The sequence below is a fragment of the Euphorbia lathyris genome, chromosome 9 (assembly GCF_963576675.1).
Source record: "Euphorbia lathyris chromosome 9, ddEupLath1.1, whole genome shotgun sequence".
Classification (NCBI taxonomy): domain Eukaryota; kingdom Viridiplantae; phylum Streptophyta; class Magnoliopsida; order Malpighiales; family Euphorbiaceae; genus Euphorbia; species Euphorbia lathyris.
In genome coordinates this window covers 66,908,338-66,980,426 of record NC_088918.1, presented here as the reverse complement: position 1 = coordinate 66,980,426, position 72,089 = coordinate 66,908,338, and the positions used below count along the sequence as shown (strand labels likewise).

The following is a 72,089-nucleotide window of genomic DNA, read 5'->3' as shown; positions in this document are numbered from 1 at the left end:
AAATAAAAAAATTTAAAAATTAAAGCTGTTTAGTTGTACCATATTTATTATGGAACTACATTTTTTTTTATTTTTCAAAATCATTATTTTTGGAGTTTTAACTCTCTAAATATTAATTTTTTCTCTGACAAAAAAATAATACTTAAATGACCTAAAACTTAAAAGTTAAAAAAATAAAATTATTTAAAATATCATTTAATTCGTCAAATTTAGTAAAATCAACCCAAATAAAAAAAATGGCTTAATGTTTCTCCAGCCCCCTTAACTTATCCAAATTGGTCATTTTACCCCTCCAACTCATCGAATGTCCTATTTACCCCCTTAACTCCATAAAATTAGTATTTCTCACTCCCTTAACTTGTCCAAATTTGTCATTTTACCCCTTCTCAACTCATCGAATATCCTATTTACCCCCCTAACTCAATAAAAGTGGTATTTCTCACCACTTATGATCCTATTTACCCTCTTAACTCCATAAAAATGGTATTTCTTATCCATTTATGATAGTAAAAAAAGTTAAAAAGAAAAAGAACGAATAAAAAACACAAATAACAAGAACATTAATATAAACAAGTGAAATACATTATATGTAGGGATAATGTACCAAAATAGGTCTATGGTGAGAAATACCACTTTTATGGAGTTAATGGGGTAAATAGGACATTCGATGAGTTGAGGGGATAAAATGACCAATTTGAACAAGTTAAGAGGGTTGGGGAAGAATTAGGCCATAAAAATTTAAAAAACCTTAGTAACCAAAAAAACCACGATTTGCAAATGATTTAAGTTGAAATTAGCCTGTTTTTTAATTAAAAGAGTAATTATCACTTAAGTTATTTCTACAATTGTGAGGCCCTGTTCTTTATCACTTAATTTCAGTAACAATCAGTTCAGTTCAGTTCAGTTCAATTCAATTCAGTTCAGTTCAGCATTCAGTTTCAGCATTCAGTTTCAGCATCCAGTTTCAGCATTCAGTTTCAGTATTCAGTAATTTATCATTATTTATTATATTATCATTATTTATATAGAATTTATTATAATTATTATTATTATTTATCTATAATTTATCATTATTTATTATTATTATTATTATTATTATTTATAGTTTATCATTATCTATAAATTAGATAAAAGTCAAGAAATGATAGTTTATTAAAGTATATATGGTTTAATAAAAAAAAACTAAAGTATGCATCCATATTTAAAAATTAGGAATTGCATCCATATTATGAATTATTTCTCAAATTTATCTAATTTATTAATGTTAGAGATAAAATTCCACCATTTTAGACGTTAGAGGTAAAATTACTTCTGACCCAAAACGTTATTTTTGCACTTTAACCCTTAATTAAAATAAAAAGTTAAGAGTTTGTATTCATATGAAGATTTGTATTTAATTTCATAGGTTTTAAATTATATATAAATTTGTGTTTGCATGTAATTTGTATTTTTAATTTTAATTAGACTCATTTTTATTTAATTTCATAGGCTTTTATCGAGCCAAGATTTTATCATCTGGGGCTTTTATTTGATATTCAATTTAGTTTTATCTTTAATAATATATTTATTTATTATTGATATTATTAAATTTATTTGAATCATTATTATTATTATTATAAGTTCATTAATGTCCAATATTATCATGAAAATTATTTTAAAGTCTAATATCATCATTATTGTTAAGTTCGGTTAAGTTCGGTAGCATTCAGTTAAGTTCAGTTAAGTTCAGTATTCAGTAGTTAAATTCAGTTCAGTATTCAGCAGTATTCAGTTCAGTTCAATTAAGTTCAGTTCAGTTTTTTCCAACGATAAAGAACAGAGCCAGAGTACGGATCTCGTCAAAATTGGTCCTATCCATTTTAAGAGCAAGAAAAGGCTCGGTTTATCCGTAGATTGGGATGGTTTTGAACCTTTGATTCACACTAATTTGTTTGTTATTTTGCTAATTGCTACCAAAGCCAAGAGCGAGCTTGAGCTTGAGCTTCTTGGTGGAAAAATCGAGGAAAAGTCAACAACTAGTCGATCGATGAGCTCCGATGCATCGCCGGCGGCAGCTTTGCACCCAGCAATTTCACCTCTCTCGTTCCTTCTGGGGACATGGAAGGGTGAAGGCGAGGGTGGGTATCCCACCATTTCCTCTTTTAAATACGGCGAACAGCTTCAATTTTCCCCCATTTCTGGCAAGGTTCTTAATCTGAACAATACTTCTCTCTCAATCTCAATCTCAATCTCGATCTTTTCCATTTAATTGGAAGTTATAAGAAAGCTAAATTGGAAATTGATTTGTCTGCTGTATAGCCAGTGATATCTTACACTCAGAAGACTTGGAAACTGAGCTCAGGGGAGCCTATGCATGGAGAGAGCGGCTACTGGCGACCTAAGCCTGATGGAACAATTGAAGTTGTCATCTCCCAGAGCACCGCTCTTGTTGAAGTTCAGGTGTGTTTCCTGTTATAATTAGAGATAGAACAGTATCCCTACAGTATCATTATGATGCAGGATAACGAGTTAAATGTTCATTTTATGATAATTTGCAAGCAAATTGAAAGATCAATTAGTTTACTTGCGCTTGCATATCAAGTTGAAAGATCAAATTAGTCCTTAATCCTAATAATTATTATTGGACACTTTTTTTTTCTATTTTGATCACATATTGCATTAGTGAGTTTTGAGCTAAAAAGATAGGCGTGTTGCTTTAATACAGAAAGGAACTTATGATGCACAAGCGAAGACAATCAACCTTCACAGTGAACTGGTGGGCAATGCTTCTAAGGTACCATCACAATCTATACTTATTATGGTTTATAATAAAATAAAGCGTCAGTCCTGACCTCTAGTGAATCGGATATATTAGCGCTTTAATCCAGTTTTTAACCTGCAGATTAATAGTAGTGTCGGTAGTTTAACCGGGGACTGTCCGATGCTAAACTCGGTGACTTGCTTAGATTTTTTTTTTTTTTTCTGCTCTTAGATAAAGAGTCTATGAACATACAGTGGCGAATATAAAATTTGCACGCCATCTTGACACCTCAAATCCCAATCTTTCGGAGACAGGTGGACCGGAACCATCCCTGGTAGGGGTGATTCCGGCAGCCGGGTAGGCCCTCCAGTCTTTGCCCCTGTATACATGAATAACTGCTAAAGGAATGAACCTACATACATATATTATATAGGTTAGAAGTAATTCTAATTTGTATATATATAAGATATGTGTAGGAATAAGACTCCCTATCAAGGGAGGGAATCCCTGTTATGGAAAGTTGTATCACAAGCCTAATTTGGTTTTCCAAATAGGAGTATGATGACCTTTGTAAGACCATACATTTGATCCGGTTTGACTTCACATAGGAACCGGAGAGGACGTATTATCAATTCATTAGTACTGTCTCGCCTGTATTTTGACAATCTTTATATATTAAGAAATATTATTCAGGTCTGGTGGGAGGAGGTTTGAGTTATTTGAACAGCTAATCGCTTGTAGATTATTTGTGCTTAATTTATAGATGAAATGAGATGGAAACTTGCTTAGAATTGAAGCAATGCATTTGGTTGTTTTAGAAGATTGTGTTGAAGTGGTATTAATGGATTTGATATTGGAAGTTGCAGGTGAAAGAGATAAGTCGAGTTTTTGAAGTGGTGAATGGAGAATTATGTTATGTAGTACATATGGCTACTACTGGTCTCACAAATCTTACACCTCATCTCAAAGCTGTGCTCAAGAAGCTCTAGTTGTTCAAGATTGCTCAACATGTCAATATGGCATCTTTCTTTCATTGCCTCTCTCTATTTGGTTTTAAATTCCTATAAAGTTGGAATCAACATAACATGATTAAACTCCATATGACCAATTCTTTTGGCTGATAATAAACTTTTAAGATTAATTCGTGATAGAAATGCCAATCTAACCACTATTTTCAAAGTTTGAGAAACATAACGGGTAAATTGCACCAAGAATTACTTAAATTTGAACAAAATTTATTTTGCATCAATAAAATAACTTGCATCTTTTACCAATTAAAGTCATTTTAAACATTCCAAAATGCTAAGATATTTAGTCAATTTAACTAGACCATGAAAGCATCATATGTATTAAATTACTATTATGAGACACTCGTTTTGATTTAGCTCCCACAACCTCATTTAACCTATGGGTGGCGTTTAGGTGACCTGGTTGAAATAGACCAAGTTCAATTAAGTACTAAAAGAATAAATAATAAGTTTCCACCCTGCAATATATTTTCTCTTAAAACTCTCCAGGAAACCGAAAAAAAAAACTCCTGTCTTCCTCCTTTCTCTTTTCCTATCAATCTTTCTATTTTATTGATCTACTTTGAGGAGGACGAAGGATCTTCCTTCTTCCTCCTCACACCGGGTTCGATTTCTGTAATTTTTTTATTGCTTTTTTAGTCAGTGTTCATATATTTCATATCCGTCTGATTGTATCTGCTTTCTATTATTCTGTCGTTTATGCTTTTTTCGGATTTAGCAAGAGCGAAAATGATTTATCTTATCCATAGATCAATAAATCTACGTGGTTGCAACAAAAAAAAGGATTCAGATCCGAATATTCGGAATGGTCTAGAGGATGAAGTTTGGATTGCAGATGTCTTTCTACTGATTTGGATTAACGAGAAATATATTGTAGTTTTGTGTTTTTTTGTGCCTTTTATGAGTTCTTTTTGCTCTTTGTAATCATTTTTATCCCTTCGTGGATATTGTATTTGTTTTAGTCTGTAATCATGTGAGATTTTATTCCTTATATTTTGCTTGTTATACTTCTGTATTTTTTATCTAATGAAATTACAAGCATTTTCTCAAAAAAAAAAAGAATAAATATTAAATTTTAAGTTTTGAATGTTACAAATGATGAAATTGGTAAATAATATAATTGTGTAATAAATCCTAAAATAAAACTTAAATTCATGATTTTAATTTATTATTATTAGTAAGATTGAACTTAAAATTGTAAGTTAAATATAATTGATTGTTTTTAGCTAAATAAAATTTGTAAGTGGTTATCAAACAAACTAAAACTAATAAATACATAATATATTGATTTTAAATGCTTAATTGCATTATCAAACACCCCATAAGTGTTCTAGTCAGTTTTCTCAGAAGGTTCAAAGTAACTTTAAAAGATGGTTTCTTTTACTCCTACAAAATAAACTTTTGTGACATTAGGCGATTATCAGTTTGTGGGTTTGTCAGTTCTTGGGCCTTGGGTGCTCATCCCGTCCAAGTTCTGTCTCGTCCCAATTTCTATCAAAAAAAAAAAAGCAATTATCGGTATGATTTACCTGAAACACAATAGAGATATTAAAAAACAATTAATTTGAAATGCCAACCCCTCTAAATTTTTGGGTCTATGGGGGAAATTAACTGATCTCTGGCGGATGGATGTTAGAAATTGAATAGCAAGAACTTCAGCAAAACTAGGAGAAGAACGATTGAGAATGTCAGAATCATAACCCACAACTGTACATCTTTAAAAACACACCCAAAAGAGCTCCATGTAATCATCCACACAAAAACCAGCATCAACAAGGCAGCAGAGACGGCGTGGACTTGCAGCAAGGCGATGAGAAGAAGACGGTCAAGTATTATTATTCGAAGGTTTTTGAGCAACCTGCCACTGATGCGTAAGGCTGATGGAAAGATGAATAACCTGAGCGAAGGACTAGTAACCTGGTTCTAGACGAAGGTGGGGGAGAGATTGAATAACAACTTTTAGCAGCACATCAAGGCCTGCTCTTTGAGAGGAACCTATTCTGCCAGGAATACAAACGCTTACAGTTTCAATAAAACTTCACATTCCTCCTATTCACACCAAGATGGCAATCCTCTAAACCTTCTAAAAGAGCCCTATTTTTCAGAGGAGTAAGCCAAGTCATTAACGTCACCACCACACAGCTAGGGGGACTGAGACTCCGAAGATCCTAAGAAGCAAAAACACGTGAATCGAAACTGACTGAAATTTGGGAGGGGAATGATAACATCGATAAAAAAAAATTCTGAGTAACCTTGAAGATCTATTTGTGTCCTTCATCTTCCAAAGAAAGGCAAGCCCCCCCCCCCCCCCCCCCCCCCCACTTCTACCCTGAATTTCAACAATAAAACACCCCTCACAATTGAGACGATTCTTTATGAACTGAAGGTGAGAATTAGTAGCTTTAGTTTCCATAAGAAAGATAAAGTTGGGTTGACTTTCAACAATACCTTCTGAACAAACTGATGTTGACGCCAAAGAATCAGCCCTTGATCGTTTACAATTAGAAAAACAAACCAAGGAAGTATCCTCATCCACATTCTGAAGCCTTGATGACCAGTTCCTTCTAGCAAAGAAGTAGTTGCAGCAGAGACAGTAGTTGTATTCATCAACAACAGATTCCGGGAAGAATGGGATCAGAGTAGAAGTAGTCATTTGGCGTGGAGAAGCATTAACTGATCAAAATCAATTGAATCATCCCTCAGACACTTGTTGGTAGTACGAATGGAGGACGACCATCAGGAACCCAAAGCCAAGCTCCGTACAAATTCGGGGTATCAGAATTTTGTTTGTAAACAGGGATTTGGCAGAAGCTGTGTCTGTGTGACCAATAATGCCACAAATATAACAGAACAAAGGCAAGTGTTCATAAAGGAATAACAGCCAAACCTCCGACTTATCTCCAATGCATATAAGTTTGCCATGGCCTAGTAAAATTATGAAAATATGTTTCGACAAATCGACTGATGAAATTCCCAATTACTTCAGAAACATGCTCCGATGTACAACCGAAAGGAACATCTGATACCTGAACCTAGAAATCAACAGTGTTGAGATCAACCGAGGAGACTTGCATTCCGGGTTCAAGATCCTTCATAACAAGCAGGCGATTATTGAAAGTCCAAGGACCCCCTTCAAGAACCCTCTTCATATCAATTTCACTGTGAAAAGCAAAAGTGAAGAAACCATCATTCAAAGACTGGATGCTAACCCCCTTGACAGGTCACATAGAGCAGGAAGGGTGTTTTTCATTGCAGCGATGTTAATTTGACGTTCAGTGACAAACTTGCCTATGCAAGCCCATGAAGGTGTGGTGGACGAAGATTCTGTACTTGGGGCGGAAATTCGATTACCTGTTTTGTATGTTGGGGAATTAGAAAAATGCTCAAGCTGTTTAGGGAGATCCATGAGGAAAAGGGGCAAGTGAAGGTTGATTCCTAAGCAGAAAATTTTGAAATAGGGATAACAGTGATGGGAAAGATGTGGAAGATCGCCTGAGGAAATTGTAAAGGAGGAGTGCAGTTGGAACGGTAAGTACAATTCAAAAGAAGAACGTGGCTGAGAGAAAGAGGCTTGCATAACTGCAAAAATTCAAAAGAAACTGTCATAAAGACAGACAGAACTTTTTATATATTTTTATTATTTACATGTTTTTTCTATTGCTTGTACAGATTTTACAAATATAGTCATTTCCGCATCTATTTCCCTGTAACATAGACTTGAACAATTGACAACTAAGATGGTCAGTCCCGGCATATCTGCGCATTACCGAATCATAAAAGGTTTACAAGTTGAGATTGAGGTAATTTGATAACCCGTATTTTCCTCTAAAAATTCATACATGATTAAACAATGCATAGGGTTCCCTTGTAGCATGAAGAAAACTTACTACAAAATTCAAGAATGGAAGAACCCAGTTTAAGAACTTAACAACATAAACTTTTCTTTTAGTACCTTAAGTTCATGTCTGCAAGTTTTGATTTGTCCTCTGCGCAGAAGAATAGTAATGAGATTCTAGTTCCTTGAGGCTTGCAGCAGCTTCTTCCCCTATTCTAGCTAACACGCTATCCGTTTTTTCTGCCAGTTGATCGAAATCTGCTATTCTTTGGTCTACATGGTCATTAAGAGAGGCAAATCCTGAAAATATTGCAGTCTGCTTAAGCTCTGACACCAACTTAAGTATAGAATCAGCAGCTTGAACCTGTATTTGAAACATCATTACAATGAATTTAGATCTTGTCTCAACCCTGCAATCTAATTCACATGCTTATTAAGATGTCACTCTATATTTCCAAGGTAAAATACATCCATGACCCCTGAACTATAGGGGTAGTAACACTACGACTCCTAAACTTCATTTCCTGACATAAAAGTTCTTAATGCATCAGTATAGCATCACAGTCTAACGTAAAGAAAATCGGTTAAAAGGTTAATGAAATGATGGCCGGGAAATGAGTATTTGACTATAATTTAAGGTGACATGGATTAAAAAAAAGTCAAACTTGTCCATATCATCATTTTGTTAATTTTTAAATGAATTTTCTTCAATTTGGACTTTAGTGCTACAAAATGTAAAGTTCAATGACTTTGTCATGAAATAAAGTTTAGAGGCTATAATGCTAGCGGCAGTATAGTTCAGGGGCCATGGTATGTATTTTACCCAGATTTCCAGTATGCATCAGGACTTCTCAAAAATGAATTGTTTTAGAAGAAATTTAATTTAATCATAGACCCAAGAAATAATTAGTTTATTCGACAAGTCGAAAGCTTTACTGTTTAAGACTTATGCTTACCTTGAAAAGAAAAAGTTTAATATGCAACACAAATCTAGGATGAAAAAGCCTCATTTAGTTCAAAAAAATAGTGGAGAGAGAGAGAGAGAGGGAGGGAGATTAGTAGCTCTTACCATTCTGGAAGCACGCATTTCCATCATGAAAGCCTCTTGTGAGTTTCTAACGGGAGGCTCACTGACCTGCAACCAGCATCATCTTTTATGTAACTATCTTTTTTTATTCAAATATAGAAGTATAAGTGTATCAACCTGTTAGTAACGATTTTTAGCTAGATTTTCGTTCAAATAATTTTATAATTAAAATTATATAAAGAGATAGTTCGAAAGTCATAGAAGTAATTAAACCTAAGGGTGTCGAAACCGATTGTCAGGTCATAATCGTGTTATATGATCTATGTATACTTCACATGATTATATATGATAAAAATGCAACAAAAATGATAATCGTGTCAAATGGGTCGCGTCAAACGGGTTGGCTCGGTAAATCGTGTTGTCGTGTCAAAAACTGACTGTCCTAATTAAACCTATTGTTTGGACCAACCAAACTGTAATATAATCATTATTCACTCTACACCAAAAAAAAAAAAAAAAAAAAAAAAAGATTATTTTGAATTCTTTCCCGATATCATGCCACTTTCAATTTACCCTTTTTAAGATGAAAACAACATCAAAGGTGCCTGAGACAATTTTTGAACTGATCAAATGCAATTTTATTATTTGAAACAATTAAGACACCAAATAAATTATTTCAATTGACGACATCAAATAAATGTATTTAATTTATATGTTGATGCTTAAATGGAAAATAATAGTAGAACAGAAATGCTTTCAGCTTTCAATAAGAATCTTATCAAATGATTAAATTCTTGCCAATTGACACCACTTTTAAAATGGTTTAATCTCTTCAAGAATGATATCTAAGCAATTGTAAACTATCTGAATATGAGAATTGGAATTCAACCGAATTGAAGTTTTGAATTTTTGCTTTCTCCAAACACAATCAACATCATTCTGAAAGAGAGAAAATTATGCCAAAGGTTGCATAATTTTGCAAACATTCAATAATGTTCAGTTAAAACCCAAGGCGATCCATATTTCAAGTAAATCCTTAACTAAGAGGTACAATAAAGTGAATAAATACATTGTATTATTTTAATTATTCCCAACAATGGAATTTAAATGAATTATAACATTTTAATTTTGAATCCATACATATGAATTGGAATGAAGTGCCATCCGTAGAATAGAACTTTATTCATAGAATTGAAGTGAACTGGACCCAAAGTTGTACGGAATAAGGACTGAATGAATTGAAGATTGTTCCAAATAAGCAGTAAAGGAACTGATTTTTGCAGAGTTGTGCATGAAATAAGAAATGGATTGGATTTTATTATTGGCCAAATATGAAGCAACTAAATTAAATGAGTCTATTACCCCCAGAAAAAATCCTGTTATTTGAACCTCTAAACTCACGAGAAAACCTCCCAAGGAAAAAAAATATTGAAGAAAGAATTATTTCAAAGTAGATGACACTGCCAGAAACAAGAATTATGAAGAAATTGCAGTTCAGGACAATTGTAAGTTCACTTGTAGTTCCACACCTATGACCCAAAATCAGTTTTCATAAAGATGCATTCCTAGACCCTCTTCGTGGCTACACACTAGAAATCAGCAATTTTAGTATTCAATCCATAGTGACCAGAAAAATGACAAACACATCATAAGAAGATGGCAGCAACAAAAGAAAAACAGCAAATAAAAGAGGCAAAATGCTTTCAATTAGCTATACAATATTGGAAGCAATCTTTCAATCACGGAAAATTAAATAATTAGACTACACAATTCAGGTCAGAGTAAAAGATGATAACCTTCAGGCACTATATTGATCATATCACTTACATATACGGGGAAGAACCTAGCTAGCGTAATTGTGACAAAGACTGAAGTATCTGGTTACTGTGGCACGAAAGCAGTGGTGTACTGCACACTAGGATTTCCTCTAGTGCCATAGTGAAGGAGCAAAAACTGAAGGTTCTAGAAGATACAAGTTAACCCTTACCTGACAACTGATCATCTAGTTCTCCAACTATCAAATGCTTATATATGTTAATCTAACTATAGTCCAACTACTCAATATGTCATTGTCAAACTTAAATTCCATATTCTTTTGCATAGTAATAACTGTGCTAATGCTGGCCACTTTGTGAGAGAGATCTTTTGAAGTTTCTCGCTTTCAGGAGAATGTTTCAAACACATTCCAAGACAATAGACTACTAGAAGAAAAGATTTTAACAGAAAATAAGACCAAGAAAAAAAAAATCTGTACAACTTCCACCATTTAAGCCCCAAAACGGGGCTATAAGTAACACAATACAGCCTCTGCTTTAAGATCATTCTAAGTGATTATTGGAAATAACTAAACTTCGAGGATAACCACAGGGAGAAAAACTAATCAAGAGATAAGCACCATTTTTGAATTAAATAAGCAAAAAAAGGAATGCCGTTGGATTTATGTTCATACCATAGGGAAAAAAACAAGGTAACAAGAAACTAAAAGCATGACGTCACAGCACATCAGATAGCAAAGATCAGAGGAAGGAAGAAAAATACCCTGGCAACATTGACAAGGTGAGTGAAATTATCAACGATGTTGGCAATATCTGTTTCCACTCGCTGCAGCAACGACTTCTGTTTTTGTGTGGCTGCTGCAGCTGCAGCTGCTGTCGGCCCACTTCCCCCTCCTCCAGAAACCCCGGCTCCAGCTCCACCTTTATTCATTGTCACCAGCTAAACCACACCGATGCAGAACCTGTGAAGTTAGGAGATCATATAACATATGAAGGCTTTGAAGAGAAGCTATGTAATTTTGATACAGTAAAAGAAACATAAAAGAAAGAAATGTGCTACAACTACACAGACGATTTTGACCGAGAGCAATTATTTGTCAACCAATATATTCTGTTTTTCAATTGTAAAGATTTTGTATTTTCACTGCAATCAAAATATTAAATTTAGTGAGCTAATTACTAAAATATCACGACTTTCAACAACATACTTTCATTTTCAACTCGAATTTAACACAATTTTCTTTCTATCATAAATTAATATACCAACTGCGGTAGAAAACTAAATCACCAGTATGCAGAAAAATTGTATATTCATCAACTGAAAGCCACAAAATGACAAGGCGACTGAAGAGAAAGAGAGAGCTAAGAGAATGGGATCCATAAAACTGCATAGAGCAACAAAATAAGTAGTCTACTTAGAATGCTGTTAACTCAACCCAAAACTTTACATACCAACATCCAAAACCAATAGCCTGACAATGAAAAAAGCTCAACACCACCCTCACAAATGACTCCATTGAAGCCAAGATTAAAAAAAAAAAAAAAAAAAACAGACTGACAAATTTGCAAAGACCAGAGTTCGAAACAGCTAGCTATCTAGCTATCGAAATAAGTTCCCCCAGAGCCATGAATACCAGTCTAGAAAATCAGCTCATTTTTTATACTTTCTGTGGCTGAGAAAATTTAACAGTAACTAAACTAGGTGTGAGATAGACAGAAGCCGAAATCCCCTGAAAACTCCATGGGTCGTAATTAAGCATTACGCTCCCAACTTAGCAAAACCACCAACAAATTTAATGCAGCAGGGAAACAACAATGGAAATTACAAACATCGGAGGAGACGAATTTAAGGAAAGTGCTCGCTAACCTTGAAGCAAACCGAATTAAGTTGAACAAGTTGAAATTGGTGGAACTTTGTGGAATTGGAGTTGAACGGCGATGGAAAGAGAGATGATCGAGCTACCAACGGCTTCTGGTGAGAAGATCGCCAATGAGAAGAAGAACGGAGGTCTGAGGTAGTGGTTGAAGGCCGATGAGGAGAGAACCAAGAACGGCGTTGTATCACACGATTAAATCAGCGTAAACATTGGTCATCAGTTAATATCGATTTTTTTTATTTAATGTTTTTAACATCAATTTTTAAAACCGTAACTGTAACCATTATTCAGTCATTAAGGAAATTAAATTTGATGCTTTAAACTGAAGATGTTTATTTATTTTTGGGCAAAAAACTGAAGATGTTTATGATCTACTATTAAATTTGATTCTTTAAACCGAAGATGTTTATGATCTATTAAATAAAAGAATCGGTTAATACATCATCAGTTCTCTTAATAAATTTGACCATAATAATAGATTGGCTCCCTAAACTTTATAATTGTCTCACCAAGCTTCCTAAACTTTATGAGTGTCTTACCAACTCTCTAAACTTGTTTATTCTGTAACAACTAAATACAAAAACCATAATATTAATTCTCAATCTTCATCTATTCGATATCTCAAACCTGCAACAATAACTCTTATAATATGCTGAAAGGTAGTAAAAGTAAAAAAATTACCTCTCAAATAGATGAAATTGTATTTTTAGAATTTAGGTTTAATAGGTTTTTGTGTTTAGTTGTTACGGAATAAGCAAGTTTAGGGAGTCCGTAAGACACTTATAAAATCCAATAAGCTAATCTACTTTTATAGCCAAGTTAAGGGAGTTGGTGCGACGAAATAATCAAGTTCAAGGAACTGGTGAGACATTTGCAAAGTCTAAGGAGTCAATCTACTATTATGAACAAGTTCATAGAGCTTGTGATATATTAGGCCTAAAAGAATCAAAGGCATCACTGATTCCCCACATTTTACGTTCAGTTTTCTCGGCTAAAAGTACTGTTTCATAAATACAAAATTATTTTCCTTAAAATATGAAAAAGTAGTTGTCACAACTTATTTAGAAAGCTGGTATTAAAAAATTTCGGACAAAAAAATAGCCATAACTTTCAATATAACTTCATATTATATACTCCCCCGTCTCATTATATAAGTCGTTTTAGAAAGTGAATTTTTTTCTAAAATATAAGTTGTTTTAGTTTTTTAAGAATTTCTAATTTGGTTTTCGATCCAATCATTCAATTTTTGTCTTTATTTTCAATGTATCCATGAGTTCAAACGAGTAGCGCATTCCAAACCCCAAGTGGGGGTGGTGTACTACGTTAGATATAGACTGCATAGAGAACTTGCATGTATTGTTTGTAAACTTCTAGTTAACTCGTGCAATTGAAATTTCCATTCTAGACCAACCTTTTACAACGGTTTCAACTTCGAAAGATGTCATTGCACAAAAAAATCTAAATCTTAATGAAGATATAGTTGAGCTCATGAGTATAGTTAAAATTCAATATGTGCTAGAAGAGAAAAATGTTCAAAGAACCTCTGGCGTTTGTTATGACTAAACCCAAAAAGGAGCGACAACTATACATAGAAGGGACCAACGCTTATGTCGCCGAGAATAAAAGGATTACACAGCTCGAATCACATTCATTGGTGTAATGATGATAACAACATTAAGGGCTTGATTGGATGGGGGGTTGTGGAGGGTAAATAAAGGAAGGGAAGAGAAGGGAGAGGGAGAGGAAGAGGAAGGAAAGCACTAACCTTACCATTGTTGGGTTGGATGGTAAGGGTTTATAAAGGTTTATACCTTTCCCTTGTTTGGAATGAAGGGTTTCTAAGGGAATGAAAAATTATAAAATGACTAAAATGTACATAGCAACCATGAAGAGAGAAAGCACAACATTAACAGCAAAAAAATAGAAGAAAACTGATCTAAATCAACGTTGATGGAGTTCGGCCGGTGACGGAATTCTGCCGGTGAGGAAGAGACACCGGGAAAGAGGGGAGGAGGAAGTGAGCAGCAGATGCAAATAATAAGAATATAGGGTTGTAAATAAAGGCTGGTTTGGGTATTAGCTAATTTTAATAAGGGCAATATTGGAAATAAAAGTTTCAACCCTTCTAAACCCCCCAATTTGGTGGGTTTGAAAATTGAAAGAAAAGTGAAGAAATCTAACCCTTCCAAACCCTTGTCAAACCCCTCAAATCCCTTACCCTTCTAAATTTATTTCCCTCAAACAAAGGTTTCCATAAACCCTTGCTAACCCTTCCCTTACTAACCCTCCCAAACCTCTCAACTAATCAAGCCCTAAAAGGTGTCGTAAGTGTGAGCACAAAAGCATATATGACTGCTTTGAAGGACAAGCTCAGACAATACTCTAACATAGGTCTATTCTCGGATGATCAAGATTGACACTTACCACAAACAGCATGCTCATACTATGTTGAAACCCCTAAGGGTGATTTCAAATATGATCATTGAACTTAATGATGTTAGTCATAAGCAGAAGGTCCAAATTGGTATATGTTCCTTACCTAATAGTTGGGAGCATTACCAAGATACACCTAATACAAAGCATCAAAACTTTTGATGATGTTGTCAGCCACCTCAATTTTGAGGAGGATAGACTACCGTTGATTTAGATCGGTATTGAGACGCATTAGGATGAGGCATATTCAATTGGAAATAACTCCAACGATCAAAACAAGAAGCATAAGTGTTTCAATAGTAAAGGTAGGGAATATGCTATACAAGCTTAAGAATATGACATAAAAATGGAACAAAAGGTCCAATAATAGGTAATCGAATATTTCACAAGTGAAATGATTCAAATGCTTTTAAGGGGCACCAAGCAATAGATCAAAAGTTTGTTGTTTAAATACATTCAGTTAACTCACAAGTGAGTAAAATATATAGAGAACAAAATAAACCTTGTGGTTTGTGTCATTTTCAAACATAAACTATATGGTTTAAAAATTGATAAATGTACATTGAGGTTGATTCTGTCAGCAAAGATAATCCAAACTGACTAACGATGTTAAAAAAAAATCAAAATGATAGTCAAAGTCAAAGTCAAAGTCAAAAGGATATTTTTATCTTTTATTTATTTTTTTTATATATATAATTTAGTTTTTTACCCAATCAATATCTTACCCCTCACAATTGCTTTACGCCATACTCATTTTTTTCCTCAAATTCTCTCTCTTATCAATTTCTTTCTCTCCTTAAATTCTTATTATGCAACAATGGCTATTGAAATGCAAGAATTAATTTTAAAGGGCTATTGAAATGCAAGAATTGATTTTTGGGCAATTGATATCTAAAACTGAAGACTATCGTGACTATATTTTCACCATTTACTCCATGTATGGAAATGTTTGCCGATATTTTCTCGTTATTTCTCTTCTTTGTGTATTCAATTGATTCAATCAACATAAACACAAATTCTCTTATTTTTGTACATCCTTCAAAGAGATAAGAACAAACCATTATCCTCAATTTCAAAAGGAAATCCAACCGAGATATAGGCAGTGGATTTCATGCTCTGTTTAGAGATCATCGAAAACACATATCATCATGTATGAGTGACAAAATTCAAAATCCACAAATCATCCATAAAATCCACAAATTTCAATAAAATCTACAATTAGTAGAAAACGTCATGTCTTATTAAATAAAGATTACTTTAGAACATCATAAAGTAACAACACAATTGTTATTCAAAACTGAAGAGTGTAATATATATAATTATTATTTAAATACAAAATAATATTAGCCATTGTTGCACATTAAGAGCTTGAGATCAGAGTAGATATGCACGTGGACAAAAACTCAAGAGTTGAAATATAAAAGGTCAGAACATGTAGATTAGTTCTACATGGTGGTTGGACCATCTCCCACATTATACCATATTAGTTTCCAATATTCGATGAATTTGTTTTCTGTCATAGCTATATTGAACTTAGGATTCAATATTATCTAAAGGACCAGTTCTAAGGTTGTGTTTGGAAGAGTACATTTCATGGTTCTAGTTATAGTTTGAATGGTTAAGTTGTTTGGATGTTAACATCAATAATTTCTATAACAATGTTTTTCTTGTATATTTTCTTATCCTAAGTGTGATGAAGAAAATGATGTAATGGCATGCTAGAATAGACCATATAGGCTTAGATCGAATAATCGGCTGACTAATGAGGGTTTAATAGATAGTTTAAATAAGTTGAATTGACTGATGCCTTAAGGGAATGTTTAAAAACCATTTGGAAATTCAACTAGAGCTTAATATCCTTTACAAGTTAAGCCATTATGATGTATGTGTTCTGATAGCTCCCATTTGTATAGGGTTTTAGGCCCCTTTTAGCTTCCTTTTGCTTTATTTCCTTTCAGTTTTATTATCGTTTTGTTATCTTTTAGTTAGAATTAGTAATTTCTCTTATTTTTGGCATTTTCTGCGTTTTCAAGTGTTTTTGGGCCTATTTGAGCATTTTCGAACCAGACCCAAGCCTATTGGAGCATTTTTGGATTCATCAGGGACCATTAGAGCACTTTTTGGAAGCCCAGGGACCTAAACAGATAAAAGCCGGAGCCACAGTTCCTTAAATAGGACCTGTCTCGGCGAGACATCACCTGTCTCGTAGAGACAGGCCCTCGTCTCGTCGAGACATGCCTTGTCTCGACGAGACGTTGCTGGAATGCGCGGATTTGGGCCTAAAAGCCCATTTAAACACTTTGTAATGTCCTTTTTACCCTAGAGGCATTAGGGTTTCCTCCCTAACTCTATAAATAGGGAGCTAATCCTAATCTTTCAGGGGGGATTAGCCATCGAATAAATCGGAGAGCCGCTAGGGCTTTCTCGCCTCCACAATGTAATTTAAATTTTTAGATTAGATTTCCAGCTTTCTAGGTTAGATTTATTTTCAGTTTTTATTTCTTATTCAAGAACAATTGATGGGAGAAGCTCCAGATCTTCTATTTTTGTAATCAGAATCGACAAGCGGGTTTTGGATTTCTATCTCTCCCTCTTATCTTTTCCTTTTATATTCAATTGAAGATGTTTTTCCATTATTCCTTTACTTCCTATTGCTATGATTAGTTTGTCTATGAATTAATCCCCATCCAATTTGGGATGGGGATGAAATTGATTGTATGAATATGTATGGTTAGGGATCTAGGACCTTTGATTGATCAGCTTATGCATGTTTAATGCCTAGATGATGTTAGGAACATGATTTATGCTAGAATGAACATTGATAATGATCAACTAGTCTGTTTATGTATATAATGTGCTTAATGCCTATGACCCTGACATTAAATAGGATTATAGATAGATGAGAATCTGACCGTGAAATCGTCTATACCGAACCTGTGTTAACCTGACTTCGCTAGAGACCACTAGGAATGAGGCTTTGTGGCTGGGCTACGGCTTTAGCCTTAGTTGTCAATAAACCTAATGCTTTGCATGACCTAGGGTATATGCCTAATCAAGCCGTCACCCGAATGCATGTGAATAGGAAGAACAATACTGATCACATTAGTCTTTCACTTAAGACAATTACATTCAATCATTGGTAAAACATAAATCTGAACTCTCTAAACTCATACATAGGATTTAATCAAATGATTTCTCAGCCTAGATTGTGCCAACCATTAATTCACCTTCTACCTTGCCAATTGTTCACTTTATTTTGTTATCTTTATTGCTTTCAATTAGTTAATTAATTATCAAAAACCCAACATAACCCTCTAAACAATTATATCATTCTAGGTAGATTTACTAGTTATAACAAATAGTCTTTGTGGTTCGATCTCGTGCTTAGCACAATATTACTTGTTGCGATAGGAAACACTTGTCCTATTAAATGCTATATATTTTATGAGCATCAAGTTTTTGGCGCCGTTGCCGGGGAATATTTTGTTTATAATTAGATTAAATTTGCTTGGAACTATTTTATTTATAATTAGATTATATTTCTAAATACCCGACAACAACACCATCAAGTTTTTGGCGCCGTTGTCGGGGACTATTTCGTTTATAATTAGATTAAATTGAATAGGTTGAAATAATTGTTTAGATTTGTATATAAAAATTAAAAAATATATATATATTTTTTCGGGTTTTTCGTGTCGTCTCGTCGAAACACCTGGCTGTCTCGACGAGACACAAAAAACAAATTTCGTAAAAAAAAAACTTTTTTTCCGTCGAGTCTCGGCGAGACACTGTTCATCTCGCCGAGACGGACACGAAAAAAAATTTTAAAAAAAAAATTTAAACGTTTTTCTTTTTCTTTTCTTTTGCTTTCTCTATTCTTATGTTTGTTTCTTTTTTTTCTATTGGCAGAACCCTCTAATCGGAATACTCACCGACGCCAAATTGATTTTCAGGACTGCAGCTTGGATTTGAAAATTTAGCATTGGAAATTCGGGATTGGATTGACAGCCACCCCCGAGGGAGTTTTTTCTATCCTATTTCTTTTCTGCACTTTATGTTTTACTTTTATGTAATGATGGAAGTAAATGCATGTTGTAAGTGTGGGGAGGAGATACTAGGATATGATGTTCTGCCATTTGCATGCTTTTAATTTTTTGTTTTTAAATTTTTCTATATTAGGTTGCATGTTTTTGTTTTAATTTTAGGATTTCATGTTTTCTGTTTTTGTTTGCTTTTTATTTTTAATTCTAGGAATAAAAAGAATCCTAGGCAGTTGAATTTGATACATTTAGCTATCCCGCAATACAGTTGACAATGCGCTTAAAAATTTGCACATTCTAAATGAAATTGATGCATGAGAAAAATTTTGAACAACGTTTGAGTCTCCAAAGAGTATTATTTGCCTAAAATTGACATGGAACGGAACGTTAGTTGAGGCTAAGATTGATACAAATAACCCTTAAATTGTGAGTTAGAGCCAGAAAGATCAATATTTTTAGACTCATATTTAGGAACAATTGATCTCTTAGGTGTGGGATTACATTTATTGTCATTGTGCTCATAGGAATTGCATCCAATACTGGTTGAATTTTGTGTTTTTATTAAACTTGAAATGATTAGGCAACCTAGGTATAGCCCTTTGTGAAATTTAGTTTATTTCTTTGTTTAGCCAAAATCCCTTAACAATTCCACTAGATAAGCCCCTTTGAGCCTTTTACCCATTTCTTTGATCAACCCTGTTACAAACCTTAGCCTTCTTAAATATCATTTCTCACCCAAGTTAATTGACTCAATTTAGTTTTGATAAATCCTTAGACACACCTATCCTTCAAATTCTCGTTAGCAATCATTAAAAGGTTGTACTTTTAATAGAAGAAGCAACCTTTACCCATTTAAATTTTCACTCTGTATCCCCTCTATTCAAAAAAAATGGTTAAAAACCAAATCAGAATAAAAAAATAAAATAAAATAGAGGAAAGGATAAAAGACGTGTTTATATTTTAGTTGCTTCCCGAATTCACAAAAACAACATTGATCTTAAACCTTCATATACTTAGCAGAAAACGTGTCCCTTTTGGATTCTGACTTGCTTGAGGACAAGCAAGATTTTAAGTGTGGGGAGGTGGTTTATAGCTCCCTAATGCGAAAAATGTGTCCTTTTTGCAAAAAATTTAACTATTTGAGTCATTAACTTTTTGCCTAAAATTCTTTTTTTTTCTCCTACCCCAACCTTTAGCCAATGTTACAACCCTTTAAAGACCTATGATTTTGTTTAATTTTAATGCATTAATTTTGACTGGATGGATGATGCAATCCCAACGTGACCACTTTGTGCAATTAAATGTAGAGCGTTTACAAATAAAAATTTTCACCCAAACACTTGAGCGTTAGAGTGGCCACTTGTGAGCTATCAATTTTAGTCATTTTCTTTCGTTTTCATGAAGTGTTGATATAAAACCAACTAATCAGTTTTGGAGACTCGTCTGAGGTTCATTATGTTTTTAATTGCAAAATGAGTAGTCTGAACTGTTGTGAATAATAAAGTGTAGTAGATTCTTGTTTTTGTAAGGGAGCTATTTGTTGATTTTTCTCTGCTTTGGATTCTGTCTTGCTTGAGGACAAGCAAGATTCAATTGTGGGGAGGTTGATAGCTCCCATTTGTATAGGGTTTTTAGGCACCTTTTAGCTTCCTTTTGCTTTATTTCCTTTCAGTTTTATTATCGTTTTGTTATCTTTTAGTTAGAATTAGTAATTTCTCTTATTTTTGGTATTTTCTGTGTTTTCAGGTGTTTTTGGGCCTATTTGAGCATTTCCGAACCAGACCCAAGCCTATTGGAGCATTTCCGGATTCTTCAGGGACCATCAGAGCACTTTTGGGATTCATCAGGGACCATTAAAGCACTTTTCGAAAGCCTAGGGACCTAAACAGATAAAAGCCAGAGCCACAGTTCCTTAAATAGGACCTGTCTCAGCGAGACATCACCTGTCTCGTCGAGACAGGCCCTCGTCTCGTCGAGACATGCCTTGTCTCGACGAGACGAGGCGGGGAATGGCGCACTAGCGCCTTCCCCCTTGCTGGAATACGCGGATTTGGGCCTAAAAGCCAATTTAAACACTTTGTAATGTCCTTTTTACCCTAGAGGCATTAGGGTTTCCTCCCTAACTCTATAAATAGGGAGCTAATCCTAATCTTTCAGGGGGGATTAGCCATCGAATAAATCGGAGAGCCGCTAGGGCTTTCTCGCCTCCACAATGTAATTTAAATTTTTAGATTAGATTTCCAGCTTTCTAGGTTAGATTTATTTTCAGTTTTTATTTCTTATTCAAGAACAATTGATGGGAGAAGCTCCAGATCTTCTATTTTTGTAATCAGAATCGATAAGCGGGTTTTGGATTTCTATCTCTCTCTCTTATCTTTTCCTTTTATATTCAATTGAAGATGTTTTTTCATTATTCCTTTACTTCCTATTGCTATGATTAGTTTGTCTATGAATTAATCCCCATCCAATTTGGGATGGGGATGAAATTGATTGTATGAATATGTATGGTTAGAGATCTAGGACCTTTGATTGATCAGTTTATGCATGTTTAATGCCTAGATGATGTTAGGAACATGATTTATGCTAGAATGAACATTGATAATGATCAACTAGTCTGTTTATGTATATAATGTGCTTAATGCCTGTGACCCTGACATTAAATAGGATTATAGATAGATGAGAACCTGACCATGAAATCGTCTATACCGAACCTGTGTTAACCTGACTTCGCTAGAGACCACTAGGAATGAGGCTTTGTGGCTGGGCTACGGCTTTAGCCTTAGTTGTCAATAAACCTAATGCTTTGCATGACCTAGGGTATATGCCTAATCAAGCCGTCACCCGAATGCATGTGAATAGGAAGAACAATACTGATCACATTAGTCTTTCACTTAAGACAATTACATTCAATCATTGGTAAAACATAAATCTGAACTCTCTAAACCCATACATAGGATTTAATCAAAGGATTCCTCAGCCTAGATTGTGCCAACCATTAATTCACCTTCTACCCTGTCAATTGTTCACTTTATTTTGTTATCTTTATTGCTTTCAATTAGTTAATTAATTATCAAAAACCCAACATATCATTCAACCCTCTAAACAATTAGATCATTCTAGGTAGATTTACTAGTTATAACAAATAGTCTTTGTGGTTCGATCTCGTGCTTAGCACAATATTACTTGTTGCGATAGGATACACTTGTCCTATTAAATGCTATATATTTTACGAGCATCATGTTCCGATAAATATGAGGGCAATTAATGCATGAGGTCTTGCGATATTTCATCATTTTTGTTGTTGACTATACCTAATATGGCCACATCTATTTGATTTCTCACAGATTTGAAATCTTAATATGTTTTTCAAAGTTTATCAACTTTGTTAAGAATCAATTAAATAAAAGGTTGAAGCTTTGAGAACTCTGACCATGTCATGTATATCTTTCAAATGAATTCAAAGTTTTATGTGATGAAAATGAATTGAACAATAGTTATCAATTCCGCACAATCCGCGATAAAATGATGTTACTAATAGGAGAAATAGAACTATTTTTGATATGGTTAGGTCCATGTTGGCTAAAGCAAAATTAATAATTTCTTATTAAAGAGATGTTTTCTGCTTACAACCATTGATGTTCTTAACCGAGTGACCTTCAAGTTTGTCACTTATATTCCATATGAGTTATGGATAGATATCAAACCTAATTTAAGTCAACTTAAATCGGGAATGCACCATTTTTCTCATAATACTTTGAACAAGTTTTGTGAAACTAGTTCTGAGAGGTAAAATGATATCTTTATAAAATATTCAGATGTATCGAAAGGATATAACCAAGTTGGAGAAAATAATGAAGAATGACAAAATTTGCATCATGAAGACGTCTTTTTTGGAGAACAAGTACTCTAACTTAGACGAAATTTATCATGATCTCACTTTTTTTCAAGGAATTGGATTCAAATGGATCTCTACATTCGAGTTGGAGAAATTTTGAGAAGAAAGAAAATGTTCTAGTGCCTCAAAATGTTATGAATAATCTATATCATACCTTAAGTGGTAGTATGATTCCTAACTATAGTGGGAGTATAGAACATGGCTCAAGTTGGATCATACCGAACTATGACAAATAGGGCTGGACACAATTCGGCCCAAGTCGGGGATTCATGAATCTCCGATATTAGATTGAAATTCGGAGATTAATAAAAAGAAATCTCCAGAATTGGATTAAAAGAATAAATCTCCAGAATTGAATTGTCCCAAAATTTTAGTCCACTCCAGTTTGGGGATTCGGTTCCGGTCCAATCCAATATAATTTTTCGGTGATTCGGATAAATATCTAATATTTTAAATCCTAAAAAATAAATTAAAAATTTAATTTACAAGATAATAAAATATAGAATTTTATTATCTTACATAACTTGAAATAAATAATATTTTTTTAGGAAGTAAATAACATTCATTAAAAGTTACAATAGACAACAAGGCTAAAAAAATCCACAAAATCAAAGTTACAAAATAACAAATCGATAAAAACAAACAACCCTTAATTCCAAAAAGACAACACTTCATTAGCAAAATATGATCAGACCACAATCTCTCTAATCATCATCCCAATTTGTAATCGAATCTTCTTAACACAATAAATTCCTTTTCGTTTTAATGATTTTTATTTAATAATGGAGAAAATTACAAAAATGGATCAAATGGGAGGCACATTTACATATTTAACCCATTTACTCAACATACTACATATCTAAACTGTTTTTGTGTAGGGATATTATGGAAAAGTCACACAAAAACAATCTAGATATTATAAAAAAACGATAATTAAAAAATAACGAAGATATTGTAGAGCTTAATGAGAGAAACACAAAAAATTTAAATTCAAAAGCAAAATATAGAATAGAAAGACAACAGGATGAAACAAAATGTAGATAAAACGTGCGACAACACAACAAAAATTATATATTTTTCTCATTTCTAGTTTCAGTTTCAACTCGTCTTTTACAAAGAAAATCTAAACGTAAATAAAACACATAATCATGTGAAACACTATGGTTATTTTATTTTTAATAAAGTAATTATTATTTTGTTTTTTTATTATTGGATGATGATTTTGTTTTTTTTTTCACAATTGGATTAATTTTCCATTTTATCATCCAATAGTGAAAAAAACAAAATAATGGTTACTATGTCAAAAATAAAATAACTATAGCCTGCACCCATAATCATGAGCACAACCTTCATCATCTAATATTGGAAATTCTAATTTACTATCTTATTAATTACTATCTTCGTTTCATATTACATATCTTTTTAGAGATTCTTTTTTGTTTCACATTGTATGTCATTTTATATGATCAGTACACGTTAAGTTATCTTTTTTCTGCTATAAAACGTGGGTTTACGGAAATTAATTAGAATAATGGATTTGTTATAGAATAAATAAATAAGGGACAACAATGCCTTTATTTTAATATCCTTAATTTCTATACAATTGTCTAAAAAGACATGTGATATGAAACGGATGAAGTATTATATTATATTATATGAGTTATTGTTCTATCTAGGTTATTTTCACGTCTTTTCTCTTTTATAGTTTGTTTTGCTAGTTTTGTATAATTCATGTACCGTTTTTAATGTTTCTCATGTTAATTTGTTTATATGAAATTTTTTTTTGAGTGACTGTACAATTTTAACAGCTAAAATTAATCAAAACACTGCAAATTACAAAATAACAAATTTGGCACAATCATCATGTCATAGAAAAAAAAGTCATCAAGATCTCTACCAGGGTTTAGACGGAGACAGTAACAAAAAAAAATTAAGTTTTATCTTCATCGTTTTTATATCAAAATCATAAATAATTATAAAATTACAATAAAATCAAACTACAAAATCAAATTTTTTTTAAACCATCCGGTAATCAATTTTTAATATATCTCAAATGAAATATTATTCCTTAATTTAAATATTCTAATCCCTATCACCATCCACGAATGAACTATCCTCTGTAGTTCTAGGAAAGCTCCCCCTCATACTCTCTCAATCAACTATTTCTAAAAATTCCATATAGGTTGAGAACATATCAATGGAAAAAGAAAGTTTAAGTACTATTTGTTATAATAGTTCTCTTTCATAGTTTACAGTTATTCTCTTATTTACATTTTATTTTTGCTTTGTGTATTGCTTTCCTCTTAAGATTGCATAGCTAAGTTAGTTAGAATTATGATATTTTGTTTTATGCGTGTGGTCCAGCTGTATGGAATGACAATTGTCATTGTCCTTGTAATTGTTCTGACCTCGGTACTATATTAGGGGTCTACTACATTGTGAGGTATCCTGAAATTAATTAAGATTTTATTCTCTTCTTCTCTCAACTTCTTTATTCTTCTCTCTCCTATTTCTATTTCTCCTTCTACCTATTTTTAATTCCCGAAGATCAAAACCCTAAGTCCTAACATTGGTATTAGAGAACAACATTCCTCCGGCCATTTCCTTAATGGATGGTCAGTAATGCCGTCCGACAAACTTGAGCAGCTGCAAGAAGAAACATGGAAAGTCTTGAGCAGCAAATGAAGGTGGTGAACACCCAGATGAAGGAACGGGCAAAAGCAATTGCATCCGTGAAGGCCTTGTTCCAGAAGGCGCAAACTGCACAAGATCAACGGATTGATTCCTTGATTCAACACCAAATTCAATTTCAAAGGACCAGCTAACTTCCATTTCTAACTTGACTTTACTATTTAGAAATGCCCAGAATAACTCAACCAACTCTTCGGAGGAGCATTACAAGATAGAGGGCTCCTCAGAATTCCTACCTACCATATTAAAAACAACACCAGACCTTCAAACATCCTTAAGAAGATGTTGCCACGTTGTGAACTACCTTCGTTTGAAGGGTTAGAGGTGGAAAATTGGGTCTGCAAATGCCAAAAATACTTCCAGATCTTTGAAATTGCAGAAGAAAGGAAGTTAGATCTAGTGGGCATATATTTGTTGGGAAGAGCAGATAAGTGGTTCAAAAATTAGATCAAGGTGAAGCCTACAACAACGTGGGAGGAATTTGTGAAGGAGATCCTAAAAAGGTTTCAAGATACTGAAACTAAGAATGTAATGGAGCAGATGAACCAACTGCAACAGACCTTCTCAGTGACAGAATATCAAAACTAGTTTGAGGCCTTGAAGCTCAAAATGGAAGAAAAAATGCCCACCATGCCTGAGTCATTTTATCTATCCACTTTTGTTACTGGCCTGAAGTCAGAGCTAAGGTCCGCTGTGAAAACCCATGAACCTATAGATCTATATGCAGCCATTAAGAAAGCCAAATTGCAAGACAATCATGTTAATGAGATCATTGAAGCAGCCAAACCTAAGTCTGTTTACAGACCTCCAGATCTTAACAATGCCCTCAAAGTTTGGAATCCTACACCCATATCAATATATAAACCAAACTCAAACACCTCCACTGCGATTATATTAAAACCACCTGAGCCAAAATCTTCACACCCCACATCACAAACCAAACGAATTCATAAAGCTTGTTGGTCTTGTGGAGAAAAATACTTCCCAGGACATAAGTGTACCACAAAGAAACTAAATGCACTAAATTTAGAGAATGAGGGTGAAGCAGCCCAAGAAATTCAAGAAGAGGAAATGGCGGTTGATAATGGACAGGAAGACTCAGAAGGTATAGAGCCCATTTCCTTATCTGTGAATGTCGTAGATGGGGGGGTTCAACCATAATACCCTAAGGTTGGAAGGGTTATTAAACAGGAAGGCAATCATGAGCTTAATTGATAGTGGAAGCACCCACAACTTTGTGGATCACAAGGTCGCTATGGAAACCAAGTTACCTCTGGTGCAAGTAAAACCAGGTGATGTTGATGTAGGAGATGGCAGACATTTCATTATAAGTACTAAATGTCATGAGTTTTCATGGTCTATGTATGGTTCTAAGTTCCAACTCCATGTGAGGGTGCTAGAACTAGGAGACTATGATTTAATCTTTGGGCCACACTGGATGAGGAACTATACCCAGTCACTTTTGATTTTGAATATAACAAGCTAATCATACATAATAGTGGTAAGCCACTTGAGTTACAGGGCATATATGAGGGTTCTAAACTCAAGGGAATGTTCCTTAAGAATGTCAATCACCTAGTAGGTAAAGGATGGAAAGGGGTAACTTCTAGACTATTCATAATGTCAGTCACAGATGTATCATATGAACTTGAAATCACCATGCATATACCTCAAGCTTACCCTGAGCTGCAACCGCTTATCCAAAAGTACCATGCATCATTCTTACCTCCAAAAACCTTACCTCCTATCAGGTCACATAACCATGTTATACCTCTAAATAATGCCATTGATCCTATCAATGTAAGGCCTTATCATTATTCTCATCATCAGAAAAATGAGATAGAACGGTTAGTAGCAAAAATGTTGGCTAGTGGAGTCATTCAACCTATAGGGAATTGAATAAGGCAATAGTGAAAAACAAGTTCCCTATTCCAGTAATTCAACAGTTGATTGTCAGAACTCACACATGACACTGTGAGTTTCTGGTGATGCCATTTGGGCTTACAAATGCACCTGCAACATTCTAATCATTGATGAACACCATTTTTGGGCCATATTTGAGAAAGTTTGTCCTGGATTTCTTTGATGATATTCTAATATACAGTTCTTTTATAGAGGAACACCTCATTCATTTGGAAATGGTGTTTCAATTGTTACATACTAATCAGTTGTTTGCCAAAGCACCCAAATGTGAATTTGGAATGCCATCTTTGTCCTACCTTAGTCATGTTATATCGGCTGCATGAGTAGAAACTGATCCTGAGAAGATTTCAGCAATGCAGCAATGGCCTACCCCTACTAATCTAAAAGGATTAATAGGATTTCTGGGTCTCACATGATACTATAGGCGTTTCATCAAGGGTTATGGCACCCTCAATAAACCGCTTATTGAACTCTTAAAAAAGGACAACTTTCACTAGACTTTTGAAGCTCAAAATGCCTTTGAATCCCTCAAGCTTATCATGACTCAAGCACCAGTACTATCCACACCTAAGTTTGAGCAATCATTCACTCTGGAATGTGATGCTAGTGGCACTGGAATAGATGCAATCTTAATCCAAAATGGTAGACCTATATGCTAGTTATCCAAAACTCTCAGCCCTATGAATCAAAAGCTCTCTGCATATGAGAGAGAACTCCTAGCAATTTTGCAAGCATGTGAAACCTAGAGGTATTATTTAGAGAACTCATCTTTCATCATCAAAACAGATCATGAAACCATTAAACATCTGTTAGAACATAAATTACATACCTATCTACAACAAAAGGGAATTTCAAAGTTAATGGGACTTGATTATACTATTTAGTATAAAAAAGGGTGTTGAGAACAAGGTTGCAAATGCCTTATCTAAGCAGCAAGAAGGCCACGAAACTCAAATTCCAAGTGTCAGGTCACTTACCTTAATCATTCCTAGTTGGATAGAGAAGATCCAACTCTCTTGTGCACAAGATGAATTAGCTGCATGGCTCATTCCTCAATTGGTGATACAATATTCACCTTGTCCTCCCTATTCCTAAGCTAACGGTTTATTTAAATATAATTCGAGGTTATAAGTTGGCCCAATTACTAATCTTCGAAGTAGGATTATTTAACCATGTCACAATTCACCATTAGGTGGTCATTCAGGCATCAAGGGCACCCTCTCAAAGCTCTAACAACATTTTTTTTTGCCTATTTTTGGCCTAATCTATCTCAATCGGTGACAACATGGATATGCTATTAGTTAAGCAAAAAAATTTGGCAGTCTATTCATTTCAAGAGTTGTACAACCATAAAGAAATGGAGAAAAATGGAATGTGTAAATGCTAAAGAATACCAAATCAACATGAGAGAGAGAAGGTTCCACCAATTTCAATGAAAAAATGGGAGAGATGAAAGAGAAAATCAATTCAAAGTTTATATCTCATGCTAAAATTTTCTGACAGAACCTATTATGCAATGTGAATAATAGGATAAAGGCATGCATAGGTATATATTTATGACCCCAAAACACACTCCACCAAGCCACAACAACCATGGGCTATCTCAAAACACGACAGCAGCTAACCTGATAACAAATAGAAACAATATGCTTCCATGGAATAATATAAGCAGGAGGAGGTAAGTGAAACTGGTGAACAATATACCAAGCAATAACAGTTAATTCATTAAACAGATCAGGAAGTACCCATCTAATTTGTCTCCAAATGTAAGTTAATGTAACATGAGGAAGGATATTAGAATCAATAATAAAAATATCAAGTAAACTTTGCCCATTCAACCACGGGTCATAATAGAAAGAAAAAGATCCCAAATCTGAGTTTAAGAATGCACTCAAAATGAGCTTTAAACTCAGTTTTGAGTTTAAGTACTACAGTCCAAAGGGCTCACATTCCACCCAAAACTAAGCCTTTTGAGTTTATTATTGACAATCCAAGTAGCCCATAAGAAATGTTTATGCCTAATAAGATCCCAAATCTGTTTTCCCACCGCAGTTATTCCATGACAGGATATACTTAATGCCAAGACCGTCCTATATCAGGGATCATGCTATTACATCGTGAGGTATCCTGAAATTAATGAAGTTATATTCTCTTCCTCTCTCAACTTCTCTCTTCTCTCTCCTATTTCTATTTCTATTTCTTCTCTTCCTCCTTCCCATTTCTAATTCCCAATGATCAGAACCCTAAGTCCTGGCAGATCCCAGCAGAAAAAAAAAGATACCCTTCCACATTTCCACCCAGGTCTTAAAGGTTTGGTTAAATTGCAAATAAAGCAAATGAATATCATGAATTCAAAATATTTTTCAATATTACAAAAAAACTGCAGAAATTCCTTACGCGTTTATATTCAAGATTCTTGAACTTCTTGACATCTATTTAACTATATATAACTGCCTATTGTTTTACCATAAAGCGTAAAGACATAAAAATGCTTATAACACGTGCTGAATAAATTCCTGGCAAAATTTTCTATCCATTGGGCTTACACCATGAAATAGTAATGAATTGACCATATTAAATAAGTTGCCCAAAGCAAAAGGACAATGCAAAACATAAAAGCATCACGGTGATGAAAACCCAATTAACAAAAGCTTAACCCTGCTGGCTGGGAGAACCCCCACGTCCAGTTCTTCCACTGCCACCACGAGCACCACGTACAGTTCGTACAACTCGGCCACGTACTGCTCGGCCACGGCCAGTGTTGTCAGGAGAAGAAAAAACCGTGGCTCCATACTGTCTCAGCATTGCCCGCTGCCTGGCTCTCTCTACTAAATTCACTACAGTTGAAGTTTGACTTGCAGGTGATGCCTGTTTGCTTTCTTCGGCTTCTGTTGTTTGTTTTGAGGTGTCGGCTTCTGTACTAGTGGTTGTTACACCAGACTCAGCAATTATGGTAGTAGCTTCGGTAATTTGTTCCGTCTCTGCACCAATCTGATCATCACCTTCATTCAACTTGTCAGATCCTTCAGCAGCCTCCTCAGCTCCATCCCCTTCATCATTAACATCTGCAAAATTTATTTCACCCAACTCTGTTTCTGTAGAAACCCCGGCTTCATCATCTATTCTAGCTGGTGAAGCCACAGGAGTTATGCCTCCCTCTGCTTGTCCTTCCCCAATCTCAGGGCTTCCGATCATATTAGAAACATCAACACCTTCATCAGCCTCCACAACATCAGTTGCGACTTCTCCGTCTTCTTTCTCGCTCTCAATTTCCATTTTCGGTTCCTGACTGTCATCTACAGCCTGATACCTTAAACCCCCATCCGACTCTGTTCCAGGTCCACCTGGCTTGTCCAAGAGCTGTTCACTTGCATCATTCTTCTCATTCTGTGGTTCAACTTGATCATCTAACTGATCAGACTCTTTTGGTGGCTCGACTTTCTCATCAATGGTCTCCATATCTTCCTTCTCGGTCACATCTTCCTTCTCAGTCGCACTGTCCTCATTCGAACTTTTAGTAAAGTCACCGAGAGCATCTACAGTCTCCTCGGTTTCTGTGACCATCAAACTTTCCGGAGCAACAGATTGACCATCACCTTCATTTGGAGAATCTGAAACTTTGGGTCTCTTCTGCACAGGTGCTCCAACATCAGAACTCGTCTCACCTTGAGTAAGGGCCTGCTCAGTCGACTCAACAGAGGACAAAGGTAATCGTTTGCGAGCAGGTGGTTGAGGCATTATAGCCAGACTGCGTTGAGTTGCAGATTCATGAGATGGTGCAAGCTTTCCTGGCACACTAGACGCATCCACCTCCGACATCTCTGCATCAACCTGAGGCTCGTCAGGTTTAACAAGTCGAGGCCTTACCAACCTCCGGCCAGTTTTGCGGGTTTCGATATTTGATTTAGCTATTGGAGGTCGCCTCTCCTTTGTATCTGCTTTAACAGTTGAGTGACTCGTAGTAGGGGCCACTGAAGACGGAATGGTCGACTGAGAAGAACCTGACTGACCTGTGTAGAAAGTGGAAAGGGTAAAAAGCAAATGAGTAACCAGAGATCATTATGCCAGTGGAACCAGGTTCAAAAGCTATATTGGCTTCAATTTTTACTTTCTTTTCATACTTCTATGATCAAGGTCCTGACATTTCAGAGTTGCTCAACCCAAACCTATCCCTTAGTAAACCTAACTTTCAGGTAACTCTAAAGATATTTTTTCTGTTTCAGTTCAGTTAAAACTCAGATTTGTGAAAATTTTAGGAGATAAGTATCCTATCTTCAGTTTTGATCACATGGACCTTAATGACCATGTAGTATTTGGTCATTCACCGTTAGATCTTGTCTTATTAGAATTCTAGATTGGAGATTCAAAGCATCCTAAGACTTAGATTTAATAAGCCTAGATCTAACAGTGAATGACCAAATTCACTTGGTCATTAAGGTCCATGTGAACACTGCTTATCCTATTATATGGTTTGGTACTACTTTTCAAACAATTTATACACAAAGGTTCAACTTGAGGAATTGTAACTTTTTCAACATATATATATATATATATGTAGGAATGGATTCTATAGAAAATAAGTAGCTGGAGAGTTAATTGCATAAATTGCTGACCCTCGAGATTTTCAGAACTTCATCAGAAGAAAGAATAAATATACCTGCAACATTGGTAGCAGAAGCATCAGGAACAGAAGTCTCCACAGAAGCAGTAGCTCCAAGATCACCAGAAACAGAACTGGCAGTTTTCTCAAAATTGTCAACAGCAGATAAATAAGCAGTAGCCACATCATCCAATCCATTCCCAGAAAGAAGCTGAACTACTGAGGTACCCTGAGGAGCAAAAGTAGAAATTTAAGACACATTTTAGAAAACAAAGACAATAGGTACATATACACAAAGATTTATCAGAAACTGTGAAGCACGGAAACGCATCCCAGCTTGCATTTCAACGTTTCTTTGAGATACAAGAAAGGGAAACGTCTGGAAACTGAAACGAAAAGTTTCAGGGCGGGTTTCGGTAATTAAGAAAAATATGAAACGCGTTTCAAACTTTGAAAAGAGTTTCTGCTCCAGTTTCTGCAGAAGTTCTGCAAATTGAAAATTGCTCTTTCTGCAATTCTGTATCGCACTAGGACTAGAATATGAAAATTGGAAATTGAAACTTCCTATTTGAAGTCAAACTTTTCTTATATTGATGATAACTTTTTCCTTCTATTTAAACAATTAACCGCTACAATTCTGAATTCTTGAGCAAGCTTGAACTTTGAAGTCATTCTTCCTTAGTTTCTTCAAGCTTCAACTTCTGAAAATCTGATCTAATCTAACTAGAGCTATCAATTTATCAAGAAGACAAGGAGTGTTTTCCTTTTCCATGTTGTTCATCATCTTCATTCACATACATGCATGAACTTTGAAGTCATTCTTCCTTAGTTTCATACGTTCATTGATTAATGTCATTGTATGTATAATTACTAATATTATGTATTTGAAATAGTTCTCTTATTTGCAAGACATGCATGATGACACTTGCCAAATCCCAATATAATATTTTATACAAGATTTAGTTTGGTGGGTGGTTTGGTGAAAAAATAATCTTGATATTGGGTGGGTATTTTTGTTCACTAAATTATTATGTCTTTGTAAAGCATATTGATGGATAAATTAATAGGAAGTCAAAAACTTATTACTAATTTATTATGTATAATATTAATAATTGGTTATATATAAGAATTGCACATTATTTTTTTTAAATATATTATTAAAATTTTAAAATTTATAAAGGCGCCCCTATATTTTCAATATTTACACGTTTCCCCCACATTTCCATTTCCTACGTTTTCTAGAAATCACGTTTCCCGGTTTCCATTTCTGTTTCCGTTTCCATGCATCATAGATCAGAACTAATTATTGAAAAAACATGGCAAGTTCATTTCTCTACAGTTTTCTAGTGGAGGCAACCAAGTCAGCTAAAAAATGTTTCATTTGGATTTGGTTAAATCCCAAGTTCTCATATATTTGGGTACTCATAAATGACCTTTTTTCTTCATTTAAATTTCAACATACTAATATCATATGGTAAATAAGCATACTTTGAGACCCTCGAGGAATCTATTGGTTGCCCCTCTGCCATATGTTGAAAAAAAACAAGCAAGCAGAGAGGATTCATTTATCTACAGATTCAAAAGTAACAAAAAAGAATAGGAAATTGTAGTTGATCATTTGAAAAAATTTAATCACCTGTGGAAGTTTGCCTTCAAGATGCTTAAGCTTTTCAAGCTCATCTGAAAGGCGCTTCAGAGCCTCCTTATGCTCATCAAGTTTACTTGTGTACTTTGACTTATCCTAATATTTAGAAAGCCAGGCAACAATGCAAAAGAAAATACATCATAATGAACTATAAACAAAAAGAAAGAAGAGTATGCTTCAGCACAATATAACTACTATGACTCAAAAAGAAACTAACATAAATTCACAAAGAATGTGATGAAACCATATCAAATTCTTATATAAGATCTGACATGCATTTATTTCTGTTTATGTTATTGTCATGTACTCATATGCATGTCCTAGGTAACAGCTACCTGTTCAACTCTTTGAAATGATTCCAGAATTGCCTTCTCTCGGTTCTTGCGATTAGCTTTTTCCAGCCGATGATCCTCTTTCTCCTTTTTCAAGTCCTCTCTAAGCTTCTCCACATGTCTCTCCAAAAGCTGGGTAATCATGGTATAAGGACTTCAATTGATAAGCATAACAAAAGAAGAATGGGGAGCAAGTTTATGTAAAAACCTGTATTTTATGTTCTTTCTCCTCCCTTTCCTTCATCACTTGCTCACCACCAACACTTCCCATGGTCCTTTTCCCTGACAAGGAATATTGATGACTATAATAAGACAAATAGAAACTTGAAAAGGCCACTAAATGACTGTGTAACTTAAGAGGAGTACCTTGTTTCAGGTCCTCAATCTGTTTGGAAAGTGCTTGTTTCTCCCGGCTGAATTCATCCTTTTCCTTCGATAGATTGTCAAACTTTCTCTACCGTATATAACAGAACACAGGAAACACTTTAATAACATGAAAACTATTTAATGCAGTAACTCCTAATACCACTTATAGCAAATTATCTATATTTTGAACTTTTCAACAATAACAACAATCTGTTTCATGCACAACCTTCATCTGAAATACCAGCTTTCTCTGCTCCTTTAACTCTGAAGTCAGACTTGCCTGCAAGTAAGGGCATATTTAAAATGTTAGATAGAAGCATCAAACTTTTGAGTGTTTGTAGGAAAGATTGTTGTACATCACCTCTGATTTCAGGATGTCATTGACCTTTTGCTCCCTCTGACTCAGTTCTAATTCGCTCTTTGAAAGATCTTGCTCCAACTTTGATATGGTCTCCTGATTTTTTATCACAAGGTTCTTGACCTCTTCAATTTCAGATTCCTTCTCTTTCAGTTTTTCCTGTAGAAGACATGTCAATATGCGAAAATAAGCAACAGGGTTACACACGAGTAACTGAATTAGACATAAAAGAATAAGGAGCAAATATCTGAGGTCTGCTTGACATTGCAGCCAATGTTTGAAAATTATACAAGAATTTTTTAAAACAGCAAGGTTGAATAAGCTACAATTCATACAGCAATTATTGTTTGTAAATATTGACAAAAAATATTCAAAGCAAAACTTGTGCATAGTCCATTTTAACTAATGATAATTTCAAGATAGAACGATGCATTAGATTCTATTTTCAATAGCCAAATTATTCAGATTTCTGATGTAACCAACCAATTACTAGACAGTACAGACAGTTTGTAACTATCCATAGAATTAATAAGCTCAAATTCTAAGAATCTATTAAGATCCCACTATTAAAAAGTTCTGAAACAATCAACTCTGTTTGCATCTACTAAAAGATACACTTGGGGACTGTTTTGGTTCAATTGTTGCTTTTTATTGTTTGTTGCTCCTAGTAGCTTATGGATGTTAGCTGATTTTCCTTCCAAAATATCAATAGTTGTTCTCAATCATAATCAAATAGTCATATATCTTATATCTGTTGTTTGGAGTAAAACAGCAAAAAGGAGAACCAAAAGGGCACTAATAATTGAACATTAAAGCAACACAATCTTCCTAAAATTAAGTTTGAGATCATATTAAGTAAACCTACTAGATATATCACATAAAACTAGAGGTAACTTTCATATTTAATTGAACTATATTATGAAGTAACTAGTTAAATTCTAATTAATAAAATCCTAAGCTATGGGAAATAATAAACTATCCTACAATTATCTCACAATTTATAACTTACAGTTGCAAAAAGGAGAAAAAATACATATAACTCTATGTACCATAATTAAAAAATTATACAAATTCAATTTTATCATAACGCTATCTAGGTCTAATCTTGTAAATATATTATATATACAGCTAATTAAAAAACAAAGTTATTTCTAAAAGAACAGTTATAACAAATTACGCACAGTTCTATTCATATACATATGATAATAATCCTATTTATTAACTTAAAACCCTTCCAATATTTTAAGTAATATCAAATTATTTGAGCAAAATAGGGGTTTTCTATTCATAAACATAGATATAGACTATGTTGCATGGACACGGAAACGGAAACCAGGAAAACAACGTTCTAAAACATAACCTTGACACAAAATGCAGAAATGCTACTAAAGAGGAGTGTCCTTGCAACATAAATACACATTGTAAACAGAGAGAAGATAGAGAAAAGTGAAGGAAAAATTCTTCTATATTTTCATAAAACTTAATGATAGGTTACAACATACTTATATACAAATATCAACAGTATATTACTACCAGTATATTATATAGGGGGTTAAATGCACCATTGGTCACTGAACTTACATGGTTGTCTCAAAATGGTCACTCAACTTCAATTTGTCTCAATAAAATCAATCAAATTTGAGTTTTGTCTCAATTAGGTCACTCTGGCGATTTCATTGCTTAAAAAAGCATCGGAATGATAACATAAGTGACACGTCTGTACGGGTCAACTCAAATCTCCGACCAAAACGACACATGACATCCACGTATGCGCCATATGGCTATCACGTGTCGATTATTTTTATGAAAAAAAAAAAATTTAGTTTTTTTCATAAAAATAACCGCATACTTGGATGTCATGTGTCGTTTCGGTCAGAGATTTGAGTTGACTCATATAGATGCATCACGTGTGTCATCATTCCGATGCTTTTTAATCAATGAAATCGTCAAAGTGACCTAATTGAGACAAAACTCAAAGTTTAGTGATTTTATTGAGAAAAATTGAAGTTAAGTGACCATTTTGAGACAATCATGTAAGTTCAGTGACCAATGGTGCATTTAACCCCTATATAATAGGCTGGCAGTAATATATGGCTGGCAATAATATACTGTTCATATTTGTATATAAATATGTTGTAACCTATCATTAATTTTTATGAAAATATATTTGTATAAATATTCTATAACACTACCCCTCAAACTGGAGAATAGATATTGATCATCCCCAACTTGGTACGGATATAATTGATTCGGGTTCCTAGTAAAGCTTCCTGTCCAGACATGTGGACTTGTGGTTGTAACATCTTCTAACTTTCCGTGTGTATAATGACAATTAACTTCTATATGTTTGGTCCTCTCATTAAACACATAATTGTTCGCAATATAGATAGGTGCTTCATTATCACACCATAAGTTCATTGGTTTTGTCCGTACAAACCCAAGTTCATCAAGAACATGACGTAACCATACAAGCTCACATGTAGTTTGTGTCATAGCTCCAAATCCAGCTCCGGCACTAGATCGAGACACAACACTTTGTTTCTTGCTTTTCCAAGAAACAAGATTTCCAACAACAAACACACAATAACCAGTCGTAGAGTGTCTAGCTGAAAGATCCCCCAGCATAGTGAACCCTTCTACAATATGATGACCATGATTTCGATACAAGAGACCTCGTCCAAGAGCTCCCTTTAAATATTTCAGAATATGAACAACAGCCAATGCGATGTTCTAGGTGAAGACATGAACTGGCTTACAACACTCACCACAAAAGCAATATAGGGCGAGTGAATGTTAGATAATTAAATTTCCCAACAACCCTTCTGTATTTCTCAAGTTTCTCAAGCAAATCACATTCATTGCCTTTTAACTTCATGTTTGGTATCATAGGGGCATCAAAGGCCTTTGATTCACTCAGTCGTGAGACAAATTCCTTTACTACTGCAAAAAAAACCTCTATTCCCAAGAAGTACTTCAATTGTCTTAAGTCCTTCGTTTGGAAACAGTACCAAGGAAATGTTTCAACTTTGTAATTCCTACTGTATCATTACTAGTGATCACTATGTCATCAACATACACCACTAAAAGAATGCACCTAGAACCTGATGATGTAAAGAAAATAGAAGGATCACATGCACTTCTATGAAGCCCCAAATTCAATTACTGCAGCACTGAATCTTCCAAACCAAGCACAAGAGAATTGTTTCAGGACATACCGTGACTTATTCAATTTGCATACCTTCCTAGACTCCCCTTGAGCAACAAAGGTGGTTCCATATAAACCTCTTCACGTAAATCTCCATTTAAGAAAACATTTTTAACATCAAGATGATAAAGCAACCAATTATAAGTAGCAGATGAACAGCCGAACATAAGTCAATTTAGCAACAGGAGAGAAAGTATCAAAGTAATGAAGGTCATATGTCTGAGCATACCCTTTCGCAACTAATCGAGCTTTTAGACGAGCCATTGTACCATCAGGGTTTACCTTAATAGCAAATACGGAACCAATAGCTTTCTTATGGGCCGGTAGAGAAACAAGATCCCAAGTATGGTTATCTTCCAAAGCCTTTATTTCTTCTTTCATTGCTTCCACCAATCCGAACGAGTCAATGCTTCAGCAACAAATGAAGAGACAACAACAGAGTCTGAAGAGGCTACAAAAGACTTGGAGGAGAAGAAGACGTAGAATCTAGAACACAAGAAGAAATATTGGTGTCGGGATCTGTAGCTGAGAATAAACTTGATGAATAACAGGCAGAGAGGGAGGAGAGACTTCATGTTCACTCACAGTATATACCAAAAAATCATCATATGATTTGAGCAACAGGTGGAAGATTGGCAGAGGTATGAAAAGAAGAAAGGATACTTGAGTTACTAGTCATATGATTTGTAGCACTAGAGTCAACAACCCAACTACGAGAGGATGTGGAGAGGCACGCAATATGATTACCTGTGTCTGCTAAAACAGTCGTTGAAGATTTGGGAACATCATGATTCATGGAGAGTTGTTGAAGTCGAGCATATTCATTTGCTGGAACAGTGATTGTTGGAGTAGAGCGTGGAGATGGTAAGATTCCATCTTGAGCCACCATGTTAGCAACTCCCCTAGTAGTGGTCTGCCCGGTATTTTGTGGAGATTTACCATACAGCTTCCAACAGTATTTCTTGATATGCCCCTCTCCTTCACAATGATAACAGGCCTTAGGAGAGTTACGATTACTAGGAGGATTTTGATGACTACTCGTGCTCCCACAATTCACATTCTTGAGACACTGTGCCAGAGCTCAAATCACCATCTTCATCCTTGCATATACGAAGTAACTGAGCATCTATGTTGCCCGGACACGGACACGGATACGGATACGGTATCCGACACGGACACGGATACGGGAAACGTCATTTCTATAAAACACAGGACACAGATACGTGGGGGAAACGTGTAAATATTAAAAATATAGGGGCACATTTATAAATATTAAAAATATATTTTTATATATGATTTTTTTGTAATATAACTAAATGAATACATATAAACGAAATTAATTTCTCTGCACATACATATAACATAATCTTTGCATATTCCTGCTCTCCAAATCTATTTCAAATAACAATCGATGATTGAAGTTGAACCTCTGTTTTTTCAAATTTGAAGAATCGACATTTTTTTTTCTGGGACACGCGTATCCTTCACTGATACGCGTGTCCAACTTTCCGATATTACGGACACGGCCCCGACACCGTGTCCCAGGCGTTTCCGGCCGTATCCGTATCAGATACGTATCCGACACGCGATACGTTAGGTCTATCGCGTGTCCGTGCTTCAGAGCTGAGCATAAAGATCAGAGAAAGAGGGAAGTTTCCCACTAGTTAATAGCTGAGAGCGAGCTACTTCATACGAGGAATCTGGACCAGCCAGGAAGCATTGAATGAATATGCGTTCCTATTCTTCATGCATCCGTTTGACATTAGCAACATAGGAAATAAAGCTCATTTTTCCTCAAAAGTTTGTCTCGAATCATTATAGTATTGGAACAAGGTACATCCCTTTTGTTCAGCACAATAGATTTTCAACAGCAACTTATGAATATGTGACAAATCCTTTTTACCGGCATACATAGATGCAAGATATTCCCAGAGCTCCTTGACAGTCGCATAGTGGGTTACAATATCATCGATATTAGGTGCCGGAGTATTTTTGAATCATATTAAACAACCTTCAATCCACTGTCCCCCGTTTCTTTCCTTTTTCATCATACTTCGAAGGGGAATCATCTCATTGATACTATCGGCAAACCGTTGAACAATACATCTCCATTGCACATAATCCTTAAGAGCAATTAATTTTCTGTCCCATATTTTCATATTACCAAATGAAATTTCAGTAAAAAAATTCTTGTTTGCCATTTGCAACCAAGTCTAACAAATTAAGTTTCCACATAAATTTTGTTGGACCAGCTCACACTATGAAAATGAGATTTGGAAGAAACCAACCGAGCATGTATACCGGAAATTGCAAGAAAACGACGGAAAAAGAAAGGCTGAAAAACTGATGTGCCAAGCACTGTGATTCCGACGACCCGATTTCAAAGAGACACCAATCGGAGAAAGGTGGTGAGATAAACAGAACCTTTGAAAGTCAAGTTACTCAAGAGGCCCATGCTTGCTGATAGTAACTTTCAACAGAAAATATAGCCTAGATCAGCATCATTTTGAAAACAAGAAGCACGTATTTTAAGATGCAAAGTGCAAATATTACCATCATTGTCTTCAGAGACAAAACATCAAAACAGAAAATCTAAAGCATCAGAAAATCTCAGTGTAGGAATTTCTGAAGCACACTTCTCAAGACCCAGAAAAATTCCAGTTTATGCAAGGTTGATAAGTCAATTTAGCCTTTGAAATGCTACCAACAGTATAGTTTATTTACACCCCAACTAAGCACATTGCTACAAATATTTCAGTAAATGTAAATCAAGTCCATTTCAAGAGCGCATTAAAATGGTTACCTGCATTTCCCGGAAAGAATCCTTCATTCTATCGTAATCCTCCAAATCAATATTTCTAGACCTCTCAAGTACCTTCAAAAATTGTGTAAGAATACTCCAATGATGAATCTTCTACATGCAAGGGAAAAAGAAAATAGGCAAAATACCTCTGAAACTCTCTTTTCCAGATGATCTTTCTCCATTATTTCCATTTCAATTTTCTTCTTGAAAGATTCTATCTCAATTTGTCTCTCCCTCAACAAAGATTCTAGATTGTCAGAATGAGCCCTAGCCTTTTGCACTTCTTCACGCAATTTCTAACATGATTTTACATAGAATTTTCATATCGGTAAGTGTTGACAATGGAGACTGAGAATTATGTGTAATAAACATGAACTGAAAGAGAACTTAATTCCAACTTCCAAGTTGACCAAAAACATACCTGGCCTTCTTCGAAATTGTGCCTGTTTTCCTCTCTGAGTTGCATGTTGCTTTCACGCAGTAAATTGATTTCTCCCACCTAAAAATACGTTCAAGTTATCAGATTAGGAGGATAGCTAAATATTTTAGAGAGCAGCAAACTTTTAACTGAAGAAGATGGTGTTTGAAAGCAACTTTCAAATGAACAAAGAAAGAAATAATACCAAACAACAACAGCAAGTATGTGATTCAAAGGATACTATGAAAATAGGAATATAATTTCTACCATTGCTATCAACAATTGACCAAAGAAATAAAGCATTACCTGAAATTTAAGGGATTTGAACTCTTCATCTGAGAATAATGACGCCCTTGAATTCGCACGCTCAGTATGCAGTGAAGCCTGCGCACTTTCAGCTGCCTTTAAGGATTTCTCAAGCTACACAGATTTGGAATTGTCAGCCTTAGATGATCTTCGGTAAGGAGACATTTAAATAAAAAGTAACTCCATATTCAAATGTACAAAATGCAACACTAAAGATCAAACTAGCTACAGACCGAACGCAATTGTTTCCTAATAATTGTTTCTTAAATTTGCAAGTTATTAAAGAATAGCATATGCTACAAGAGTACATATTTAGCTACATTACCAAAAGTTCAAACTCACTTTTCCTTCTCTCTAAGCATATTCAATTTAACAAGAGAGAATATTACAATGAACCAGATATGACTTTAAGCACCGTACAACACATCTAGATGTGTTATATAATTATATTCAGGAAGAGAAAAAAAGGACTTAAGAGATACAACAATAGAACTTGACAACACTATTTATAAAGATCATTGGTCCTTGAAAGAAAGGTAATGTCCAAAAAAAAATTATCTCTTACTTGTGATTGCAATCGAAGCTTTTCCTGTTTTAGCAAGGAAATCTCAGTTTCTGCCTGTTGAAAAGAATGAAGATTAGAGAACTCCACATCTCTCAAGGAGAAGAAGCACTTCAAAAAATATGTACTTACTATTTCCTTTGTCCTTCTAAGATAGCTGATTACATTCTGCAATCCTGTTTCACTTTGGGAATCTGGATCAGTGAAACTAGAAGAAATACCTGCAGCAGTACGATCTTTCTCGGCCAACTGAATGTGCAATGCCTCGAGTCGATTATGCAATATTTTGTTCTGCAAGATGGTTTTCAAAGACAAAGATCAGGAACACAATGCACAAAAGTATACGTAGACAAACTGTACCATAAATGCTTCATCCCTGTATAAGAGAAACAATGAATTCAAAAGGGTTCCATTTTTTCCGGCCATTCTGATAAACATTGAAGTATTATGCAACTAGGGGCACTAAGCTTTTCGTTTTGCTTTTCTCTTTTACATTTGTTAAGAAACGAGCTTTTCTATTGTGTTCATTAATAATTATCACAACCTCCAGACAATCCCTTTAGCACAACCACCACTACATATATATATATATATATATATAGGTCTGAATGCATACCAAGCAAGCAATCAGAATTAGAAAAGGACGAAATAAGTTTTTGCAGTTCCAGAACTCTTTATCCCTCAATGTCTAGAGCTGAAGAATCTCAGATTAGTAAAATCTAAAATAACTATTCTAACTTATAGTAGACAAAGTGGAAAACTAATAATGAGTTATTATAACAGCCTTCCTGACAGACAGGAACCTGAAATAACAAAATGAGGTACAAGGATCACATATAGAACAAAGATTTACTTGCAATTCTACAAGGCACATATAGATAATAGAAAGAAGAAATTATACAAAAACCTGTTCATTAAGCTCATTATATTTTTTCTCAGCTTCTTTTTTTGATTCCTCCAGAAATAATTTCTCAGCCTCAAATTTAGCATGAAGCTCCTTCTGCAAAATATCAGATCAGATTCATAAGTACTATCCTTGCAAAACAAACCTCACTGAGGGTGGCAGGTCTGAAAGACTAATGAACACCTATTTTTTGCCATCAACTGGTAATCTTAAGTACCGCATATCAGCAATAGTGTAAAAACAACTCCAAAAATGGATGTAATTGTCAAGCCTTATAAAGTCATTTTGACAATTCATTAGAATTGAGACCAATCACCTTCAATGTTTTTCAATAAGCATGCGTATTATCAACTAAAACCCCATGAAAATCTATTAAAAATGGAAATTCTCAATAAAGCATGAATGTGCTTTTCAATTTCAAATTACTACCGATTACACATCTTCCTTTCCCAGCAATTACAACCACATTGCTATTCAATACCCATAATTGACTTCACAAGTAGTACCACCAATGGGATAAATAAGAATTGCTCTCGGTGTCTCCTCAGTCACCCCCCCCCCCCCCCTCTGCGCCACGTGCATGCTAACAATTCAATTCCTCCATTTAAAAGCGTACAGAGGCTCAAAAGATTTTATAATTATCCATGGAAGGACTGCAAATGCTCAATTAAGCATGCTTGAGTTTTTTAAGTCAAGTTCCAAATAATGGGCACCTCCCTGCTCCAGGTCTTGGAACCACTTTATGTCCAATTATGCTTACCAATATTAAATGCCCCACAGTAAAGCAGCACCAACAGATGAGAAAAGCATAAATGCCTCAAAGATAAATAGATTTTTAATCTATTAGCAGATACAAATTAACAAAGCATTTGCATTAAAATATTCAATACAAATAGCTAAGCATAGCAAGTAAGTTGAAAGAAAAGCAGACACAGTCAAGTACCACATAAGATTTAGCTTTACATAATAACATGAATGAAAGCCTCAATATGGCACCAAAAAAGTAGCCATTACGCACTCTTCAAGTTAAGAAACAAGCCAATCAGATTTAGAAGCAAGATAACATGAAAACAATAGAAATAAAATACAACAAAAAGAACCACATCAAATTAGGGAAGAGAAACAGAAGGAGAAAAGAACACAATAGTCCAGCACCATTACATTTTCACTTTTCTGTTCATCTGCCAATTTACGCAGGTCAGATGCCTGCTGCTGTACGGAGGCCAAGGCTTCTGATGTTTTTGCTAACTCTTTAATTGTCTCAGATTGCAGAACAACCTAAACAAAAAGAATAGATAAGTAGATAAATAAATAATCTTTCAAAATCACCAAAAAGACTGCATATGTGTGGATCAGATAATATCAGATACTAACAATCAGTTAACTGCAAAAATAAAATAATCCCATTCTTATTCTGTTTAAAGAGACAAAAAATCATGCTAGGTGACTCCATTTAATATTGGCACTAAAATCACCAAAAATCACCATTTAATTCTGTTTAAAGAGACAAAAAAAATCACCAAAAATCTAGCTGACCTAATTGAAACATAAGCTGTGCACTAAAATGCCAAAGCATGTAAATAGGTCATTCAAGTAAAATCAAAAGGAAAAACTGGCCAGCAAAACTCGGAAAAGCATCCCAAGACAATAATGCTAAATATCCTAAAACAATAGCCCACATTTTAGTTGATTTTACCAATTTTACAAACATGATTACAAATATGAACAGCAAATTACCTGTCTTTCATAATTATCTTGAGCAGAGCGCCATCGTTGATGTTCCTTCTCCAAATCTTCTTTCAAAGCAGAAACTTGATTTTCCAAAGCCATAATTTTAGAACTACATGCAAAGACCAAGCTTGTGAGTGATTAACAGATTACAAGTCAAGTTACAGCAATTTAACTGGCATCATCTCACATTTTACTCGAGCTTTCATCCTTCAGAGAAGCTATTTCCATCATTGCAGAAGCAAGAGCATTTTCTTTTCCTGCAGTTGCAGAGGCCAGCTCTTCAGACTTTAACTTCAATTCGTTTTCAAGTTCCAAGATTCTATCTCTTAGTGAACGAAGTTGATCTTCTAATGATTCCTTCATCTTTTCTGACTGAAAACATTTGGATTAGCTTATTCAGATATACATGGATTTGTGTATATGTCCATGCTAGCATGAGTACATATATGAGACTAAAAATTCCACTTGTTTTTCCGAAGAAAACGAAAAGATATGACAATACCTCCATTTTGAAGTTTTCATGAGCAACTTCCATCTGCTTTAGTGCAGCTTCATTTACCTGAGCTATACTCTTGTACTGCAAAATAATAAAATGAAAATGAAAAACCATGTAATTTTGCACTGAAATAACAAAAACATCAGGAAGCAAACAAGCACCTGTAGCATGTGGTCCTTGTTAGCCTGGGCTTCCTCTTTCAATTTTTCAATCTCATCCTTTGCCATTAATAAATCTGTGACAGCCTTTGGTATATTCAACCAGAAAAAGGAAAGAACAAAGATTAAGTTAAATGAAATGCTCCCAAAACAATAATGCTTCTCATACCAATACAATTTATATCTAAAAAGTGGATCAGTTACGTGCAGTTCATAAACAAGCATCAATGCTCTTGAAGCATAAAAGGCCAATCAAAAGAATTTTGAAATCTTCTTGAATTAGTATCATGAAGTTTTATGTCATCCAATTCACCATGGTCTGCCAGATATTATAAGTTCATATACCAAGGACTGCTACTACAAATTTCTCAAATTATTTACAGTTCCCAGAAATCAGTTTTTAATCAGAGGAAGTAAATAAAATATCCAATATTGAGATATTTATATCTTATGAAAATAAAGAACTGCTCATGGAATATCATAGATAGAACATTCATTTTTCATTAATGTCTCAAATTCAAAGTGATCCTAACATAATTTCCCACATTAAAAATAAAATATTAAACACAAACCAGTATATGCACCTACAAATACTAACAAGTCAAAGGATAACATGTCAAACTAACAATCCTGACCTCAGTTGTTGAAAATGAGGAAGGCATGCCACCATCATCCACACTAGCTACCTGCATCGACAAAGCATGGAGTGAAAAGGAAAGAAAAAATGGATCACATGAAACCATGCACTAGAAGGAATTTCGTAATTGCAAAATATTACATCAGGTTATGCTGCATTTATCATCTATGTGCCACACATTTGCTCAAAGCCAAAGGGAGGTTTTCCTCACAGTGCTTTCTGTGGTTACTTTATTTTCACCATACATTGTTTGTACATTGTACTTAATACAACTGAATTAATTTCATATCACTCATCCAATGGTGATAATAGACAAAGGAATAGTTACTTTGTTAAATACAAAATAACCATAGAATTTACAATTTCGTACACTGATAAATCTTAACACCTTACTTGCTGCACATTTGCTCACACTATCAACGTTGATACATCATCATTTTTCATTTATTCATAAAATTGGTTTTGGACAACTGCTTCTGATTATTTCAATATCTAAACATGGCTTATTGTTAACTTCAAGTAATGCATTCCACCAAATATATACACACTAGCACACATTCTTTCTCTACAACTGATAATTCTCCACCTATTTTCTTTTCGAGTAGAATGGTAATTCCTGACGTTTTTATAAACCTTATTTCACAAGCCCAATTTGCTCTATAAATTTTTTACTTGAATTTTGAAGCAGACAAAAAGAATCTCAATGAAATTGGCAGTACAATAGGAAAGCAAAAATGATGGATGAGTTTGAGAAATTGTGAGATCATGAATGCACACTTTCTCAACAGGCTCATCTGTGCATACCAGTTAACCAATGTAAGTGAGCGTATTCCTACAATGGATGCAAGGCAAGCAGTGGGTATGAGTCTTCTAATCATTTAGGGATAGGAATCCAGATTCAAAGATTCAGGAAAATATCCTGAGCAACATGATATATGAGGCAGACAAATATTTTTTCCATGTCAAGTAGTGAGCAAGGAGTACATCTACTGATAGGAAAGTTTAGAGAGACAGGGTAACAATGAAAGAAAGATTCTTGAAAATTTTGCCCAAATGAAAGCCTCCATCTCAAGCTGTTATGAAGGTATTTACAGTAATAGTAAGAGATATTCATCTAATGCCATGTAGCAAAATCTTGATTGTGAGACCTCTGGTAAAAAAAATTAAGGGTAAAATCAAAGATTTAGATCTCCTAAAAGATATGTGAAATTCAAACCATTAATGAAGGTCAAAAGGGAAATAACTTATTAGTTCTCAATCATCCCACTGATCAAGGAACTTATACGACATGCCACCAGTTTATGATTCATCCCTTTGATGCACAAATGAAAGTAATCAGAGACTTCCTAAAGTTAAAAGAATTTTTGATGCATCCAGATATGGCTTACAAGCTTTTATGTCCTGATACTTTTAGGTCTCTTTATTACCAATTTGGATTCTTGAGTTACTTTAGATTTAGAAAATTATAAATCTAATTTAGTTTTCACCGGAAACCCAAACATCCATGATCCATCAATTAGGATTGGCTTTTGAGTCGACAGTGGTAAATAATAACAATAATGCTTTTTATAATGCTTCCAGCAGTGTAAAGTAATTGGTCATTATCTGGACTTTTTGATGTAATTACATGCACCAGGAACAATGCCTTAAAATCTTCAGTCACCTTTCCTTTTATATCTATAATACTGAGACCTACATGTAATTACAATAAACTTCTTTTATCTACAGATTGAATTTACTTAATACCTATATCCCTAATCCCTTCTCTACAATTCCATTGCAACTGTGATACATCAACTTTACAAAAATCACCACTTCAAACATTATTATAGTGAATTCCTCAACTTCACCTTATTGTCAGCCATCAGAAACTACTTACAGATTGATGAATATATTTGCATAAAAAATTTCTGAAAGTCAACATACGTTTCCAATCAATAAATCCACATAATAAGCTACATATCATCATATGAACTAACCGCACAACATACCCCAAGAATATGATTAGAGGTAAATGACACATTAGACAGTTCATTCATATAGAAACATTCTGCATACAGCTCATGATGCATAACAATGACAAACTCACACCCACACAAAAGTAGTAGACATGTAGCGCATTCAAGCAGCAAATATCATACCAATAACGTGAAAAAACTTAAGAGTTTATGGGAAGAGTCACCTTAGCATTTGAAGTTGTGACCTTTTTCTCCAATTCAGAAAGTTTGGCCTGGCAAAAAAAATAAGCAAGCCAAGATGGCAATCATTTGCATGTTCAATCAGATAATTAGATTCCCAGAAAGTATAAGACACAAAAACAATATTATATTACATCATTAATTTTATTTTTATTAAATACCTCAGCAGCAGCAGCCCTACTCTCAGCAGCCGAAACAGCATGCAAGGCCTTAGTCAATTCTTTTCCCATTTCTTCAACTTGCCTCATAGCATCTTTCAAAGTTCCTTCACGATCAGCCATGAGAGCTCTAACATTATTCCTCTCTCGCTCCAGCTCTTTCTTAGCCTCTGCCCATTCTCGCTGCATATAAGATAAGTTAATCAAAATGGTGCAGTGATGCTGTCTATTTCTTGAATACTGAACTTCACATAACTCACAAATAATAGGTATGAGAATTCAGTTTACTTGATTCTGCAACCAATATCATGTCTGGAATTAATTTTGCTTTAATTCAATTTAATCTCATTTAAATATAGATCTGAAATGTACTAAATCTAATTACACTTAACCGCATTCACAAGGGTGCGTGGCAATTTTTGAAGAATGCTTTTGGCATTTGACAATGTATCTGATTCATCAACTTTATTTTTTATTTTTTTTTTTGGTAGGAAAGGGAAAGAAAAAAGATTCATCAACTTTATAGTTGTAAGAGATCATTCAAACCTTGAATTTCAGGGTACTAGACCAAGAGATTCCAACACAATAAAGAACTCAATAAAGGTCAATTGGACTATTTCTCTCATTTCCAACAGTTTCCAAGAGGATATGACTTAGAACTAGGGAATACACAAACAAAAAGGATAAAGTATCTACACCTGATCTTAGAATAAATGCTTCATTTGATGAAGGAAAATAAATTATTACCTGTTACTAAAGATTCACATTGACAATCAGCTAAAGCATATTTTCTGAGATTTAGTGAGAAATAATGATAATTAAATTTTCTCCACATAACTTCACAGAAAGAAACAATACTCAATCATGTCTAAAAAGCAAACTAGATCAAAATAAATAAATAAATAATTTCACTTCAATGCACAATAAAAATCATGTAACAAGGTACACAAAAGGTTATTTATTAGTGCTTAGCTGAAATAGACTAGTAGTAGCAAGAGAGATGGGATATAGCTTACAACTAAAAAAGGTCATGTTGTAAAAAAAAAATTATACTGAAGTCAGTAAAATTTATATATACAATATGATATATTTATAATTTTAGCTTTTTATGTAAGGCTTTATTAAGGGAAAAAAAAAAAAAGACACCAACGTTGCATCCCGTCAAAAAGAGCAGGCAACGTATAGTGACTTCTCACTTAAAAGAACACGAGTTATTTTTCCACTGAAATTAAAACCGTTCCAATTAACGAAGAATATATTTTACTTCTTTGCACAATATACATTCAAATACGCAAAACACACTTCAAAAAAATAAAATAAAATAAAAATTCACAAAGGAAATTGTCCTTCAACCATTGTTATTGCCTCAGTCTCATGTCATGAGGCTCCAGGCTTAGCACCTCAGAATGCCAAAGCCTGACTCTGTTTCAAAGGCTCACGCCTAGGCATGCCTGTTTCACTTAGTTTTGTTTTTAAGGTTTCACCCTTTCATATATTTTAATCTTCATCTTTCATTAGAATATGATATAGTTTCCAAATAAATAAATGAAAAATTAAGATGGCTGTTGAAGACAAAAAAAAAATAAAAAAAATCTGTAGAAATAGTTATACATTGACTTATGATTTATTGCATGTTAGAATATGGGAGATACTGATGAGCGAAAAATATGGAGACTCTTGATGAATAATAGTTATTACTTAGGAATTGGTTGAACTTTAAAATCTATTATTATGTTGTATGAACAACAGTTGTGAAAAAGTAAAAGTAGTTAACTTGGGATTTATTGCCCGTTAGAATTTATGATTATGATTATGGATATGATTTAGCATTTGTTGCATTTTTAAAATTATCATTAATTCGCTACCAAATTGTTAATTGTTCTTACGTGCATGCCATCACCTGCGCCTAGGCCACGGAACCCCTTGCGCCTTGGTGATCCTTACACCTTTAATAACTATACTTTAAACTATCTTAACTATATTTTTCAAACTACGTGAAGGCTGAAAGTGATCTATCATTTCGAGACAAAGGGAGTATAATGTTTTAGTCAATTATCTTAAAATATGATAAATAAATCAACTCGGCCAAACTTTTATCATATTCTATGCACCTCAAGTGGTTTATCTTAAATAGTTAGGGGAAAAGATAGTTTTATAGTGCAAAGGATGACAATTTTATGAGATATTTGTACTCTATGTCAATAAATTTTCTGCTGTTTGTCTGTTGATTCCAAAAAATTTATATTTAAATGTGACTTTGATGAACTACTATCTTTTATATTTTCAAAATGCTAAAAATGAAAGAATTGTTACTTTTCAATGATTTCAGAATAGAAAACAACTTCATTGCGACCAAGTTACTTTTTAAGCTAGATACTGTCACGTGTCAACTCTATTAAAAGCAGGTGAATTTTTCATCTTTTCTATTTTCAAAATCATGGAAAAATTATGAGTGCTCATGACAGAGGACCTTCAAAATGACATTAGTCTAGACTGCATAAACAATCATATAAACAATACTAGAAATTTAGATTAGCAAAATTGTTGAGGAATCTATAACCATGGTTCAAACATAGATCACACAAGGCAAAACCAAATTGAAACAAACCTCAATCTGTTTTATATGCTCCTCTTGTTTTCTCCTCTCCGCAGCTCTTGCTTCCTACATTACCACGAAGACAATATCAATCTATAAAATCTAGTTTGCATAGGAAAGACTCCACAAGACAACTTAGGTAACATACCTCACGAACATCTTCAGCACTATGAATAGTATCCAAACTAGCCTGCAGAGAGCAATGATTTACAAGTACCACAACAATGAAATAAGGAAGCCAACAATTTACTTTTCAAACCTGTAAGCGATAGACCCTCTCTGACAAACTGCGAACTTCATCACAAGCTCTTTTCTCAGCATTTGACAATATATCCTTTTCATACTTGAGAACAGATACCTGTTCAGAACAAAGAAATAGAATTAGTAGTATTAAGTAGAGACAGAATTGATTGTTCTATTAGAGAGAACTAGTACCTCCATATTTAACTTCCGAGAAAGCTCCCCAGATGCATTTAATGCTTCTGAACTTTCTTGTACTTTTCTTTGGAACTCAAGAAGCAGTTTTGGAAACTCTGCATTCCGTGCCCTTAGGCTATTTATTTCAATTTCCTGTCATGGATCATAAGCATTACAAAGTTCTTAAATAAAAACGCAATCATCACCTCATCAGGATAGAAAGCATATCAGAGGCATGGATACTCCATATTCCCTCATGCTTAACATGCACAACTCACTTTGAATAAAACAATAAAAGATGAGAAGAAAAATTTGAAAATACATTCCAAATATAAAAGCACCTGCTGTTCGTTTTTCGCCCTATAACTGTCAAGTCTTTCTCTGGTGAACTTTATCTCCAGGGCCAATTTATCACGTTCTGATTGTAGCGAAACGATATCACTCCTAAGGAGAGGAGTAGAACAGTAAACATGACAAGATAGATAGATAGATAGATAGATAGATAGATAGATAGATAGATAGATAGAAGGGAAAAGGACATCTTTTAATTAAAAAATAAATGCATACAATCCAAAAGCATTCAAAAGCTAGAAGAAGAAAAGGACATAAGTTAGCCAACCAAAAGCAGAATCAGAAACAGTCTTAGGTGAGTAAAATTAAGTGGTGCTGTTCTGAGAGAGAGAAAAGTGTGAGGAATAAGTAAATACCATATTACTTCTAGATAGTGGAAAAACATTATTAAACAAACAAATAAATAAAAGCCCACAACTTGGTGCTTCAGTTTGAAATTTTTTTAAGTGAGCCCGTAGCTAAACACTTGTCACAGGTGTGGGAGTCTATGAGCCCACTTATTTAACAATATATTTGCGACCATACCACTCTTACACTTAAAACATGCATGAAGAAATGTTTTAGTATCATATCACTAAAAAGAACTAACATACATACACATATACACACACACACATCTGGAACTAGAAAAATTATAATAATCCCAATTGTACTCAAAATCATCGTGGCGTTCAATACTGGAATAACCAACATTATCCATGGCTTTCTTAACCATTAATGCTGATATCTCTCACAACCACAATTGACTATATTTGCTCTCTTTTTTAACACCCTATGGAACGAAGTTCTCTGGATTTTGGTCTTAAAGAATAAGTGGGTTGGTAGGCAGACTTATAACGTAACCTGAAACCTGTATTTTAGAGCTCATATAAGCTATCATATACCAATATAATCTTCAATTTGCAATTTGCTGTCTGACTGAAACATTTGGTTCTTCCGTTCCTAATGAAACAGCCTTACAAGAACCAGATATCTCCATCAAGGGTAATTGTGCAGATGATCACTATATTTTGGTCAAATATCACAAAAACCATAAAATTTTAATTTGTTACAAAAAAACCACAAATATTAAGTTAACAGCAAATAAAACAAAAATCACTGGAATCTGGCACTACAATAGAATGCTGACCTAACAGCAACATCACACCTATTTCATGCTGTGTCAAGGCCACTTAGACTCCACAAAGCAACAGGTAAGAAAATTGAAAAACAAATGCAGATGAGGGAGAAAAATAACTAACGAGGATGATTTATATTATAAAATGCATGAGATAAATTCTAATTAGCTACTAAAACATAAATACAATTCATAATAAAATTCAAATCTGAAGACCACAGTTCAACTTCAACTAAACACTAATTTAATAACTAATAGTCTAATAATAACTACTTTTCCTCAAGCAAGACTAAACTCTTTATTCTTTATAGTCCCTATTCATCATCAATGGAGGAGAAGCTGTAAGTGTTTTGCGTTTTCTGTCGTTTAGAATCGCAGCTCATCTATGCTTTTCTTTCTTTCTTTTTGTTCTTTTTCTAACTTAATCTGAGCCCTTCATCATAAAGACTTTCTATAACTGTAATTAGAAGCTTAAAAAACCCTAAAAACCCTACAATTTGGCCCAGGTGCGCCTCAAGGAGTGAGGCTAGCCAAGGCGCGCAAAGGCGCGCGGCTGACTGACATTGCCCGCCTCACACAGAGAGGCGCTGACCCCTGAGCCTTGCCTCAAGCACGCGTTTACCAACTATGGCTCATCAACGTTTATTTATTTGAATTTTCTTACTTGGTGCTAATGTGGAATTCAAGTGACATGACTAAGTGCAACGTTGATGCCAGCATTCAAGTTAAGTGTCAAACTACCGTGATTTTGATTTTCTATCCAATGAAGCTAAGGCTTTACAGGTTTTCTGCAACAAATTGAAGTTTTATGGCTTTTGTGAAACCTTACATGAAGTTCAAGGACAGACTTTGCATTTATCCATCTATAGAGGAGTCAAAAACCTAGGACTATACCATCAAAGAGCAGTACCGCCAACAGAACAAATAGGCTAAAACAAATAAGAGGCACTTGATATATTGCCTTTCTCACTCAAAACAAATTTCTTATTTCATGTAAAATACCTCAATTACCCAAAGAAGGAGGCACAAGGGCCAAGTTCAATGTTTTGCTCAAAACAATAATAATAATAATAAAAGACTTGCAACTCAATGTTCGGAATTTATCAGAAAACTCTGTTGCACACATATCAGACACTTTAAACAAGTATAAATTTCAATACCATCCTTTGAACACAGGAAGATAAAAAAAAATCCCTTCGTACAACTTCCATATTTTTAAAAGCGCCATGCTCTTGAGACAAAGCATATACTCCACAAAAATGTAATTTTAAAGTGGACTGGGTGGGGGTGAATGGCAGGTTAGTAGGTGGAATAAAGCAAAAGATGCAATTAGACAACAGCCAAAATCAATAATCAGCCATAACAATGTTCTCCCTTTCTTCTTTCATGGATGAGAAGCACTTAAGAAAATGAATAGGCGAGAACTATACATGCTGAATCTAACTTGCCCTACTTATGCATAAAAAAAAAATCTAGAGGAAATCTATGGATGTGCATTTTACCTAGATTTTTGCAATTCCTCTTCAAGAGACCTCAACTGTTCAGCAGTCTTTTCTTGGGCCAACTTACCGGATTCCTATATTGAACAAGATGAATGATAAATTTGTATATATGGAAATACCCCAATCATAATGACCATCTAAAACTCTCAACCTAAAAGTACCTTCGAACCCTCGAGCAAAAGTAAGAGGTCTTTCCTTCCATCATCTGCAACTGGGGAAAAAAAAAACAGAACGTAAAACTAAATGTGATAATATATATAAAAAAAAAGAGTTAAGAGTCTGCTTTGAAGAAAATGTGCCCCATGCCTCTATTCATCCATTAAACCAGTAAAATTTTAACTTCAAAGAAGAAAATTTGAAGGTAGAAGATTTCATTTAACCAACACAAATATAAGATCAGCAGGGTAACCAAAAAAATTATATATATTACCCTTTCATCTATAACAATTGGAAAAAGAAAATGTTCACAACGTTTCAAAAAAAGGGTGCTTGATTTCAATTCTATAATAAAATCAACCTAAATATAAGGAATAAAAACACTGCTCAGGTATTTGAGTACAAGACCAACAAATACACCCAAAGACCCAGTAGTATAGGCATAATTTTCTTTTCAGGATGTCCCAAAGACTACACTCATTTCCTTTTTTAAACTATATTTAAACTGTTAAATTACTAATATAGTTTATTTATAGTGATTTGATATATCACAAAAATCTACAGCAAGTCAGTAAATAAAAAAAATTATTAATTAGATTACTCTCACAGCATAATGATATATAAACAAAATAAGACAATTTATCATTTGAACACAAACTACTAAATTTTTTTAATATGGGAAACAAAACTAGCCCTGTATACTCAGCAAGGGAGTAACTTTTAGAATATTCAATGTCCAAGGTTGAAATGTAGAATACCTAAAATCGTCATCAGTGTGTTTTGCCTATCAATGCTTTCAATTATTTTGTCACACTAAATTTCTATTTCCTTCCTCAATCTGTTATTGAAACTATTAATAATTGTTGCCACGTAACCAATTTTGCAAATGATGATTCCATATTCATTAGAATACACCATATTTTGATGTGCATATCTCTTTTACACATATATGATGCATCTATAGTTTTAAATAACTTCGACCTTATAGTTCAATTAAATTTTGATTCATAAAGTGAGAGTTTTGATCATTCACAAAATGAGATATTTTATCGTTGAATTAACCATAAAGGTAACATCAACCATGCAATCTATGTCAACAAGACGAGATGGTAACCTGGCAGTGCATTTGAAGAACGAGAAGGAGATGAATGAAGTTTATGTTCCTCTTCATATAGTCTTTTGTACATCGCAACCTATTCATATTTAAAAAAATAATAATAATAAATAACATAACTTAGAGCAAGCATTAAGATCAACTAAGATTCCTGTTTACAGATTTTGACACAAACATGTACCAAAAAGTGAAACAAGAATGTAGTGTACAAAGAGGCTTACGGATGTATGTAGTGATTCAATCATTTGACTCTGTTCTTCAGCCCTTTGCAACACCGCTGTGACTTTGCAGGTAGCTTCATCAGTCTGTTTCTTGAGCTCCGTTTCAAGCTTTTCCTGAAATTAATTACATTACATTGTAGCCAATTGCAAAAATATGTCTCCAAAATTTGAAATTGCAAAAAATGAGCAATATCGAAGGGGAAAGATATAGCAACTGAATTGTTCTACAAATACCTTGAATTCCATCTCTTTATTCTCAATCTGGTTAGAAAGATCGCGAACAAGGCTTCTGAGCTGAACATTCTGCTCAACTAATCCATTGATATCCTTGAAGGTCAGCTGCAAAATCATTCAAACAAATTCAATATCAATAACATGTCGACTAGTTTTGCCGCAGGACCATCCACCACATCCTGCTTTCTCTTCCACTCTCTTCCAAAAAGAGAAATAGAATTCGACAATCAAATCGAAAGCTTCGAAGACAATAACTTACAAGTCGTTCAGAAATTACTTTTTCAGCATCAGACTCCACATTCATCTCATCAGTAGCCATTGTTGTAAAGTAATCAAGCTCATTATTCGCAATAGATCCACAACGAAGTTGTATATCACGACACTCCTTCAGAAGAATTGTGACCTATAATATCATTGCAAACATTAAGAGAATGGACATTTCACAATATTAGAAGACAAGAAACTACATCAATGAACTTCTTGTGGCACTTCTGTGAAAGTAAGTCTCCAGTTCTACTTATGCTGGAAAAAAAAACTAAAAGTAAATAAACCTAAACTTGTAAAGATAAATTGCATATATACAGAGGTGATACATAATTCAAGTTTGCATAATATTTTGCAATATACTTATTGGACCTCAATAGGAAGAGCAAACACAAGGGTATGAGAAGAATTGTGACTTATGATATCATTGTAACCAATAAGAGAATGCACAACAGCATTAGAAGACAATGAACTATGTTAACGAACTTGAGGCACTTCTATAAAAGCAAAGCATAGTTCTAATTTACAAATCATTTGAAAACAAAAACACATACTGGAAATACAGCCAAGAAGTAAGACAGATAAATTGCATATTTATATTTTTTTACATATATACAAACAAAGGTGATATCTAATTCAAGCATGTATAAGATTTTGATACATGATTATTAAACTCCACTATTAATATCAAAAAGAAGGGCTTTCTACACAATAATTACAATAAAACAAATCAACATATATGATTTCCAAAGAAAAATCACTTAAAGGAGCAAGAGAAAAACATAACTCCATTTTGCAATAATAATAATATCACAAGTACAAGCAAGTTTTTGCTATAGAATACTTTAAGCCAACACAACACACACTAGTGTCCAAACAATGCCAAGTATTTTAAATTTAATTTTCCAAACGAGCCAAAGGCCCTTTGCCAAATAATCAAACAAATGGGAGAAGGAATTTAGCATTATGCCTGTTTCTGAAGATCTGCAATCTCCTTCTGAGCCAAATTGTTCTCACGTTCATGCCTCCTCAGATCCACCTATGAAACCATCACATGCAACGTTATTAGCAGAATATATAGCTATAGAAATAAAATAAAATAAAAATGGCATTAACCTTTAGCTCTTCAATAGTTTTCTCCAGATTTGCTTGTTCAGAAATTGAGTTCTGTAACTTCTGGTTGATGATTGAGTGTGATTCTACCATTCTATCATATTCGGCTACATAATCAAGATTTTTTTCAGAATGCATGATAAAATCCTTGCATGATATAAATTCACAGTTCAGATATCAAAAAGAAACTAGCATTATAAAACATGACAAAGAAACAGATTAAATTAAATTAAATGTTGAACACGATTAACCAATATAACAAAATATCATAATTGGTTCCTCATTTATTCTCCTTTTTCTTCATTTTGTGAAATAGGTGGACAAGGGTTAGTAGTAAAGAAAAACATGAAAGAGCAGCAAATGAATGCAATATACAAAATTAAAAATAAATAAAAATGAAGTACCAGACGGATATTCTATATCATGTAGTTTCAAAAACATGATTAAGATTGTTACAGAATAAGTCAATGTAATAAATGTATAACATGCTTAGGCTGCTGTGGCAGCTATAGGCTGCTAGTAGGGCCACTATGTTTTCTTTATTGTAGGGAAAACCTTGTATAAATATGTGTATTCATCTTAAGTTTAATATATCAATGTAGACTCTTAATCTACATGGTATCCCATGGATTTCTCTCTATTTCCATGGTCTGTTACATGGTATCAGAGCCTAAGGTCTAAGGTTTCTGAATTCTTTTTTGTGGGTAGTATTTCCAGAGTTGTAAAGTATTTCCAGAGTTGTGTTTCTGCAAGGGTTCAATATTTTCTGGATAGTATTTCCCAGGGTTCAATATTTTCTGGGTAGTATTTCCCAGAGTTCCATTTTTGTCAAGAGCTTGGGTCTCTTGAATACTCACTGTTGGGACGTCATTCTATCTCACCACCCCTCTGGTTCATCCTCTCCGCTTCCGATCGGCGTTTCCTCACATTCCGGCCACCCTGTATCGTCGTCACTGTAAGAAAAGTTCTCCTTACATGGGATTAGAGCCTTGTTTGGTCTCTATTTTGGGTTTCTGGATTGAGATTCCAGAATTTGTCTTCGGCTTTATGAGCAGAATTTCTGGGTTTACATTTCTGGGCTGTTTCTTTCAGCATTGTTGTCTGCCTTGTGAGCAGACTATTTGGACCTAGGGTTCCAAGTCTCGGTTCTTCCGCCGTCGTCGACTCTCTGTTTCCGATTTTTCTGTCCGGTTAGTTTTCCGGTGAATCTCCTTTTGTGCACTGATGTTGCTGGCAGCCTCTTGCATGTGGCTACAACTGAGTTTTGCTTCTCTGTTTCGGAACAAAGCTTGATGTTCTTCCGCTGATTTGTTCTTCTAGGTCGCGTGTCCCGGATTATATTTTATATTCTAAAGTATCTTGAGTGTATTGTTTTTAAGACTATGTTATATGTATTTGTAGCAAGCTGAGCATGATTAAAATCCATGCTTCAGCTTGAGGGGGAGTGTTACAGAATAAGTCAATGTAATAAATGTATAACATGCTTAGGCTGCTGTGACAGCTATAGGCTGCTAGTAGGGACACTATGTTTTCTTTATTGTAGGGAAAACCTTGTATAAATATGTGTATTCATCTTAAGTTTAATATATCAATGTAGACTCTTAATCTACATGGTATCCCATGGATTTCTCTCTATTTCCATGGTCTGTTACAAAGATTAAGAAATTGACTAATATAGAAAATATAGGTTTTTCCTTCACAACAGTACCCCACAATATGCTGTCTAAAAAATAAAAAGGCAAAGGTGGTGACAAACAAAGAGATGAGTTTGTTTTTAACACAAGTATGAATAACCCTACAAGCCTATAAATGATACCAATTAAACCAAACCAGAAAGAAAGAAAAACAAAAATAAAAATAACAACCTTTCCCAACTTTCTAGTTTATACCAACTGCAATTTATCAAAAAAAAAAAAAAGGTTCCTCATTTCTGGATTGTCAAAACCAAAAACTCCCATCATATTACCTTTAATATGTTACACCCCCATTCTCATCATTCAATAAATTCAATGAGGATAATCATTTCAACAAATAACTTATGAGCAGTAAACAAATAAATGGCACACCCAAAATAGAAATATAAAATTCAGTATCAGTTATAATGAATACCTCTTTCATCCAAAATCATCCCAGCTTTCTCCTCTAGTTCGTATAAGACCTATAAAGAAAAATCAGCACCTTCAAGATCTAAGTCAAGTATAGAAGGTTCAAGAACTGATGGCTGTGTTATTTATTCATATCACTGAAAGGACATTATTGTCTAAATGCTGAAAGTCAAGAAAACAAGGTTAGCCATCTCAAGGAGAATCCAACATATCTAAAAGAATAAATATAAATAACAGGCTTTGTTACTTACCTATCTACAACAATGGCAAGGCGTGATTGTGTAAATATTGTGCATAAGATTGTTGATCATTAAGATGGAATATGATAGATTATCATGTCCAACTATCGAGGGGTTTTTAATCAACTACAGAAGTGCTTTCGATTGTACAATGGAATGACTGGTCATTTAGTATGGGGGGGGACACTTGGCCATCCTAGGTCAAATCTCTTTTGGGATCTAACAGCATCTAATGTCTCAAAGAGGCTATGCTATACACCCAAAAGGATGACCAGTTATAACTAAAATGACTCAACTTTCATACTCCCCGCCCAATTGGGAGGACTGAAAATTTGTGCGGCAAGACCAGTTATAACTAATGTCTCAACAGCCTTGACATGGAGTCCAAAAAATCTGACGAAAACAAAACACAAGGCAAAATAACAATACCATAGCATGCAATCAAATATCTGGCTGCTGCAAAAAAGATTATGTAATTACAGATAAAACACGGACAACACCTACCCGCTGTAATATAGCTTCAGCTTCCCTCCTACCCAACTGCTCATGGCGAAGAGCATCAACTGCTTCTTGGTATTTTGCATACATTTTAGCCAGCTAGTAATCAAATAACAAAAGAAGGGGCAACCAAAATCAGAAAAATAATAATGACGAAGTCAATACAAGACAAGCTAAAATAGTTTAACTCACACTCCACCCATCACGAAGCAGAGAAGTTGCTAATGCAGTTCCTGAGACACCCACTGGAATCCTAGGCACAAGCATATTGTTTTCCTCGATATGATCAGTAGAATCATAAGGATCCCTCGACCTGCACCATAAAAATCAAAGGAAATCAAACAAATTAATTATGGCAATTTAACAACTTATATACCATAAGGCACAATATTGTGAAGTGACCGCCTCCCCAATTCAAACAATTATTGAAGACTTCAAACCAAATAAAATAAAAATAAAAAAAGCAATTTAGCTCAACAGTTAAAATGTAAACCATTATCAAATTTAATTGGACAATCTTGAACATCAGTGCACCATATCAAAATAAAAAAAAAACTAAAACAAACCAAGGAAACACATCAAAGGTAGATTTGTATCAAACGAAGCTGATGTTTAGGTCCAGTAATACATCCCGCGTGCCTATCTAGAATCAAACAGTAATTTTTCCTCAAGTGAATGGAAAACAGTAGGCATATATACGAATATACCACATTGGCTATAAATTCTTTCTGTTCTTCCTTTCCTTCAAGACATAAAACAGCCATGTCAAAACCTAGAATCGTTGATCATGGTAAAAGCGAGGCATCATGACATGCAACCATCAGTATGAACTATAAATGTTCAGTTATTCCATATAACAGTGGAGGAAGAGGAGGAAGAGGACTATACCAAAGTAAAAAGGGAAACATCTCTTTAACATTGCTAGAAGAAAAATAAGGAGCACATAAACTTCAGCACACAGTAAATGAGTACACGAGCAAATGTAGTTCGAAGCTAAATTAGTAGCGAGAAGAATATAACCAAACAAACAAATATATGTTGGGCTTTGGGCGATTAGGGTTTCAGACGGTTAGGGTTTCAGGAGTATAAATGTAACCTCTTTCTCTGTAATCCGTATCTCATTCATTATAGTGAAATATCCTGGCTTGGTAGTGCCCCCAGACGTAGTCATTCTAATCGAGTGGCGAACTGGGTTAACAATTCTTGTGTGTTTGCTTATTTTTCGTTTATCGTAATTTCAATTATTCCTAACAATATAAATCAGCAATGTCAGGTAAAAGTTTAAACAAAATAAACATGCCAGAAATTTTATATATTTCAAATTGATTACTGATAGAAATTGGGAAATCAATCTAGTTATCCTGAATTTTGAAATGATCTCATTATTCTTATAAAACTCCATTTTTCTTGCAGTGTGGGCGAGTGCATATCTCAAGATCATATCTCTGAGTATCAAAAATAAGTCCACCTCAACATTATTTTGAAAAAAGAGTAAGTAACTGAGCAGATGCACACATGAAATTTGGAAGGCCTAAGAGGAAACGTATGGAAAGCTCCGTCAGTGTCCTTGTCAATTCATTTACATCCCATGATACAAAATCCTACAACTGGATTACTTTCGATTTTTACTAATTGTGTCAAAAAGGCATCAAATAAACACGAGCAAGTATATTACAGTAACTAACAAGTTATATGTAAATTTGCTGGATTAAATACGTACCTTTCTATGGTCAAACTACTGAGCGGAAGGAGATTCAGCTCATTAGCTTTCCTACTAGCTTCCACATCAGCTTCACACCTTTCAAGTTTTAATTTCAGATCTGCTGCCTCCTACAAGCTCCAAAAGCAAAAATACATCACAAATACTAAAACCATTAATCAAACTTAACCCTTCCCACCCAAAAATGAAAAAAATAGGGATTATATAAAGACTTTAATGTTAAACAAAGAAATTTAACTAACAAGATCACTTTTTTTTTAAGAAAGAGTGTAAGAATTAAAAACAAGATTCTCCAGACCCAGCAGAAATTCTGACAGTACACGTGAAGCATCACATTTGCGCAGAACACATTTATCCAGTGTTGCTGAATTCCTTCGGCTGCTATAATTTCTTGTTATATATATATATATAAAAAAAGAAAAAGAACACCCCCACCAATTTGAACTAACTGCTCCAATTTTGATAAGCAAGAAAACTTGGAAGAAACGAAATAATTTCAAAACTGAATGATTCATAGCTTACAAATCCAAAAACCGAACAATCGGAAAAAAAAAATGACATACCTTCTCGTATTGATTCCTTGCAGATATTTCCTTTTCAAGTCTCTCTTTGTAGCCAGTTTCAAGTTGGTTCATTTGGGTCTATTTGCAAAAGTAAGAACTGATATTTTAAAAAAAAAAAAAAAAAAAAAAAAACCCAACAATCTATTGAAAAAGTTCATATATTATAATTTACAAAATTTATAAGGGAACACATACTTCCAGAGCTTTGACTACACCCTCAAGTTCTCCTGCCTTCCTAGACCATTCCTCAGAGCGTTCTTTATACAACTCAACAAGCTTATTTGTCTACATGGATGGAAAATTCAGACAAAAAAAATCAAGAAGAAAATGAGCTTCAGCACGGTAAGCAAATAACTGCAAAAGCCACGAAAGAGCATAATAGAATCCAGAACATCAACCTACCCAAAAAATCCTTAAATCTTGAAATCAAAATCAATTGAATGAACATATATAAGCTATACATCCCAAGCCTAAAATGCACTTTCTTTTCACCCAATGCACTAGAAGATAACCATGTGTTTGAGAAGACATTCATATGTACCAAAAAGAGATAGATGAAGTTTCTACTCCTGCTAATAGTTTAGCACATTCTTTGTTATTACTATGGGGTCCTGAAGCCCAGGGCAATTTTACAAACAATAGAGCCTATCTCATAAAAAAGTACAACAACGATTCACTATAACAATTGTCCAGAAGTCGATCTAGTTGATAAACCTTGGATTAACTTCTCCTAACAAGCAACAATCTCAGCACGGCAGCAGCCTCACAGAAGATTCCAAAAGAAACTCAAGCTTTCACAGCAGACTGTCAGCAAATGACCAACAATAGGTGAAACTAGGCCCGCAAATACCAATATCCGGTCAATGGAGAGCACATTATATCCCAATTTGAAAGCTAAAATCATAAAGGGTTTCACAACTACTATGACCATTGAGGAACAGTAACCTAGAAAGGTTCTATCAAGACAACAATTCAACATGTAGAACCTCTTTCAAAACACATGATATTATGTATCTGGCTGACAAGCTAAGTCATACACTCATTTGAAATAAACGAGCCCAAAACCCAATCCCAACCGCATGGGAGGATAAAAAATAACTGGAAAAGTAAAAAGGAAAAAGATAAATAAGTAATGCAAATTCTAGCACCACGTACAGTTGCAATTTCAGCAGTAAATTGCTCCTCATTTGCTGCACCAGCATCTTTATATGAACAAAATTCCTTCACAGGTGATAAAAAAAACATAAGGTGGATAAACATAAATAATGATCTATAAACCAATTTCATATAGACATTACCCACCTCCTGCAGTGAGGTTAACTTCACTTCTAACTCATTCACCCTTTCTTTGTTCCACTTTAAAGAGCTAGAGCATTCATCATATCGCCTCTCTGCCTGAAAGATTTGACAAAATAATCATTTAATTACATTGCCTACCTTTTAAAATAAATGCTATAAAGGAGTTCACTTTAAACTTACATCAACAAGCTTAATAGACATTTCTTCGTCAAGATCAGCATGTGCTCTTCGCAGCTTGATGAGACTATCAACCTTAGCCGTCAGCTCCTCATTTAGCCAAGCATTATGCCTCTCAATGAGTTCCTTCTCCTGCTTACATCCAGATTTGTCACAAAATCGTTCCCCTCTAGTCACATATGAGTAAAATCGTTTGAATGCACAAAAAACATGTATGAAGATGGTGAGAATCCATACAAAAAATTAAATGGCATTATAGAGTCATAGTTATTGATACTTAGCTAACCCCATTCTCAGGTTAATTATTGCCTTTTGGATCAATTATCAATTGCATGAAGTAACAAAACTCTATTACTTAATTTCAATTGAAAATCAATGCTAAGGCCATTGTTAGTTCTATTACATCATTTTAACTTAGCCCGCAAATCATAATGACATAACATTAGTCTTGTGGATCCTTGATCCAGTCAAATATCAATATTCATCAACAATGCAAGGACTTGGGAGAAGAAAATAACATGAAAAGACAGTAATCTTGCCAAATAAAAGATCAAGTAAAATATGTTGCAACATTTGGGATCATTATCCATAATAAAATAAAAATATATAATTAATATAATTAACAAAATACATGTATATATAGAATGTAATGTTAAAAAAGAAAATTAAAATGAGAACATAACTTCTAGTATATCTATTAATATAAATGCATATGTTACATGATAGAATACGAATACCAGTAAATATTACAGGAATTTCTTTCATAAAATGGAATCTTTCGTAACATCACTTCTAACCTTACCTTCTAGTACATTCCTTCCTAACAACTAAGAACAAAAACACTATTTTACCTCTAATTACTTAACATCGATGTTATTTAAAGGTCTATAAGCTCCTCCAAGCAAGGTCTCAATGACATAATCTTCCTCAATGCTAAGGACAATAGAGTAAAACAAACCTGAGAAAGACGAGCACAGTTGGCTTGAGTGCGTGCCAACTCTGCCTCAATTTCACTTATACGAGACTCCTTATGTGCTGCACTGTCAGTCAAATTCACCTTCACAGGCATAACAAAGTAGCAGTAAGCTTTCAATTATGAAAGAATCCACTTAACCACAAAAATGCTACAAGTCTAAATTGATTGAAAAATTTAGCAACTCACTATCCTATCAAGATAGTTACTTATGGTGGAACCCTTTTCACTATTTTCCAAGTCCTTCTGCTCCATCAACTCAACCAACTGCCTCTTTGACTTATGCACCTCTGACACCTCCAACGTCAATCTCTCTATCTCCCCATCCTTCCCAATCTGCAAAATACAAACATCCAAAGTAACTATAATTGAAAAGTAGGAAAATTAAAACAAAAGATGCTCGTCATATAAATCACACCTTTCACTCATGGGACAACAATTCCCTTGACAAGGGTAAGAGTAAGTTTATTCTTAAGAGTTCAGGAAATCAAATTCATTGTTCCCATATTTCTTCTTTATTTGGTGATATATATCATAAAATGAAATTCCTACCAATGATAGCAATCATTATCAGAGAAGGAAGTGCAAATCTTAACATAAAAAAAAACCACTATAAGTAGTTCACTTAGCAAGTCGTATACTAGGACTGAATATAGCACAACGAGAAATTGCCTCGTGCACAAACACCTCAAACATATTCAAGCATAAAAGAGCTATTGCCTAGGGCACAAAAATTTCAAAGCGCATATATTCGTGTCAAAAAATTGAAATTGGAAGAGTTAACGAAATGTGTACAGCTTGCAAATGCAGCTGATGCTTCTGAGCCTGGACTTCAGCGAGGTCAGACAGACGATCATCGAGGGAGGACTGTAGTTGCGCGTTTTGAGATTCAAGGCTTGAAAAATCACTAGAAAGAGACAAGAATTTTTGCTCGAGAAGCGAGCAAGTTTGTTCAGCAGTGATTGAAGCAGCATCCGCAGCTGCCTTGACTGTGTCAAGCTGAACTTGTAAGTTTCTGATGAATTCGTCGGCCTTTGCGGCCACGTACGAAACATCGTCCGAATGACGAGAAAACTCGTCATCGGAGATGAATAAGGGCATCGTTTCTCCCTGATTGAGAAAAACCAGTACACAATAAGAGCGATTTCTGTTCTTGAATCTGCAGAGATGATTCACAATGAAGAGAGAAGAAAATAGGGGGGAATGGATGGTTCAGGGATTTGAAGAACAAAAGTATGTAGCCAATGGCAGAATTTCGAGAGTTTGATCAGCTGAGTTCTTTATATTTATAGTTTGGGCTAAATGGGCTTTTGTTATGGACAATCTGCCACCGGGAAGTAAATGGGTATTGCTATATACCGCAGTTTTTTTTCCACCCACCGTACTATTTTGACATTTATGCCCTTGTCATAATTTTTTATTAAAAACCAAAACTTTTTTTTCCTCTCTTTTTGAATTTTTTTTTAAATGGATTTGGCTTAAACGGGCAGCGCGCACCGTTGAACGAGCATGCCGTTCGTTCCACCGTACGGTGGAACGAGAGCGTCGTTCGTTCCACCGTACGGTGGAACGAGAGCGGTGGAACGAACGGCGCGTGCCGTTTCCACCACGGGTGGAATGGGCAGTTCGTCCGTTCCACCCGTGGTGGAAACGGCACGTCCCGTCCGTTTAGGCTAAATTCATACGAATTCCACCTCCGATTCGGAGGCGGAACCCGTGATTTCGGAGTAATTTTTTTAAAAAAACCTTGCGGGAGCATTCATGAAGCCTTTACTCGCTCCTGCCTTTGACGGCATGTCGTTTTAGGTCGGGTTTTTTGAAAATCCAAAAAGGTAGAGAGGATTTGAGAGTTTTGAGTTTTTGTGTATAAATTATGAGGAGGGCAAAATTGTTAAAAAAAAGTGCGGTAGGTGGAAAAAATATTGCGGTATATAGCAGCCCACGAAGTAAAATTATGAAGTTGGTTTCTACTTGTCTTTTGTTTGGGAATTTGGAAGTTAATGGAAGTGAAAATTAAAGAGTAAATAATTATAAGGTCTTTGAGTTTCTACTTAATACACTAGTTAGTTCTTCTGTTTTTAGAAATAATTATATAGTCTTTCAGTTGTTGTGTTCATCAACTTCTTAGTCCTTATGTTTGAGTAAATGGTCAAATTATACCAAATAAATTTTAAAATACCAAAATTACCCTTTACTCTATGTTTTAATAATAAAACATCTATTTTTCCTATTTTATGTTTTTTTCTTCTTTTCCTATATAATCTCTACAATATTGAGTAATTAATTTATTGAATTTTATATAATTATAGAACTTCCTAAAATTTATTGATTAAAAAAATGAATGAAAAATATTTAAAAATTATCAAAATAAGAGCAAAACTATATAAATTTTGTAAAAAGTAATCTTTATTTATCTCTAATAAATTTTATAAATGAAGCAAAAAATATGATTTTTATTTTTTTTTTATTAATACTCAATGTTAGTTTAAAGATATTATATTAAAAAATAAAAATTTAAGAGAATCAAAGTATATTTTTAATGATTAGTATATACAATTATATAAATTTTGGTGTATATATACTTCATAAGTTTTATTAAAACTAAATTTTGACACTAAAAGATAAGTTTCTTTTTACGTAAATAACTAGGGGCAATTTGGACTTTCATCTACAAAAAAAAGATGGAAGGACTAAAGAGTTGATTAAAATAAAACTTAAGGACCTTATAATAAATGATGGACCTACTAGTATGTTAAGTAAAAACATAAGGACTTTATAATTATTTACCCAAAATTAAAAGAGGTAATGGAAAGAAAATGAAAGTGTTAGAAAGAAAACTTTGTTTCAGAGTTTATAGAACTTAACGAGGTTAAATGTATAATTCCGTTTGGGAGTTTAACTATGGAAGGGAAGAAAAACTAAATTTACTTTAAAGACAAAAAAAAAAAATTAAAAAACTTTACGTTACTCTCTTTAACTTCCGATTTGGAGGTTAGAGTTTGGAGGTTAAATGAAGTAAATATTTAACTCCCATTAACTTTCATTTACTCTAAAAAAACAACTCACAAACAAGATTAACTTGATATTTAACCTTCCATTACTTTCATTACTTCCATTTACTTCCATTAACCTCCTCCCAAAATATCATAATTAATTATAAAATTACAATTGATGAAGTAATCAAATTTTTTTTTTTTTTTGTAGAAAAGGAAAGGAAAGCAAAGCAAAACAAGCAACTACACCGGGATTAGCCTAGAAAAGCTAACCTCAATTCTATCCTCTAAAAGAAGAGGAGAAAGAGCGATAGGGGGAACGGTAAGGGTAGAAACACCTAACACCCCCTCATGGCCTGCCGCCGCCAAGTGATCTGCAACACGGTTCTGCTCCCGAAAAATGTGGCTGAACTCAAGGATATCAAATGAGGGGTTAAGCCTCTTAATAGCTTTAATAAGGTTGCGGCTATGAAGACCCATGGCATGACTACCCAAAATCATATTGATGGCCTCCAAGTTATCTGACTCCACAGAAAGCCTCTTAACACCCAGCCTAATCGCCAGCTGGATCCCAGAGAGAATGCCCCAGAGCTCCGCAGAGAAGGAAGAACCCAAACCCAAATTCTGGGTAAACCTAGAAAGCCAGGCGCCTCCCGCAACCCTAAGAACACCTCCGGCAGCAATCTTACCATTACTGAGGCAGGAACCATCAGTATTCAACTTCACAACCCCCTCTCTCGGCCTGCTCCAGCTCACGAGGTGGACATCACTACTCGGGGAAGATCTGGCAAGGGACTCACCTTTGAAACTATCAATAATAGAGGAGAGTTTCTTCAAGAAGAACTCAGCTAAGTTAGGCAAAAGCACAGCTTTATTATCAAAAATCTCCTCGTTCCTCCATTTCCACACTTGATGACAGATAATGGCAAAGAAAATGTCCCCATGCTCCATATAAGACAATAACTTTCCCCTAATACCATCTGAGAACCAGTCGTTCACAGAATGGGACATGAAGGAAGAGAAAGTATGATGAGGGAGAATTTTCTTCCAAACCTCTTCACTCTTAGGGCAATCCCTAAGAGCGTGGCACAACGATTCAACATGGCCTCTACATCTACCGCAAGCTCCAGAGGTCGCCAAATGCCTTCTGTATCTATCTGAGTTAGTAAGTAATTTGTCTTTAACGCCCAGCCACAGGAAGCTCCTCATGCGGTAGGGGATTTTAAGGGACCAAATGGTCTTCCAAATATCCGAGGGATTATCAGTCCTGTTAAGGGAAAAAGCTTCAAAGGCAGATTTGCAAGAATAGACTCCATTGTTAGTCAGCGCCCAGCAATGCTTATCCATGTCTTCCTCTTGATTACTCACCTTCACTCCTCTAATTCTAAGGAGAGTCTCAAGGCTAAAGAAAGAATCAAATTTAGGCCAAACCCAGTCCCCTTCAGAGTCCACCACATCGGCTAACCTCTAGTTTTGGATATCACTAGGTGGGGGGGAAGTGCACACATCCACTAAAGGTTTATCCCCAATCCAGGTATCAAACCAGAAGCTTATGGACTTACCATTACCCACATCCAGACCAACCCCCGAGCAAAACTCAGCAAAAACGGCGCTAAGCCCTTTCCAGAGGAAGGAACAATTGATAACTCTCTCTTTCGGGCCCCCAAAGATCTTATCTTTCGATACTTACCACAAAGAAGGCGAACCCAGAGAGAGGAGGGGCATTGCCACATACGCCAAAGGAGTTTCATTAATAAAACTTTATTATTATCCTTAGCTCTCATAATGCCCAAACCCCCTGAATCTTTGGGCTGACAAACCTCACTCCAAGGCACCAGGTGGATCTTTCTTCCCTCCGCAGCTTCCCCCCACAGGAACCTTCGGTTAATCTTATCAAGATCATTAAGCACAGGATTCGGAAGCTGGCAAGCCTGCATGATGTGGTTGGGAGCAGCGGAATTCACAGATTGAATTAAAGTCAGACGGCCAGCGAGGGAGAGAGTCTTGGCTTTCCACGTGGCACACCTCGTATTGGCTTTGTCTAAAGTATCTTTAAAAGAAACACTACAAGAAATTTGGACTTTTATGACGCACAATAATTGTCATGAAAACATGATTTTTCGTCACAATACATAAAAGGTGACGAAAATTTATCGTCAAAGCGATCGTCACGGCATGAGCTTGGTATTATGTATATATGACAAATTTTTCTTTTGTCACGAATGATTTACTTTTATATGACAAAATAGAACATGTGTGACTATAGTATTTTTGTTTTCGTGACACTTATTTTGTCACTATTATTGTAAATATTTTGTCACATAAAACTTTAATTTGTCACGAAAAGTAATCATTTAGATGACGATATTCAAATTTTGTCATCTATAATTATAGCTAATGTGACAAATACTAATATGAGATTGAAATGGTACAATTTTAGTGAGGTTGTAACCGACACAAATTTTGTCACGTAAGATTAATTTTTTGTCATGATATGTAATATTAAACTGACGAAATTCATATTTTGTTATCAAAATTTATAGTTAAGGTGACAAACCTATAACTCAAACCGAAAATTTAATTTTTTTTATTGCACTATAATTATCATATTTATTATTACTTTAACTTTTAATTTGTCACTAAAACGTATTAATTAGTGGCAGTCATCCTATTTAAAGATAGAAATCGTCATGAAAAATTATTGTATAATAACATAAATTTTATTGTCATTTATTTAATATATTGTGACATTACAATGCATCATTGAACAAATAATTTGGTGACAATGGACTGTCCCTCAAAACGTAAAGGATAAATACCCGAGCAAAAAAAGTTTGTAAATGTAATTTCCATACATAATATTCACTTGTAAGGTAACATTACAACTAATGAAAATTAATAAATTGGTATTCATAGTAATGAAAACATCAGAAAATTAAAAGCATGATCTTCTGCACTTTGCACTTGGATTGAGGCGCTTGCCTAGACAACACATCCTTCAAGGCACAGAGTGGTGAATCGCTCATGCATTGCTTTGCCTCATCTGTAAGTGCTGGTGACAGATGCTATAAAAACAGATGATAAATGTAATTTGGAACAATAATGAAACTAAAAAATAGAATCAGCATTTTAACCATGAAAAATGATATTATATATATATGTGTGGAATTCTAATACCATGCTACATGACAAATAATACAACCCACTAGGTAAGCCACGAACAAGTATTAATAGCTAAATAGACAAGTTGATGATAGAATACAAAAAAAAAAGTGATTACCATAATATTATAGTCATCTCTCGTTTTAAATTGTTGTAACAGATGTTGATTTTGAGTTTGCATGACATCATATACTTATACTTGTCTAATTGATTGGAATCAAACCCCGTGAATGAATATAAACCAAATTCAATGATTGCAGAAAGACTTGTGAACAATGAACTAGCATGTATTACTGAACAATGAACTAGCATGTATTACTGATAAGTAAGCTACATTTTCTTCAGTTTTGAATTTCAAAACATAGGAAAGCCCATATGCATCCAACCTTGGATTTATACGAAAGCTTCTAGGATGAGAGCACACAATACAAGTCAAAATCCAATAATTAAATCAACCATTTCATAAAAAAAAAATATGCCTGAACTAACCCAATTTCATAATTTTGTATACAGCACACCAAGCACACATATTTAAGACATGATTTGCCAAACTGAACTATCCCAATCTAATTTGGAGAAAAAAACCTTAAGTTTCAACTAACCTCTGAACCTTCATCTATGAATCATCCTTCAAATCTTCATGCCCAGTTTTAAATGCAAGCGTTCCTGGTCCACTATGAAATCAATAAAAGCAAAAATTAGCAATCTCTCAACCTAATAAGTTAATCAAAAAATAGAGACATTAAAATTTCTAATCCTTCTTGAATAACAAAAAAAAATAAGAAAAAACGCAGTAGCAACTATAAAATCAGACTTACGAATAAATGAATTGAAAAGAAGTGTGGGAGAGAAACTTAGATGTAGAAGAAACTAGAAATTTACCAGACCCAGATAATAGAAAATAGAGTAGTGGGAGAATGAAACGGCTAGAGACAAGGGGTAATAGAGTGTGGATATATGTGGGATGCCACAATTTATGGAATTTAGACTCCACTTAAATGCATCGTTTTTTAACAGATTTTATAGGAAAATAAAATGACATTTGTATCCTTAAGTTTCAATCGAAATCAGAAGGTCATAACATCAGTTATTAAACAATTAATTTTTGGTTCGCTTTTTATTTTTAAATTTTAT

The 72,089-nt window shown here is 34.4% G+C and overlaps 3 protein-coding genes across 7 annotated transcripts; 1 reads left to right on the top strand and 2 right to left on the bottom strand.

Annotated features, from left to right (window-relative positions):
- The first annotated feature begins 1,826 nt into the window (after positions 1-1,826).
- LOC136205314 (peroxynitrite isomerase Rv2717c) lies at positions 1,827-4,043 on the top strand. The gene is made up of 4 exons (XM_065995853.1): positions 1,827-2,185; positions 2,299-2,439; positions 2,705-2,773; positions 3,607-4,043. Exons 1-4 carry the CDS (start codon positions 2,027-2,029, stop codon positions 3,727-3,729), a joined length of 492 nt encoding a protein of 163 aa, XP_065851925.1. The 5' UTR covers positions 1,827-2,026; the 3' UTR covers positions 3,730-4,043.
- A 985-nt stretch (positions 4,044-5,028) lies between these two features.
- On the bottom strand, positions 5,029-12,585 carry LOC136206264 (mediator of RNA polymerase II transcription subunit 22a-like). Of its 4 annotated transcripts, XR_010676235.1 has the most exons (6): positions 12,273-12,585; positions 11,169-11,367; positions 8,673-8,738; positions 7,721-7,967; positions 6,217-6,927; positions 5,029-5,259 (listed from the first exon to the last, which is right to left on the bottom strand). XR_010676235.1 is itself a non-coding variant. In XM_065997248.1 (5 exons), exons 2-4 carry the CDS (start codon positions 11,334-11,336, stop codon positions 7,728-7,730), a joined length of 474 nt encoding a protein of 157 aa, XP_065853320.1. In that variant the 5' UTR covers positions 11,337-11,367; positions 12,273-12,582; the 3' UTR covers positions 5,029-5,259; positions 7,721-7,727. The 4 variants fall into 4 exon arrangements, 3 of the variants coding, with proteins under 3 accessions (XP_065853320.1, XP_065853321.1, XP_065853319.1); XM_065997248.1 differs by lacking the exon at positions 6,217-6,927 and having other exon boundaries at positions 12,273-12,582; XM_065997249.1 differs by lacking the exon at positions 5,029-5,259 and having other exon boundaries at positions 6,086-6,927.
- Positions 12,586-29,566: 16,981 nt separating this feature from the next.
- LOC136206596 (nuclear-pore anchor) lies at positions 29,567-66,045 on the bottom strand. 2 transcript variants are annotated; one of them, XM_065997709.1, is made up of 48 exons: positions 65,596-66,045; positions 64,990-65,136; positions 64,786-64,884; positions 63,831-63,959; positions 63,654-63,746; positions 63,507-63,572; positions 62,547-62,636; positions 62,352-62,429; positions 61,789-61,898; positions 60,261-60,381; positions 60,075-60,167; positions 59,336-59,384; positions 57,230-57,333; positions 57,084-57,152; positions 56,109-56,252; positions 55,850-55,954; positions 55,616-55,729; positions 55,395-55,473; positions 54,286-54,335; positions 54,125-54,198; positions 51,496-51,598; positions 51,173-51,307; positions 50,997-51,095; positions 50,886-50,927; positions 50,750-50,803; positions 48,145-48,324; positions 47,968-48,015; positions 45,784-45,834; positions 45,152-45,235; positions 44,997-45,071; positions 44,682-44,866; positions 44,501-44,603; positions 43,925-44,041; positions 42,767-42,859; positions 41,992-42,150; positions 41,863-41,916; positions 41,298-41,411; positions 40,995-41,072; positions 40,720-40,869; positions 40,574-40,645; positions 34,569-34,724; positions 34,434-34,487; positions 34,208-34,295; positions 34,050-34,123; positions 33,845-33,973; positions 33,501-33,605; positions 31,922-32,093; positions 29,567-31,274 (listed from the first exon to the last, which is right to left on the bottom strand). In XM_065997709.1, the coding sequence occupies exons 1-48, from the start codon at positions 65,899-65,901 to the stop codon at positions 29,917-29,919; spliced, it is 6,252 nt and encodes a 2,083-aa protein (XP_065853781.1). In that variant the 5' UTR covers positions 65,902-66,045; the 3' UTR covers positions 29,567-29,916. The 2 variants fall into 2 exon arrangements, with proteins under 2 accessions (XP_065853781.1, XP_065853782.1); XM_065997710.1 differs by having other exon boundaries at positions 54,286-54,329.
- Between the last annotated feature and the right edge of the window lie 6,044 nt (positions 66,046-72,089).

Bases quoted from the DNA above. Each gene is read 5' to 3' on its own strand.
- LOC136205314 (XM_065995853.1), top strand. From the start codon at position 2,027: ATGAGCTCCGATGCATCGCCGGCGGCAGCTTTGCACCCAGCAATTTCA. The intron at 2,440-2,704 runs GTGTGTTTCCTG...GCTTTAATACAG, and splicing joins CCGCTCTTGTTGAAGTTCAG to AAAGGAACTTATGATGCACA. The intron at 2,774-3,606 runs GTACCATCACAA...TGGAAGTTGCAG, and splicing joins TGGTGGGCAATGCTTCTAAG to GTGAAAGAGATAAGTCGAGT.
- LOC136206264 (XM_065997249.1), bottom strand. From the start codon at position 11,336: ATGAATAAAGGTGGAGCTGGAGCCGGGGTTTCTGGAGGAGGGGGAAGT. The intron at 8,739-11,168 runs GTATTTTTCTTC...TGCTGGTTGCAG, and splicing joins ACCTTGTCAATGTTGCCAGG to GTCAGTGAGCCTCCCGTTAG. The intron at 7,968-8,672 runs GTAAGAGCTACT...TTTCAAATACAG, and splicing joins AAATGCGTGCTTCCAGAATG to GTTCAAGCTGCTGATTCTAT.
- LOC136206596 (XM_065997709.1), bottom strand. From the start codon at position 65,901: ATGCCCTTATTCATCTCCGATGACGAGTTTTCTCGTCATTCGGACGAT. The intron at 60,168-60,260 runs GTGAGTTAAACT...TTTGATTACTAG, and splicing joins TGCTTCGTGATGGGTGGAGT to CTGGCTAAAATGTATGCAAA. The intron at 50,928-50,996 runs GTTTGAAAAGTA...TGCTCTCTGCAG, and splicing joins AGAGGGTCTATCGCTTACAG to GCTAGTTTGGATACTATTCA.